The sequence below is a fragment of the Arachis stenosperma genome, chromosome 10 (assembly GCF_014773155.1).
Source record: "Arachis stenosperma cultivar V10309 chromosome 10, arast.V10309.gnm1.PFL2, whole genome shotgun sequence".
NCBI classification, from domain to species: Eukaryota; Viridiplantae; Streptophyta; class Magnoliopsida; order Fabales; family Fabaceae; genus Arachis; species Arachis stenosperma.
Window position 1 is genome coordinate 6,863,335 of NC_080386.1, and position 60,958 is coordinate 6,924,292.

The 60,958-nt window shown below is 39.0% G+C and overlaps 9 protein-coding genes across 12 annotated transcripts in view; 4 read left to right on the forward strand and 5 right to left on the reverse strand.

Moving 5' to 3' along the window:
* The window catches only part of LOC130954078 (increased DNA methylation 3), a 1,925-nt gene extending 1,187 nt beyond the window's left edge, over nucleotides 1–738 (reverse strand). The window contains exons 1-2 of one of the 2 annotated variants that reach the window (XM_057880814.1): nucleotides 675–738; nucleotides 1–482 (exon numbers count right to left, since the gene is read on the reverse strand). The exon at nucleotides 1–482 is cut by the window's left edge and continues 489 nt beyond it. In XM_057880814.1, the coding sequence (XP_057736797.1) occupies nucleotides 1–439 (439 nt within the window). In that variant the 5' untranslated portion in view covers nucleotides 440–482; nucleotides 675–738. The remainder of the gene's footprint in view (nucleotides 483–674) is intronic. The other variant, XM_057880813.1, reaches the window with a different exon arrangement.
* Nucleotides 739–2,265: 1,527 nt separating this feature from the next.
* Nucleotides 2,266–5,159, reverse strand: LOC130958118 (RHOMBOID-like protein 10, chloroplastic). 2 transcript variants are annotated; one of them, XM_057885019.1, is made up of 9 exons: nucleotides 4,924–5,159; nucleotides 4,148–4,404; nucleotides 3,893–3,947; nucleotides 3,735–3,815; nucleotides 3,550–3,646; nucleotides 3,399–3,466; nucleotides 3,163–3,261; nucleotides 2,736–2,777; nucleotides 2,266–2,550 (listed from the first exon to the last, which is right to left on the reverse strand). In XM_057885019.1, exons 1-9 carry the CDS (start codon nucleotides 5,080–5,082, stop codon nucleotides 2,395–2,397), a joined length of 1,014 nt encoding a protein of 337 aa, XP_057741002.1. In that variant the 5' UTR covers nucleotides 5,083–5,159; the 3' UTR covers nucleotides 2,266–2,394. The 2 variants fall into 2 exon arrangements, with proteins under 2 accessions (XP_057741002.1, XP_057741003.1); XM_057885020.1 differs by having other exon boundaries at nucleotides 4,148–4,368; nucleotides 4,924–5,139.
* Nucleotides 5,160–5,448: 289 nt separating this feature from the next.
* On the reverse strand, nucleotides 5,449–7,104 carry LOC130958119 (E3 ubiquitin-protein ligase RING1-like). Its single transcript, XM_057885021.1, has 2 exons — nucleotides 5,875–7,104; nucleotides 5,449–5,780 (listed from the first exon to the last, which is right to left on the reverse strand). Exons 1-2 carry the CDS (start codon nucleotides 6,785–6,787, stop codon nucleotides 5,740–5,742), a joined length of 954 nt encoding a protein of 317 aa, XP_057741004.1. The 5' UTR covers nucleotides 6,788–7,104; the 3' UTR covers nucleotides 5,449–5,739.
* Nucleotides 7,105–7,321: 217 nt separating this feature from the next.
* Nucleotides 7,322–10,896, forward strand: LOC130955667 (protein RETICULATA-RELATED 1, chloroplastic). The gene is made up of 8 exons (XM_057882587.1): nucleotides 7,322–7,822; nucleotides 8,280–8,444; nucleotides 8,563–8,655; nucleotides 8,734–8,849; nucleotides 9,438–9,536; nucleotides 9,630–9,935; nucleotides 10,059–10,223; nucleotides 10,332–10,896. The coding sequence occupies exons 1-8, from the start codon at nucleotides 7,475–7,477 to the stop codon at nucleotides 10,621–10,623; spliced, it is 1,584 nt and encodes a 527-aa protein (XP_057738570.1). The 5' UTR covers nucleotides 7,322–7,474; the 3' UTR covers nucleotides 10,624–10,896.
* A 593-nt stretch (nucleotides 10,897–11,489) lies between these two features.
* Nucleotides 11,490–12,812, forward strand: LOC130955009 (elongation of fatty acids protein 3-like). Its single transcript, XM_057881789.1, has one exon. The coding sequence runs from the start codon at nucleotides 11,567–11,569 to the stop codon at nucleotides 12,389–12,391; it is 825 nt and encodes a 274-aa protein (XP_057737772.1). The 5' UTR covers nucleotides 11,490–11,566; the 3' UTR covers nucleotides 12,392–12,812.
* A 3,211-nt stretch (nucleotides 12,813–16,023) lies between these two features.
* LOC130957891 (uncharacterized) lies at nucleotides 16,024–17,394 on the forward strand. The gene has a single exon (XM_057884733.1). It carries the CDS (start codon nucleotides 16,087–16,089, stop codon nucleotides 16,951–16,953), a length of 867 nt encoding a protein of 288 aa, XP_057740716.1. The 5' UTR covers nucleotides 16,024–16,086; the 3' UTR covers nucleotides 16,954–17,394.
* A 20,758-nt stretch (nucleotides 17,395–38,152) lies between these two features.
* Nucleotides 38,153–39,567, forward strand: LOC130955238 (pathogenesis-related thaumatin-like protein 3.5). Its single transcript, XM_057882054.1, has 3 exons — nucleotides 38,153–38,329; nucleotides 38,589–39,258; nucleotides 39,346–39,567. The coding sequence occupies exons 1-3, from the start codon at nucleotides 38,269–38,271 to the stop codon at nucleotides 39,482–39,484; spliced, it is 870 nt and encodes a 289-aa protein (XP_057738037.1). The 5' UTR covers nucleotides 38,153–38,268; the 3' UTR covers nucleotides 39,485–39,567.
* A 93-nt stretch (nucleotides 39,568–39,660) lies between these two features.
* Nucleotides 39,661–45,016, reverse strand: LOC130955237 (uncharacterized). Of its 2 annotated transcripts, XM_057882052.1 has the most exons (11): nucleotides 44,670–45,016; nucleotides 44,173–44,401; nucleotides 43,630–43,777; nucleotides 43,320–43,418; nucleotides 42,926–43,083; nucleotides 42,231–42,396; nucleotides 41,822–41,958; nucleotides 41,034–41,721; nucleotides 40,758–40,870; nucleotides 40,300–40,555; nucleotides 39,661–40,173 (listed from the first exon to the last, which is right to left on the reverse strand). In XM_057882052.1, the coding sequence occupies exons 1-11, from the start codon at nucleotides 44,851–44,853 to the stop codon at nucleotides 39,874–39,876; spliced, it is 2,478 nt and encodes an 825-aa protein (XP_057738035.1). In that variant the 5' UTR covers nucleotides 44,854–45,016; the 3' UTR covers nucleotides 39,661–39,873. The 2 variants fall into 2 exon arrangements, with proteins under 2 accessions (XP_057738035.1, XP_057738036.1); XM_057882053.1 differs by lacking the exon at nucleotides 44,670–45,016 and having other exon boundaries at nucleotides 43,630–43,784.
* A 3,514-nt stretch (nucleotides 45,017–48,530) lies between these two features.
* LOC130956664 (uncharacterized) lies at nucleotides 48,531–49,754 on the reverse strand. Its single transcript, XM_057883683.1, has 2 exons — nucleotides 49,007–49,754; nucleotides 48,531–48,931 (listed from the first exon to the last, which is right to left on the reverse strand). The coding sequence occupies exons 1-2, from the start codon at nucleotides 49,752–49,754 to the stop codon at nucleotides 48,531–48,533; spliced, it is 1,149 nt and encodes a 382-aa protein (XP_057739666.1).
* Nucleotides 49,755–60,958: the final 11,204 nt, after the last annotated feature.

Below are 60,958 nucleotides of genomic sequence, written 5' to 3' on the forward strand. Positions count from 1 at the left end.
TTAAAACAATGCCTTTAATGATTCTAAAGCTCTCAGGGAACCACCTCTGTTGATGAAGATCCAAAGGGTAAAAACTTGTAAACTGCTTACTATTCTCAGTGAAATCAGAGCTTGGAAAAAGCAATTTTCCCTTTAGATACATATGAAACATATTGATATCAAGAACAAGACCAGGGAGAGCATATCTTAGTAAATAGTAATACAATCTCTCTAAGAGAGAAATGCTAACATAGGAAGGTCCCAAATCAGTGAATCTGTATGGTGGCATTCCTGTAATTAGTCTTTGAGAAACTGAACGTCTTGGAATATCAGACTTAACATCAGGTCCCAAGTAATTATTCATTATGAAGTCAATTAGAAATTTGCAATCACTAATCACTGGATTAGTAGTTTTAGGAACATGCTTTCTCTCATAATAAATAGTTCCTTTCACATCCATGTGGGGGTGTGGATTCAATCACCTGTACAACAATTATTAAAAACTAATAACAATTTAGTAGGGAATCACAATTTAGGAATGCAGCTTATGCATTTATGAATCCCAATTGAGAAATAACATAAACATAATTCGTTAAATCATAAATGAAAACAAGGTTGTGCATGTAACAAGGAAGTGAAATAAAAAAAGATTGCATGAATAAGAACAAGCTAAGGAGAGAGAAAGGAACACTCACAGTGACAATGATGGCCGCAAGTACGATGAAACAAACCAACACTTCACAGAGGAAGCAGTTAAACACTATCACCCTTCACAAATGTGTGTGCGTTTTTATTTTTTACACGTTACTACTCCACTATGTCTTTTTAGTTATTATTATTATTATTATTTATTTATTTATTATTTATTAATCAGAGTTCATATAATTTTTTTTCCCTTTGAACCTTTTTTTTTGGTTTAAAGGGCCTCAACAACATTCCCAACACTTTAGCCTATTCGCAGATTCGTTAACAAGTTAATATATATCAACTAATTGGCTATAATTGACTATACTACAAGTTAATTTCCTAACGGAATCCATATTAATAATATTCACAATCATAAATATTAAATTAAAATATTATTACAATTATTAATTTTTGCACTCAATGTGTATGATGCATCCTATTAATTTATTATCTTTTAATTTTATTTTTCTGTTTAATGACATTGTTTCAGAGTTACTTTCCTGAGTAATCACATTCATGAATATATTTATAAAAAATTGGAGCAGCAAATTCAAGGATAGTTTATTCAACTCAAAATAGTTAAAAAATTACATTTTTAAGGACATCGAGAAACAATATATTCTTTTTACGGTATTTTAGATGTGTGAGTGCTAAATTATTTAAGAAAATAAAACTTATAAGATGCAGTTTTTGCAATAATGTATGCTAATTAGGGGTGGCAAAACGGGTCGAGTCTGTTGGGCCGATCTGCTAAATCCGCTAAAAAAGCGGGTCGGACTAGGATTTGGAGCTCGCCAAATTTAAAAAACTTGCCAAACCTGCACCGTCAAATTGGCGGATTTTGGTGGAGCGGGACGAGCCAGTCCACCGGGGCGAAGATTTTTATTTTTATTTTTTTTATTAAATAAAAGAGTGATTACTATTATAAAATTAATAATTATAAAATTTTTGAACACTTTTTTTATTTTTTGTTTTTATTCTTCTTTTAGTTATTAACTTTATTTATTTTATTTTACAATTTCGTATATATGCTCAAATTATGTGACTTATTTTTTTAAATAATGATGATTTTATTGACAAATATTATTTTGATCAATTTTATTGAAGTTAAAAATTAAAAAAAGTAGTAAAAAAATTATATTATAATTTGACTATTTTTTATTTGTATTTGAATTTTTAATTATTATTTTTTGGTTAATTTTAATGAATTTTATTTTTCAGAAAAAAAAGAGTCAAGCGAGCTAGTCCGCCAACTCACCAATCCGCCATAAAACAAGACGGGCTAGCATTTTAAACCCATTTTAATTGGCGGTGCGGGCCTAGGTGGGGTGGGGCGGGGCGGGTTGGGGCGAGTCGGCTCGCTTTGCCACCCCTAATGCTAATGTCTAAATGTAATTCGAGAAAAAGATTACTTTGCCCTTTCTAGGATCAACATTTCAAAACCACCCAAAAAAAAAACTGAAGTCATCAATTTAATTTATAATTTAATTTTATAGGCAAGTAATAAATTATAAACATGTAAAAAAGTTAAAATGAAGAGCCTACAGAAATGTGATTTTTATTTTGAAAAGCAAAATTAGTATCAATAAAAATAAGATATAAAAGCATGAAAAAAAATAATTTAAAGGAAATATGTAAAATACAATCAATCATTACAAATAACCAGAAATTGACAATTTGTTCTTTTAATTATAGGTTCTCATTCTAAGCACCAACATTGAAATGATCTTATTTCCATTGTTTAGGTACTCTCTTATTCTTGAAGAGTTTATACAATGGAGCACTATCAGTGAAGAGCCTTCTTCCATCCCATGATGTAGATTCATGTTTCCATGCAGGTCCAATAAGCCATGATGCAGCAACTCCACCAATTAACCCTCCTAACTGAAATAGAACATGTCAAAAAGTAGCATTAGCAAGGGTAAAAGAAACTAATTTTTGTATGGCCAACAACTGTGCTACCTAACTAAAGAAACTAAAAATCTGAAGGTACTTGAAAAAGGTTCATTGGTTGATTAACTATAAATTGCGGGATAAAAAAATGAGATATAAATCAGTGCAATACTTACATGTCCCCAATTGTCAATGCCCTTGGATAATATCCCAATGAGCTGCATCAGAAATGTGTGTCACCATTAGAACACAAAAGACCAGAAACATAAGTTACAGGCTTACAACAACCTCCCAATAAATCATAGAGTGATGATAAAAGTCAATAGAAGAATAAGGTTCCCTAAGTCAGTAAAATTGCATGGAAAAAATCTCTCTCCCCAACACAAGCATATAAGTATATTACATATTTAAGCAAGTACATGCACATTCATGCATAAAAATCTGACCAAATATTAATGTCAGAGCAACAATTTAGCAGAATCAGAATTCAGAAGTGATCTGAGCATCTTAGCTCAGAACGAGAAAGCAGATGCTATCTGAAGATGAGTGATAATACAATCGAGAAGGATTAAATGAAAAGACACAGGGAAAGAAGACCCTTACCATATTGAGTGCAATTACATGTGCTATGTGCAGCAAATCTTCTTTACCACCTCCTACGATGTCCTTGTGCCTCAAGACAAACACTGCAACTGACCCAACCTGAATCGTGTAGCTAATTAGGAGATAGGTAAAAATAAAATTATAGCTTCAATTGTGGTTATCTATGTGTACAGCAGTAGAATAACAAGAAGGAAGTAGAGTGAATTTGCGACCAATATAATATTTAAAGAACTTACTAGTCCAAAAATTGCCCCGGATGCACCTACTGCAGGCATTCTGCAGAACCAATAACTCATAGCTGAACCTGATTTTCTAGAAATTGAGGAATCAGAATATTTGGAGGTAAGCAATTTCATCGGCTATTGTAGAGAGAATATAAACCGTTACTTGCAATTGCAGAGGCAAAGTATACTGCAAGAAATCTTTTAGGACCACTGAAGATCTCCACGGTAGGACCAACTGAGTTTAACGAATAACAATTGATCTGAAGAGAGTATGCAGTAAGTTTAATAAATGAACAAATGGGCTGTAACAAAACAAACTTCAAATAATTAAATTATATTTGACCCGACCAGGAGATGTCCAACGTTTGCATGCAGAAAGGAAGATGTGGCGAGTCTCCAAAATTGTCCTTTGTCAATCAGACTGTTTATCTAGTAACATACACACCGGACATGTAATACCTTACACAAAATTTAGGATGTTTTCATATTCTTAATTGCAACCTTACCTTCGCTCCCCATAACAAAAGCTTGCCTTGGGTTGCAAGTTGTACAATATAAAATCTGTGCAAGTAATAATTAAAATAATAAGATATCTACAAAGTATGACGATTTGCAGAAACACCAAGTTAATAACACTGTCTAATAAACTAGCAAACTATGAATTAAAGAACAAAAGAAATAAAATTATGCATTGTTACAACTTACAGCTATATGCACACAACAATGTAAAAGAAAATTCATGGGAATATGGTAATACTCACAAGACATTAGCAGCAAGGAGAATGTTTGTCCATTTCCTTCCATTAAATGGATTGTTTCCAGACATCTTGGAGTTAGACATCCCACCATTTCCAAAGTGTGCTCCATGTCCTCCCCCATTAAAGAAAGAGAAACTAGTTGAACATGTGGAATTCAAATCATTGTTTGAAAGTTGAAGAAAATTTAGTCCTTTGAGTTTAAGGGAACTTTGGCACCATTTATCCTTCAATTTAAACAGTTGATCAAGAGAAGTGAGTTTCTGTTCAAGAAGAAAAACACTAGAGTCATCAGGGTATGCTACCACAACATCAAAAGAAGATTGAGAAGCCACAAGAGGTTGCTCATTTTCATTAAGGCTGCTTTTGGTAGCTTGGATAGGACATTAATACAAAGAAAGAGATGCAAAATATAGCTCAATTCAGTATTTGTGTCTTGTCTCAGTTTCCAAAAGCAGCACTAAGGTACCAAAATAATAGACAAAACCAAACAAGGATCCATTATATTGGTACAATTCAACCACTATAGTAGCCTATGAGTCTATGACCTCTTTATCCTAAACGTATAATCAGCATAAGGAACTAGGACCCCATGATTATTCTAATTTCTAAACGAAATTCACCGAAAAGCAACATTTTTCAAACAGTATGACACTTATGACCTCAATTTCAGCAGGTTCCCATGATAAAAATAAAGTAATTACAAATTCTTCAGAGAAATCGAACAAAAAAGCTGCGCAATTTGTTGCAAAATTAACTAAACGAATAAGTTAAGAAGAGACCTTGAAACAGGAGTGAAGAAGGGCGTCAAGGCGGAGATGGTGGTTGGAGCAGTGGCGGAGAAGGTGGCCAGCGGCGGCGGTGGCGATGAGATCAAGTGGGTAAGGAGCTGCCTTGCAAACTGGCGACAGGAAAAGCTGAGGACCATTCACTCCTACCATTCTCTTTCCCACGCTCGCTTCTTACTTTTCTCTCTCTCTCATTTTCTCTTCTTTTTTATTTTTATTTTTATTTTTCTTTTTCTTTTTCGAAATTCACAGTTGTCTCAAATCTTCTTACGAAGAAAATATAAAAACAAATAACTTTACAAGTACATGCAATAAAATAAAATAAGAGAGAGACACAAAAATAAAACCAACTAAAAGTACTAGTATGAAATTACAACTTTACAATATTAGTAAGTTTTGAAAATAATTGTGCACATGAATTGAATACACAACAATAAGAAAATTAAATACTTTTCTTTTTCCTTCTCAATTATTATTATGATTATTATTTTTATATGGTTAATTCATCATTTATTTAACTCGGAAAAATTAAACAACTTGGATGATGATGATGATGCACTGCTCAAATTATTCAGCAAGGGAATTTTCCTAAACACAGTAAATGACGTTCACATAGCGATTAATATGCACAGAGAAAGTTATAAAATGATATATATAGAGTAAATAATAAAAAAACAAATAATAATAATAATAATAATAATAATAATAATAAACCAGGATGCAGGAGAAGTACTCTCTTTTGAAGTCTTCATCATCGTCATCATCAGAATCTTTCATAATAATCTAATTAAATACTATGCACCTTTGAGGCTATAAGATGAACAATTCTCTCCACCAAGAGCTAATAGTACCTGCATGGAATATACACTCCAAAGAAAAGCTTAATCAGTTAGGTTCATTAACGAGAGTTTGATTATTGTTATGTTAATTAATTAATTAATTTACCTCCATCATCATGAGCAGGAGCATTGTTATCTTGGTGATTAGAGTAATGTCTGTGAGTCCAATAATCCAAGATAGCACGAAGGGGGCTACTGATCGAAGCAATTTGTCTCAAAATCCAGTTGAAGCTAATAAAACTCTGCTGCTCATTATTATTAATATTATGATTATGATTATTATTCTGATTCTCACTCGCCGCAACAGGAGGAAGCTCATAGCGGCAGACAGGGCAGGTATTATGGATGCGCAGCCATGGCAGAATGCAATCGCAATGGTAGAAATGCTTGCACGGCAACTCCCTCACTTCTCCATCTACCTCAAATTCATCTTTGCATATTGCACAGTTCGGATCACTAGCCAATTGTTCTCGCGCCAGCCTCACCACCGGCAACGCTGCGATGGCCGAAGACGAAGCCGGAGGCGGCCCCGGCCGGTTGTTATTATTCTCGACCAAATTTTGAATGAATTCATCAATCGGATCGCTGTTATTGTTGGCTTGCGGTTGCGGCTGCAGCGGTGGAGGCATAAGTCTCTGTGGACCGTTGTTATTTGGCCTCACGAATCTGAGAGTAATCCAAGCTCGTGGATCTTGTTGATTTTCTAGTGTTTGTTCTTCTTCTCCTTCCCATCGGTTATGATTGTGTTGAGGTGGATGGAGAATGAGAGCGAGGCCATTCAATAGCTGAGAAGCTGGTGAAGGTTCCAAATTGTTGTTGTTGGTGAAGAGAAACCTTGTTGGCCTTGTTATGTCAAGCTCGTAACGGAGTCTATTGAAGCAATAAGGGCAGAGAGAACCGTTTGGATAGGTAGCAGGTATTCTCACTGTTCGTTGGCAGTTAAGGCACCAGAAACAGTGGAAACTTCTTGTTCTTCGGACTCCATTCACGATCACTCGAGGACGCCCTGTTAAGGACATGTATGTATGCAAGCAAAATCGAGAATGGAGGAAGAACCAGAATCAATAATAAGGTGGACCTATTTACATGTATATATAGGTGAAGGAAAAGTTAGATTGGTGCCATAAGAAAGGGATTCCTTCGATGATGATAATGGTTTTTGATTTCTTTCATCTATGTCTATGGGTTTTAGTTTTTTGTAGCTGCTGGCTTGCTTTACTTGAGAAGGACACAAACTGTGTGTCCTCTTCACAAGCAAGGCAAATGATTTATTGCTTTGCATGCATGTTTTACATTCCCAAATTATTGGTTCTTCTGATAACAACCTTGAATGGGAAGAAAAGACTCGGCTAATTAAACTACTAATAAGGATTCTTTCATTTTATTTTATTGGCCCAGCCTGATAAAAAACTATATACACAATATTTTTTGGGGAATGAGGCGGCTGAGTCGACCCGGCGAGTGAACTCAGCTGGTTAGAGTAGAATGAATTGACTTGGCCTTTGGGATTGGGTTGTTGGCTTGTTGGGTCTCAAGTGTCCAGAGTGGGCTATCTACACCCTCAGCACCCCATCCCCTCTCTCTCTTCCTCTTTCGCTTTCTCTCTCTACTAACTTTCTAGAGAGAGACGCCCTCTCCTCACTCATGAACATTTTCTAACCAAAATCCAATCACAATTTTCTGTCCATCCAAACGCACCACCAACAATGTCTCACGCGGTGTTTCACACGGCGCAAATCATGCCTATGAACTCACATGTCAACGCCAACACCTTGTCCTCTAAACCCTCCCTCCCGCCTCTCCCCTTTATCCACCACCGCCGTCGCCGCTTCCTGCCGATTAGGGCCTCGGCGTCCCCCGCCGAGGTGGACAACGACTCCGTCTCTATGCTAGAGCGCTGCTTTGCGGCTCCCGCGGCTTCGAATTCTTCGTCTCCTTCTTCCTCGGCTTCGTTGGGTCCGGTTATGAAGGGGCAGTACGGTTCCCTTGGCGCCGTGACGCTTGAGAAATCCAAGCTTGACACGACGCAAAAGCAAACCAAGTCGAGCCCTGAGGTTTGTGCTTTTTCTTTGTTTCTCTTGCAACGGAAAATTAGGGTTGAATTCGAAACACTTCTTGTTCGGTTTTGGATAGTTAAAACGGAAAGTAGAAGGAAATCAATAAAAGAATGCTTAGCTATGCTGTTTCTCTATTTACAGTGCTATTTCAGCTACGTAGTTGTGTCTTCTACGTGCTTATAAGGAAGGAAACTAATATATGTACTTAAGCAGCTTCAGAATTCAACACACTGATGATAGAAGCGTCATTTCTGTGTTTTCTTTCTTCCCTTTTTTCCAGTTAACTATTTTTATTTATAGTGTCTTGTTATTAGCTTTAACGTCTTACTCATGAGTGGTGTCTGATAGTTATGTGGTGGATGTGGGCTGTGGTTTAACGAGTGAGTCTTTGTGCTGTTATTTGCAAGTTAGTATCTGCGAATTCATTTTTTATTTTTTTATTTTCCTTCGGCAGCTAGATGTTGGGGGAGGTAGTGGAGGTATTGGAAAGAAAATCAATCATGGTGGTGGTGACGGAGGCGATGATGATGGTGATGATGATGATTACTTTGATGACTTTGATGATGGTGATGAGGGAGATGAAGGCGGATTGTTTAGGAGACGAATACTTCTTGAAGAGGTTAGAAATCTCATTTGTGCTATCTAAGAGTGTTTTCTGGCAATAACAAATCTTTTTAAGAGTCTGTCCTCATTTTAGAATAGATGCAAAACCTGTAATGTCTTTCTCCTTGTTGCAGCTATTTGATCGTAAATTTGTGGATGCTGTGTTAAATGAATGGCAAAAGACGGTGATGGATTTGCCTGCTGGGTTTCGGCAGGCTTATGAATTGGTATTATGCTTTTCAGGTTATGTTTAGACTATGAAGTATAGGTCTATATGCAGGAACTGACAAAAATTTTAATTTTAGGGATTGGTTAGCTCAGCTCAAATGGTAAAATTCCTTGCAATCAATGCCAGGCCAACCACTAGTAGGTTTATTTCACGAGCACTACCACAAGGAATATCAAGGGCTTTCATTGGCAGGTAATCTCAGCTATGGCCTCTTGGAAAAAACAAAACTCCTCCCCCCCCCCCCCCCCCCCCACCCAACACACACACACACACACACACACACACACACACACACAAAACCCAGAAAAACAAAACTTTTCTGTATATACAATACAATTGTATATGTGCAATTAATTTTCATGCTGCTGGATTGTTAGTTTTACTTCTTTTGGAATTTTCTTTACAATAAGCTAGAAAAGATATGAAAGAAAGTCCTCTGATAAAAACCTTAGTATATTTACAATTTTACATGGGATTTGAAGGTAAGGTTAGGTTTTCGATCAACTAAAAGAAGTACAAACCTTTGTTTTTTCTCCCTCCTGAAAGAACAAGAGGGCTATATTTCTGTGCTAGTGGGGTTAAGTGGTCTGTTAGGTATCTAATTTTCGAATTCAGGTGATGTACATGTGGGAGCATGAAATATATGTCCTCTCATGTCGCTGGTAAAACTCGGAAATCATGTTTATCTTCAATGTGCTGCTAATTTATGAAATGGAAATTAATATGTTGAACTTCCTTTATAAGCTGTATAGCCTGATATATCAATGATGTACTGCACAGGTTGCTTGCAGATCCTGCATTCATGTATAGGTTTCTATTAGAGGAAGCTGCTACAATAGGTTGCTCAGTGTGGTGGGAACTTAAAAATCGGAAGGATAGGTGTGTTTGTTATCTTAAAATGATTTGAAGGTTTATCTGTATTCTCATCAATGAATTGAAGTGATAATGGTTAAATTTAATTTGACTCTCTAGGATAAAGCAGGAGTGGGATCTTGCACTAATCAATGTGCTGACAGTAGCAGCATGCAATGCAGTAGTTGTTTGGTCGCTTGCTCCTTGTCGATCATATGGCAATACATTTAAATTTGATCTACAAAATACATTGCAGAAGCTTCCAAACAACATATTTGAAAAGAGCTATCCACTAAGGGAATTTGACTTGCAAAAGAGAATCCAATGCTTTTTGTTCAAGGCTGCTGAGTTGTGCATGGTTGGTTTAAGCACTGGTGCAGTACAGGGTGCCTTGTCTAACTCTCTGGCCCGGAAAAAGGAGGGAAGGTATGCAGGGTTGAAGCCCACCTTATTTTCATCAGCTTCAGAAATGAGTTTTACTTGTAACTGATAAAATTATGAGTGTTAAATGCTAATTTTATCTTTTGATGTGTTGTGCCTGAATGGCAGGTTATCTGTGACAGTCCCAAGTGTGAGCAGCAATGCACTTGGTTATGGTGCTTTTCTTGGAATCTATGCTAATCTGAGATATCAACTTCTATGTGGATTTGATAGAGCAATGGTTAGCCATTTTGATGTCATTGGAGTCGCACTGTTCTTCAGCACAGCCTTGAGGTGTGCTTTTCCCCCCTTTGAGTTATTCATCTCCCCAATACCAGTTTACCATGTGGTCATTATGTACTTATTCATGAATATGGCCTTTCTCCTCTGAATTTTATGCAGGGTCATGAACGTTCAATTAGGAGAAACTTCCAGGCGAGCCTGGCTTGGAGTGGAGGCAGATCCGCTTGCTCACTCGGATGAACTTTTGAAGAAAGTTTACAGCAGGCCTTCCGAAAATGTAGAAAAACAGTCCTCAAGATGGTTTATATCTAAGAATGCACTTGTTTCAGGCCTTGGACTACTGGGCATCAAACAAGAGAATGCAGGTTCTGTTGGTGATGGACAATCGTCAGCCCCTAAAGCTCGAAGAAAAAGGATTGTACGGAAGAAGGTTGCTGCAGGAACAGCTTAGTTTCTTCAAATGTAAACGTAGGCATTATCCAATTTTGCTGTATGTCATTGTTAGCTACTGCTCGGGTGTCCCTGCGGTTTCAGGCTCTGCATACTCTGGAACCTGGAGGGGTTTGAGTGTGACTAGTGGCCCCAAATTTTTCATCACGCTAAAGCTTGAGGGGGTTTTATTGTTTTCAAATTTTTTCCCGGATTTTTATATCCATATTGTGTTTCCTATCCGAAACTTGTAGTAATATTTTGAATCTCAAATAAAGTAGAGCTAGTTCTTTTCCCCTTTGATCGAAACACTTCCGTTCAATCGTTCAACCATACAACAATTGATATTTCATATTTCAAGAGTAGAGCTCTTATGTTTCAGTAAACAAGTGTCAAGTAATACCAGCTTAGATAAATAAATGCATAGAAATGTCGTGATAAAACATAGCTGAGCATATAAAGTTCCGTCGTTCTTTTTTTATTATGATTTTTTTTTTCCTTTTTATCATCATTCCTAAGTCCAATTTGAATATTAGATGGTGCAGGTAAAGTGTAATGAAAATTGGTAAATTCGAAGTGTAATTACACAAGGGAATGAAAAGCGTGTGCAGCAGTGGCAGGTAGGCGATAATTTATATTTGTATCAATTTTACGTTTATGAGTAAATATATATTTTTTATGATATGAATTTTTTTATTCTTTTTCTACTTTTTATTCATTAATTGTAATATAAAAACAATTATAATGCATAAAATATGTACAAAAGATGAGAAGAATATGTACATAACATTCCTCTGGCTTGAAGTATAGTTGGGGCGGTTTTACAATTAAAAAAAAGATCTATTAAGTAGCAACAGCCAAGTGAATTAATAACGCAATCCATCACATCCTCCAAAACCCCACTTATCCAAAACCACACATTGCGAACCAGTTGAAGGGAAGGTGAGGCATCTCAATCGGTATTCATGGGTATGAATATGACGGCGAACTTCATGATCTCCGGCCTACAATACTGGCTAGTTAACCACCCAACCATCCTCAACTTCCAATGGGACCCACCTCAAACCCCGTTCTCCTCCACCATGTTCCTGTCGGCGGCAGTTCTATCCTACCTATCCCTGATCCTCATCCTCTCCGTCCTCCCTCTTCCGCCACTCTCCCCGAATCTCTTAAAGCCACTCACGGCACTCCACAATCTCAGCCTCCTCATCCTCTCCCTCGCCATGTCCCTTGGCTGCGCCCTCACCACACTCTCCCACACCCCTCACCTCAACTGGGCCATCTGCTTCCCTCCAAACACCAGGCCCAATGGGCCTCTCTTCTTTTGGGCCTACGTCTTCTACCTCTCCAAGATCCTCGAGTTCCTCGACACGCTCTTCATCGTTCTCTCCCGCTCCTTCGCGCGCCTCACGTTCCTCCACGTGTACCACCACGCCACCGTGCTCGTCATGTGCTACCTCTGGCTCCAAACTTCGCAGTCTCTGTTCCCGGTGGCGCTCGTGACCAACGCCTCCGTGCACGTGCTCATGTACGGCTACTACTTCCTCAGCGGGCTAGGGATCCGACCGCGGTGGAAGCGCGCCGTGACGGATTGCCAGATCGTGCAGTTCGTGTTCAGCTTCGCCGTCTCAGGTTTGATGCTGTACCAGCACTTCTACGGGTCCGGTTGCTCCGGGATCTGGGGTTGGTGCTTCAATGCGGTTTTCAATGCTTCTCTTTTAGCCCTGTTCGTTGACTTTCATCTCAAGAGTTATGCTAAGAACAAGAACAAGAAGATTAAACACTCATAATCACTTACCAATTTGAGTTGATTTAGTGATTCGCTAATTAGTTCGATTAAACCGTATCAGAAATTCGAATCGTACTTTATGTATGCATCAAATTCTTGAAGTTTTGATGCGCGAGGCATTAGCCATTCACCAGTTGAGTTGAGGGGAGCACAAAAAAGAACACTCATAATAACTATTTTTTCATTTCCATTTTCATTCTTGAAACAACTTTGTTTATTTTTTGTGGTAATTGTTGATCACAAATTAATCCTATCAATAAGACTAGTCATTAATTAATACATATTTCTAATGCTCAAATTTTGAATTGTTGTACATCCCTTTCATATACAGAATGAAAGCCGCACCTAACTTCTGCATGGCAAGCAAATAAGCATGAAACTAACTTAAATGTAACGTGTGGTTGGCTTATGGGTAAATAACATAACGAGCACCGCTAGGGAGACAATGAGATATGTATACAATGTATACAATGGGCTGTTTATTAGGCCCAATTAATATTAATAGAAAGAATTAATCAATTAATAACCTTAATCCTATTTTAGCTGTTTAGTTTAACATACCACCTAATTTCTTATATTCACAGTTTTTCCCCAAATCAATCAACCCCTTTGTTTTGCCGTTTTCCCTCCTCCCCCACCCAAACCCTTGCTATTTCTGAACATTGCAGTAACGTGACAAAATCCAAACCCTCTCAATCCTTGCTCACACACAATTCCTGTTGCAACCAAGGAAGGTCACCCATCAACCCTCACAATTTGTATCAATAACGGTGCCGTCTAAGTCTTGTTAATCTTTGGATGGTTACTTTAACAGTGTCTTGGATGGTCACTTTAATAGTATTTTGGATGTTCACTTTAAACATCTAACTCTTATATAAATAAGCATCCATGGTGAACAATTCATCGAACCATTCTCACCTTATTAGGCTGCTGACCGTCGGCAACAAAATGTTCGGGAGCTTCTTCCGGTGGTTTCAATGGAACCATTCTCACCTTATGATGCGGTGCCGCTGGAAGGAGCCACACGCTGGGAGAAGGGCGTTCACCAATGAGGACCTCGACGTCTCTGGGAGCGACTTCCGGTGAACACGAGCCAGTGAGAAAAAGAGATAGTAACGTCGGTGAGAGGGGTTGCGTTGTTGGTTGTGTCGGCGGCGCCGTTCATAGAGAATAGGTCATGGTTTGTGTTTTGGTTTCACTGAATCCTAATTTTTTGAACCATTCAAATTAACAAATCTTCATAATTAATGATTATAATTCAGTATTAATTTCAATTAAACACCGGTATCCAAAATCTAATTTTAATTTCAATTAAACCCCATTGTATGCATTGTATAATAAGAGCATTGGTTACTCATACTTTTCCATAACTTAGATATATCTACCCTATACCTGCTTATAAATAATAATAACAATCTCGTTATGTTACTAACAGTATTTTTACCAATTTTTGCCAACTTTTGTTTATGGTTTAATGGAAATGTTTTTGTGAATATGTCTAATAAATTTTTTTTTTTATGACAGTATCTAATAAAAGTTACTTTATATATGTATTTTTTAGATGTATCTCCAAATTTTTATATATGTATTTAAAATATAATAATTAATTATTATTGATTTTATATTTTTTTAATAAAAAATAAACGAGTATGTTGGGCCTATGCCGTACAAATTGCCACTTTGTGAATAGTACAAATATTTATATCAACTTTGTTCATTGGACAAAATTTGTGGACTCCATCATCATCTCTCACTTGACTCATTCACTATTAATATTCAATACACATGCTTCCGGTTCTTTTAGAAAAACATTTAAGTTGATCATTATGCACAACTACTCATCATTTTACTCTTAATAATACATGAACTTTAAACCAGAGCTAGCTATACTCAAATGATGTTTTCAAATGATGAGTCCTTATTGATTAGGTATATGTCCTGCAACATTACTAGTGAAACTTGCTAGGAGAAACCGTAGGGGACTAGGGACCCAAGACTGAAAATCAAGGATCACCCAACCTCATAAACGTTGCATTTTTGGTTATCTAAGATGCTTCGTATACAACCTCTGTCGGTACCTAAGTTTTAAGTACCTCTAACTAATTGCTGATCATGACTAATGTTATTTATATTATAGTCTATAGTATATAGTATATATCCACTTTAATCATTTGTGTATTTTTATGTACAAATTAAAGAGAGATTGTGTGTCCAACTACTATTATACGTACTTATTATTACCTGTGACCTCTGCAGATACAAGAACGCACCCAACCGCAGTTAGTTGGTGTTGATAACTAAATGAAAAGCCATTCAATTCTCTTTCTCTGAACTCTGATAGAGATTATAAATCGACAAATGGACAGGTGTAACTAGATTTTCTCCCATAACTGAATGTATCGCATAACCATTGAACGCTGCACAAGTGTGCAATGTATATCATTAATAATGGTTGGGATAAAAAGAGATACATGCATCCCTGTTAAGTGTTAACCAATCACCACTCTCATTATTTCTATATATACCTTGTTTGTTTTTCTGTTTTCTTTCTTTTTTTAGCATGTTGTGAATATACTCAAAGAGAAAGTTTATAAGCGAACACTTTTATTGAAATCTGGCCAACACTTAACCATCAAAAGTAAATTGAGTAATTCTACACCATTTAGATATCTTCTCATACCATTAAAAATGTTGATGATGGCTAATTAATAGCTATACATCACAAATTCTATAGTCATATATATAGAATGTGTATGTTGACAATTTCTAAAAGGGGAGTTCTATAGTAGTATTAGTTTTGGTAATTAAATGTAACGTAAATTTAATCTACAAGTAAAATATTGACATATAGCAAGAAAATTAAATTTAAGACCAAAATGATTCTCTCACTCTTATAATTTCTTATAATTACTTTTATCAAAATAATTTTTTATAATTATAAAATATAATTTCAAAAAATAATCATAAAAAATTATAAAAGAGAGAAAATTATTTTAGTCTTAAATTTAATTTTTCTTATCATGTATCAATATTTAATTTGTAAGTTAAACTTATGTCATTTTTAATCATCAAAATTAATACCACCACAAAACTTCACTTTTAAAATCTATATGTATAAAGTTTGATGTATCTCATTCTAGTTACATGCATGAAAAGATGTATGTACAAATAAATAAAAAGAGTAAAGTATTATTTTTTTTCTGAGATACGAGATAAGTTTTAAAATTGTTTCTAACAAAAATGATACTTTATTAAAATGAAAACTTAAGAGTTGACGTGGCAATAACAATGACAGGGTGAAATAAAGAGGCGATGAGATTGGCACCTTCATTAGCAGTGGCAGTGGCAGTGACAATGGGAAGTCATGCTCCTATCTATCAAGACTGTTACCATTTATTAAGAGCAAGCAACATTCAATATAGCGAAGTGATCTCTGTTTCGTACAGCTGGCACTTAAATGGGACCTTCTACACCAGTATTTTATTATTTAAACATCTAGTTATATGTATTATCACAACTAATATTACTTATTTATTCTTCTTAATTAATTTTAAATGACTAATAACTAATTTGAGAGCATGTTATATATATGACTCCTTATTCCATATATCATTCTTCTTTCTCACACTATAACTAAGGGTGGTGCTAGCTATATAGTAGCTAGCTTGAGTGTGAAAGAAAAAGAAAAGAAGAAGAATGAGTAACATATTGGCAGCATTAGAGTACTGGTTAGTGAACCACCCTACAATCAAGAACTTCACATGGACGCCAGGGAAAACCATGGCCTCAACTCCACAGTTTCTGTGCTTCACAATCCTCTCCTACCTGTCCTCCATCTTCATCCTCCCTCAGATGAAATCCCTGCCGTCCATCCCCCAATCATTCCTGAGGCCAATCTCAGCCGTCCACAACACATCCCTCCTCCTCCTCTCCTTCGTCATGGCCCTTGGCTGCCTCCTCTCCACCATCTCCCATGCACCTCACGTCCAATGGGTCATCTGCTTCCCACCCCAAACCAAGCCCACTGGGCCCATATTCTTTTGGGCCTACATCTTCTACCTCTCCAAGATCCTTGAGTTCATGGACACACTCCTCATCATCCTCAGCAACTCCATCCAACGGCTCTCGTTTCTCCACGTGTACCACCACTCCAACGTGGTCATCATGTGCTACATATGGTTGCAAACCTCGCAAACACTCTTCCCGGCGGTGCTCTTTACCAACGCCTCCGTGCATGTGCTAATGTACGCTTACTACTTATCGTGCGCGCTAGGAGTGAGACCTAAGTGGAAGAAGCTTGTGACGAATATCCAGATCATGCAGTTCTGCTCCAGCTTCGTTGTTCTGAGTTTGATGCTTTACTACCACTTCACGGGTTCAGGGTGCTCTGGTGCTTGGGGTTGGATCTTCAATGTCGTTTTCTATTCCTCTCTTTTGGTCTTGTTCGTTGACTTTCACAAAAAGAATTATGGTAGTACTGCAAACTCCAAGAAAAAGCTTACTCTCAACAACGTTAAGCATGATTATTCCAAGGACTTGTTTTGTGCTTATCACATCTCATGATGTTAGTATTAGTCTTAATTTAATTGTACCATGCATTGTCATTATTTTATGGGAAAGTATAGACAAATAATAAAAATATTAAACAATGTGAACAATGGATATATTATATGTTCATTTTATTAGGTGTGTAAATTATTATTTTAATATTAAGATTTAGGTAGAAAATTTGGAGGTGTAGTGTGTTTTTATTTAATTGGTAGTTGTTTATATTGTTCAAGAAAATCATTAGTTACCTAGCATAAAAGCATAGGTAACCAATAACATTAGTGAACAATGTGAACAATAGATGTATCGGATGTTCATTTCACTAGGTATGTGGATGATTATTCTAATATTAAGATTTAGGTGGATAATTTGGAGGTGTAGTGTGTTTTTATTTTATTGGTGGTTGTTATGTTGTTCAAAAAAGTCATTAGTTACCTAACATTATCCTTTTATCAATGTTTGGTCTATATAGAATTAGGGTAAAGTACTATTTTTATTCTTAATGTTTGAGTCAAATTTTAATTTAATCATTAACGCTTTAAACGTTATATTTTTATTTTTGTTCCAAAATTTTTTTTAAAAAGTTCATTGTTGAGTGACATGGACATTAATAATATTACTGTTAAGTCATATTCTTTTTTTATATGTTAAAAAATATAATCAAAAGCTTTTTGTAACATTTTTTTAATTTATTTTTTATACTAAACTTCAAATCCTAATTGTTGTCAGATTGATTATTTTATTTACACACTGAAATTAAATGCTATTGATTTTTCAATATGCGAATTGTTTGTGTCAAATTTAATTATAGAACAATATTAAACCTATTTAAAAAAATTTTTGAATTAAAATAAAATGCTTGGATATTTTTAAAATTCAAATATAACGTTTGAAATATTAAAGATCAAATTAAAATTTAACACAAATATTAAAAATTAAAATAATACTTTATCCATAATATTATTATCGGGCCTACTACACATACAAGCCTACAAGCAAACAAGTTGGCCCAGCCCAAACAGAAATCACGCGCATGAAGAGAGATAAGATGGCGCGTCAAAATCACGCGCTCAACATACGAACGGTTACGTATGGCAGACTCTTCCACTTCTTCCACTTCTTCCATTTCTCAAGGCGCTTTCAAAACAACGAAAACCTCTCATTTTCGAGCGAAAATCAAGTTTCAAAATATAGAAATCGTAGTTCGAAAACTGCATCAAAACACCATCAACCTCTCTGTGAAGAATCTGAAGAAAAAACAAACCAAGAATACTCAACGTAAGTCCATTAAAATACTGTATATTTTACTTTTCTTCTACGTCGTTCTTCTAGGGTTTACTATTACTCTTGCTTCTTTGTTACACTGGTCTAAGTTATACGTCGTTCTTCTAAGTTCTACGTCGTTCTATATTGTTATTCTAAGTTCTCCTGCTATTTTTGTTGATTTTTGGGGGTTTATTCCGTAGATTCCGGGGTGTAAACTGCTTAACCTTGTAATGTGGCTTGATATTGAAGCATGGTTGAGTGATATCTGACTGATATCTATATGGATGTATCTGAATAATATCTATTGGTGTATCTCACTGTAATCAATGGGTGTATCTTGTTTGACATCTTTGGGTGTATCTGAATAATATCTATGGGTTTATCTCACTGTTATCAATGGGTGTATCTTGAGAATATCTTTGGGTGTATCTGACTCATATATATGCGTGTATCTTACTGTTATCAATGGATGTGTCTTTTTGTTATCAATGGGTGTATCTGAGTCATATATATATGGGTGTATATTACTGATATCTTTGGGTGTATTTTTAGTTTCAGAGAAAATGGCAGCAAGAAACCAAACTAAAGACCTTAAATGTGCCACACATCTCCTGAATGATAAGTTCAGAAACATGACTGAGGAGAAGAAGGCGATTGTGAGGGATCTTGGATTCGGTGGGTTGATGCACATCCCACCACTGAGGGTGGATCACCAACTCTTAAGGGAGCTGGCAAACAACTTCAAACTTGGGGAGAACAAACTGAAGACAGGATATGGTTCTTTCCAAATAACCCCAAAAAAAATAGGTGATGCGCTTGGCATCAATGCAACAGGTAATTAGCTCAAAATTATAGATGAATATTAAGTTGTTGCTTGGGTGTATATTAACCTGATGCTTGGGTGTATTTGAACCGACTTGGATGCTTTGTTGTCTTCCTTTTTGTAGGAGATCTATTTCCTGAGAAAGTTGGCTATAAGAAACTTTCTGATGATGACAAAATAATTTATAGAAGATTCCAGGGTAAGACCCTCAAAAGTCTTACCGATGAAATGATGGAAATCGGCGTTGGCAACGAAGAGGAACGCCTGATGTTCAAGAGGATATTCATCCTCTACATACAAATAGCGTTCCTTTTGCCAACGACGATAAACAAAATATCGCCCGTGCACCTGGTCCCAATTTTTAAGATGGACGGCATAGAGGAGAGAAACTGGGGGGGGCATGTTTTGACCTTCATGATCAAGGGCATAACAGACAATCAAGAGAAGAAGAAGAAGGCAATCAATGGCTGCCTCTTCGCCCTGATGATAATCTACTTTCATCTTTCAAAAAACAAAGGCAAGAACAGGGTTGAAAGACCACCAAAGCCATGGATTGCCAACTGGACTAAGGAGCAGTTGGTGGAAAGAATGAATGCAGAGAGAGAGGAAATTTTGGTGAGTAATCATAATAAGTTGGTGTATTTTATTTACCCGAATGGTGCTAACTAAAATATCTCATGTTTCAGGGGATTGTGAAGTTGGCAGAGACAAGAGAAAAAATGAGAAAAAAAGAAAAAAAAGAAAAAAAACAAGAAATAAAAAAAAACAAAAAAAGGAAGGCGAGCCCAACATCGTCTTCGGACACAGAAACTACTGATAGTGACACTTCTACCTCTGAATCTGAGGCTCAAGAAGACTCAGAGGATTCGGGAAGAAAACACCCCGGCAAAAAGGGGGAAAAGTAAGTACCATACTTGGGTGTAATTTCTTTTTCGGTTTGGGTGTATTTTGTTTGTCCACGTTGGGTGTATGTAGCTTATTAAGCAGGGTGTGTTTCGTTTGCTGCGTTGGGTGTATATTGTATATTTAGTTGGGTGTATCTCGTGAATTCATTTGGGTGTATTTTTAGTATGTTCTAAATGACAATTGTTTGCCTTTCAGAATGGACTCAAGAAAAAGAAAGCAGAGGCAAGAGGAGTCAGATTCTGACTCAGAATCTGAATCTGAACCAAGTGATGAGTAATGTCCTGAAATTATTACTCCTTTCTTTTGGCTTCTTTATAAAGATTTTGTGTATTAACTGAAGTGTCTTTTATTGACTTATAGGAGCGAAGAATCATCACCTGGGAAGAAGGAGAAGAAAAAGAAAATAACAAAAACAACTCCAAAAAAGTAAGCAATTCTTTGGATAAAATTTTGTGATAAAATTAATTTTTTATTTCTGATTGGTACTATTTTTTTTCCACCCAGAACACCACAAAAAAAGAAAAAAGTTGTTGTGGAGGATTCACCTCCTGAAGAAGATCAATACTTTGACGGGTACAGTACCTCGTAAGCTATACTACGGTCTATCATCGTAATTATTTTTGTTAACGTCTTATTTTATGAATGTAGTGAGAGATATGAAATATCGAGTGACGAACTTGATGAATGGCTAGGGGAAAACGTTCATAAATCTGCTGCAGAGGGGTATGTCTTGCTGGGCTGTGTATTTGAGATTTTGGTGTCTTTTGTTTGCTAATAACTGTATCTTGTTTCGCAGGGACAACCAAGCTGACCTGCGATCGACAGAAGGTCGCTATGTGTCCTCTGAAACGTAAGAAGCTTTATTATTTAATAAAATCTTGTTATCATGATTTGGATGTATTCTGTGATACAATTTGGGTGTATTTTGTGGATCAAGTTGGGTGTATCTTGTTTACTAAGTTGGATGTATATTTCGTTTGAATAACATGAAATCTGTTTAGACTACCGGCTGTGAACTTGGGAAGTGATGATCCTTCCTCTCAAGCACGCACAGAACAGAGTAGTGTAAACCAGCCGTCTCAGAGCATGTAATTTCTCTTTCAAATAACCGTTACTTTTGTTCTTCTAATAACTTCTACTTCTAATTCTGTATATATTTTTTTTAGAAAAAAAAGCCCTTTATTATTTTATTCAAGAAAAAAAAGGCAGCAAAAAAAAGCAAAAACTGCAATTATGTAAGTTCTCAAAAAACAAAGCCCGTCTTCTTTTTGAATTATTCGGGTGTATTTTTTGACCTTCTTTGGGTGTATTTTAGGTTGACTCCGAATGATTCCAATATGATGGTTGTTACGGAACAAACGCCGTCGGAAGCGCTTGCAATGTGAGTTTTCCAAGAATATTTCAATCTTATAACCTTATTATTTTCAAATACGTTGTTAACCTTTCATTTTTATTCTTGTTTAGAGTCCCGATCCAGTTTTTTGTTCCGGCATCCCAGCAAACAACCACTGACGCAGATTCCGAACCAACTCCTATGCTACAGATTGAAGGGGCTAGAGAAACGTAAGAAAATAATATTGGATGTATATTTATTTAGAGTTTGGGTGTATATTTGATAACAGTTTGGGTGTATATTCTTCCTGATTAATTTTGTGTAACTGTGCAGCACTCCTGAAACCCCCAAACAACTTCAAGAAACAACACCCAAACTTCCCCCAGCTCCAACAAAAATGTAAGTTCATTAGACTAGAATCAATCTTTGCTTATCATCCGTATATTCTTATTCTTACTCTTATTCTTATACATAATGATGCAGTCATCCAGACGCAGAGGACGCTGCTGCCCTGTTGATGATGGCACGGACAGCAACCTATGTTCCTAAAACAGATCCGGGGATGCCATCATTCAGCCTCGGATTGACAGATTCAAGCCAGGAGGGGGCGTCGACGCAGGAGACAGAAAGGGAAAAATCTCCAGAAACTGCAACTATGCTAGAACAATTGGACAGTTTGGTCCAAAAGTTAGCAAACAGTGCGTCAAAGGGAAAAGACGAAAGTCCACAAATTCAGAGGGAGACTGGGGGGGAAAGTTTTGCAAAGTTTGAAACTCCTGGGGGAATAAATCAAATTCCGGATGATATGAAACAAAAATGCTACATCTGGGGGACGAGACTGAAGGAAAACGCAGATGGCAATACTAACGAGTATGAGGAGATGTGCACTCTGATTGGCCAAGGAGAATACATTTTGATCAGAATGCACCTTGCATCCCTCCAGGCAAAAAGTGATATAGAATCTCAGGTAATTTTAGACTAACATTAATGTTTTTACACCAAAGTCAACTGCGACGTTTATTAATGTAAAATTGATTTCGGCATATATTTCTAGATTGTATCTGCCATCTGCCTCATCCTAAACCAGAAAAATGAAAAGAGGTTTCAGGAACAAATATACTGTCTCCCCCCTGATATTGTGGTAAGTGTTACTTCTACGAACTTTGGGTGTATTTTATGCTTTGATTTGGGTGTATTTTGTGTATTTTCGGTTTTTCATTTCTTGTATCGCAATTCTTGCAGAGCATGGCACTTTCGGATCACCCAAGGGGGGAATTCATATCCCCGAAAACGAACAAAGAATTCAGGGTGGAAGCCTACCCGAGTTTCTTTGAATTCATAGATAGAAAAAAATTAAGTTCGCATCCATATGTAAGTTTTCGTTTCGTAAATTTGTTAGTACGCTTATTCACTTATATGCCAAATAAAATAACAGACTGTTGAAATGTGGCAATCCTTCAGATTTTTGCTTCTGTTTGCCACTCGGGACATTGGTGGTTATGGCTGATAAATACAACAAAGCGGAAATGTCAAATACTTGACCCGCTACACAAAAAAGCTCCAAGCAATGAGAAAAAGGACATTAATAAATTCACTGTAAGTTGCCTCTGTCTTCTTTACTTTAATAGATAGGTCTATTTTGAAGGTTGAGTTGGGTGTATATTCCATATTCAGTTGGGTGTATCTTGTCCATTCATTCGGGTGTATTACTGATTTGTTTTGGTATTTAAGGGATATGTATTTTCAAGATTGATAACATATGCCGGCGGGAAACCTCTCGAGAAAGGCGAGAAGGAGAAGGAAATTAAAGCCTCATATGTTAAAATTTCAGGCCAAAAAACAAGGTATAAATTTGTGACTCTGAACATTAAACTTTCCTAAATGAGATTTGTAATTTATTTTCTTCGTTTTCAGCTATGACTGCGCTATCTACGTAATGAAGTGGCTTGAGTTAATAGAGCCGGAAAACATTAAAAGGGGAAGTATGAATGGGATAATTGGACACAGGTAACTGTCTTTAGAACTATATAACTCTGTATTACTTTACTGAATTAATATTTCTGTTTAAACATAACATACTTTTTAATTGTAGGAGGAGGTGGACCACTATAGAGTGGAGTATGCTTCCCGGATACTATTCAGTGAGATGAATACACAGAGAGATCGGGCAATTAGAGAGAGTAGTGCTATAAGGCTGTCGAAGCCATCCTCTGTATTATTGAGTCCGTTTTGTCAGATTAATTCTGCTGATATAGAAACTGGGTAGTTTGTAAATTGAACAAATGATGTAAATATTTGCCATTTATCAACAACTTCTATTCCATGTATATTTTTCCCATAGTTAAACTATCTGTGCTGGTAAACTGTCTGTGATGTATTCAAAAACTGTATTACAGGTGGTAAAACATAAAGCAAAAAATCAAGGCATACGCATATTATAAACTGTTACACCCAACGCAAGTCTAATAATACACCCGAGGTTGAATAAAATATACACCCAATTGTCTGTGCTGTATTCAAAATGAATGAATTACATGTACTAAAATATGAAAAAAAACATCAACTGAAATATACGCCCATAACCTGTGAATTTTTACAGCTTTTGTTCTATATGTATCTATATATGTGTCTATATGTAAATTGTCAATTAACAAAAATACACCCAAAAGTAACAGTGATTTTACACACATACTCTTTATAACTATACACCCAAAGAGTTATCCCCTGTTGCTGGTACCCTGAACTGATAATTTATAACTTGTCCCTGATATTGGCTGCAACTTGAATGCGCCACTGATGCAGCATCAAACAGGTTTATCTGAATATAACACTCACGCATTAGCTAAACTATTAACTAGAAAAATAAACTCAATCGCCACAAATTTAAAGAACATTACATTTACCTCGCTTAAAACTTTCGTCTTCTTCTTCTTTGTGGCATTTGCAATCTGTTTCTCCAGCTTTGAACCTAGCCTGTTTTTTGGACGTCCTCTTGTTCGAATCCTTGGCGGGCTTTGAAGCTCGTTAACGGATTCCAAGTTGGCGTCTTCGTGGGATAAAGAAGATGTCCCCTTCCTTTTGCCTTTTAGTGCTTCCATCTCGGCCATGACGTTATCGTACGCACGGTGCAGAATTGCAGTCAGCTCCTCCGATTCGGAGGCAAATTCGCAAATATTTTGCGAACGAAAAACCAATTGGTCGAACCTCTTGCTTCTTGGCTCCATTAGTGGCTCGTCGTGGCTGCTCTTGATGTGTGTGTGTTGCCTCTTTACCTTCTTGCTCCATCGTTCCAATATGTATCTAGGGGACACTTGGCTTACTTGTTTGAAGCTTAACACGCTTAGTGCGTGACGGCACAGTATCCCTCTCGACTCGAATAATAAGCATTGGCATTTTACCTCGGCTGCAACTGAGTCGTAGGTAACCGCGAACTTGTCGAATATTGAGCTGGAAACTTGTTCTGCGACTTCGTATACTGAATAGCCTAGAGCGGAATTCTTTAATCTGGTAATGCAATTCGCCTTTCCTCTGAATTGGGCTTGGACTTCCCTAAACTTTGCGTGAGTGTACGCATCTTGAAACTGAGCTTCGATGGAGGATTTGGTTGCACACGGTATGACCGTATGAAAATCTGCAGCATCTGATTCTCTCTCTGCTTGCTCCCTGCTTCCGAGGCAATTATCGTACTGTTTGACGAACTGAATGAGCGAGCTGTTCCGGATGATGTACTTGTTAAAAAATGAATGCATGCTCTCGCTCCTTTGTGTGCTTCTCATCCCTGCCCAGAAGTGGTGGTCCAGATAGATAGGAACCCATATGTGACGGTCTTCGTACAGATCTGCATAATACACCCAAACACACACAGTAAAATACACCCGAGAGATCGTACAATTTACACCTTTGCTGCAGATTTTAAAAACACATTACCTGAAAGCCACTTGTTGTCCGCAAGACCAAAATTCACCAGAAAATCGTTCCAATTCCTATCGAATGAGTCTTTGCTGTGAGAGTTCCAAACAACATGGCTTATTTGTTGTTCGATATCGGCATGTCCCTTGTACCCGTTTAATTTGCTTGGAATCTTCTTCATGATGTGCCAAATACACCACCGGTGAACTGTTGTTGGCATACAGGCCTCTAGAGCCCTTTTCATTGATGCGCACTGATCGGTGAGAAAACATTTCGGAGCGTTTCCTCCCATGCAACGAAGCCAGCATTGAAATAACCATTTGAATGAATCAATTTCTTCGTTCTTCATCAAAGAGCATCCGAGAAGTGTTGACTGACCGTGGTGATTCACCCCGACAAAAGAACCACAGACCAAATTATACCTGAAACGAATTACCATGGTCCAGAATGCAAAATCATTAGGTACACCCCAACAAATGCTTCGAATACACCCAATGAAACGGCCAATATACACCTCTGCTCGGATTCGTAAAAATAAATTAATTTAGCATCATAAACAGGGACAGTTTGTTACCTGTTTGTATTGTAGGTGGTGTCGAATGAAATGACGTCTCCGAAATACTCAAAGGCGGCTCTGCTTCTTGCGTCGGCCCAAAAAGCCAGCTTAATCGATTGATCCTCCTCGAGTTCGAGCTAAAAAAAGAAATTCGGATTCTTCTCTTTCATTCTTAAGAAATATTTCCCGAATTCCTTTGCATCTTCTTGTTCGGAAACATTCTGCACTTCCCTGGTAATGTAATTCCTCACGTCCTTTTCGATAAAATTTAACTCACGGTGACCCCCGGCAGCCGCAACAAATGATTGGTAGGTTTTGCTTGGTCTGATACCGGCCTCGTCATTATTCTCTATCGTACGACGAATGGACATGCTTAGTTCCCTGTGCTGTTTGAGCATCTCTGCTTTGCTTGGACAGCAGGGGTGTGAATGATCCAGCACAACCTTTGAAATGATCCAAGCACCGACATCCTTCAATGTGTGTATATAAATTCTTGCAGGACAGTTTAAACCGGCTGTCGGATTGGTCTTCTCGGTTGGAGATATTTTAGATTTCCATTTTCCCTCTCTGCTACATGTAATCAGTTGATTCTTAATCTCGTTTCCCTTCCTATTTGTGCACCGAACTCTTGTAGAGAAACCTGCAGCCTTGGCGTAGTTCCTGTAAAATTTTCCGGCATCTTCAAGGGTCGTAAAGGTCATTCTGACCTTCGGAACAAGCTCGTCATCAACAACCGAGAGAGGCTGCACAATACACCGTGTCAGAACTGTGAATACACCCATAGATATGATACAAATACACCCAATCATGTCTAATATGATACACCCGAACCGAAACAACTCAACTACAGAATGACATTTAAAGCCATAAACTGTCAATACACAGGCTGCAGAATACACCTTATCAAAAACTAAAAACACACCCAATCATGTCTGATATAATACACCTGAACAACAACAACTCAATTAAAAATAACAAAAAACCAGTAAAGTGTATATACACCCACACTTATAGCTAAAATACACCCAAAGAAGAATTGATCTACACCTGAGCGTCTGCTATAAATTCCAGGTAATTAAACAATGTTCAGCAATTTTTAAACTACACAATGCTATACAAATTACTGTAAATCAAACCTTAGGAACTTCGTTAGATTCAAATTCATAATCCACATCGCCTGGATTCAGCACAAAATCTGAGCTTGAAGGATCCATTATCTTCAAAACGAGTTCGAACTTTGATTTCAGAAAATAACAAATCAAAAGAGAAAACGAAGCTCGAGTTGCAGAGAGAGAAAAAGATAACGTAAACGAAAAACATACCAGTGAGAAAAGAAGAGGAAAAGATCGATGGAGAAGAATGAGGGAAGACGCGCGAGAAGAAGAACAACCAAATCTCAAAATAACGAAAACGAAGAAGGAAACAAATATTTTAAATTTGGAAGTTAGATATACGCGGCATATTATATAGCGCGTGTAATCAACGTACGTGGAGGAGCGCGTATTTTAAATTTATTGTTTAATAAACTTGTAAAGCATACAAGCCCTAAATGGCTTGTATGCAGAGCTTTTCCGTATTATTATATAGTGTCTAGTCTATCATTATTATAGTTACAAATTTTGCTGTTTTTGTTTCTAATAAGATAGGATTGCATGGAGAAAATTGTTATTGCGCACATTGGTATCAAAGATGGAATTGTATATTTAAATTTAAATCCTATTGCTTATATACTTCTCTTACAAAGCTTGAATGCTGCAAATATAATTTTGTGTTACGACCTGGCCCAAAGCAATATGGGCCAACCCGACTCGGGCGAAAAGCATACGAAGTCCGACCCGAACACGCGTCTAGGGCAGCTCCTCATCACAGCTGTCAAAGGAAACTTCGAGGAAGGTGGACTCTGTCCTTGCGGGGTCCACCCCTGACACGGTATATATGAGGGGGGTCCAGCCCTTTCCCGAGGTACGTCACACATCCGCCTGTCTATTTCTCGCCTGCACACTAACTGACTAGAGCGTCGGAGTGTCTTTGCAGGTGACACCCTCCTCTCCACAACAAGAGCTCGGCAGCCTGGTTGGTCCGATCCGATCATAACAGATCAGAACAAGGCGTCCCCACCATCTCAAACCTCCACCCGAATCGTCCGATAACCAACCAACCGAACATTGGCGCCGTCTGTGGGGACTGCCTAAATGGACGTCGTGCCGGGCACTGGAGACCAAGGCCGAACAGCCGGCGCAAAGGGGGCAGCCTCTGTTGCCTCACCAGGAGGGCGATGATGGTCCCCCCGGCAGCGCAATGAACCGCGCACAAGGACGCGAGAGACACGCCCCCTTCGGAGGAACTGGCGGCGACATCGCCAGGATAATGCAGGAGCTACGCCATAGGGTCCAGAACCTAGAACGAACACTAGCCGATCAGGAGCATAACCGACGAACAACTGACCATAGCTACTCCCCGTCTCCTGAAAGCCGAGAGAGAGATTCCCACCGGAGTTGCTCCCGGCACGCCTCCGCTTCCAGAACGGAAGCGGAAAGCACCTGAGAAGATTCGCCTATCCCGAGAAGACGAAACGACACAATCATCTACTCCCGAGGCAAGGAAACGCGCCTCACGGGACAAGATCATGAGGACGGGAAAGAGAGGCCTGTGAAGGCACGGCGACCCGTGATAATGGGCGCCACCCCATTCCACTGATCCATCCTCGAAGTCCGATTGCCGAAGCACTTCGAGAAACCAACGGACATTAGGTATGATGGAACCCAAGACCCTCTGAAACACCTCACGGCCTTCGAGGCCAAAATGAATCTGGAGGGAGTAGGAGACGAGGTGAGGTGCCGGGCCTTCCCAGTCACCCTGGCAGGGCCTGCGATCCTGTGGTTTAACGGCCTCCCACAGGGATCCATCTACGAGTTTTCGGACATTAGCCATGCCTTCTTAGCCCAATTCACAACACGAATAGCAAAGGCTAAGCACCCGATTAACCTACTTGGGATAATCCAAAGGCTCGGGGAGCCAACCAGAAAATACCTGGACCGGTTCAACGACGAATGCCCAGAAATTGACGGCTTAACCGACTCGGTGGCCAGCCTCTGTCTGACGAACGGCCTCCTCAACGAGGACTTCCGAAAACACCTCACCACGAAACTGGTTTGGACGATGCACGAGATCCAAACTGTAGCTAAGGAATACATAAATGATGAGGAAGTCAGCCAAGTCGTGGCTGCCAATAAACGGCACTCCTCCTACAATCCACCTAGGCAACAAGGTAACGGAGAAAGACAGAAGGAGCAAGCCAGAGATGGAGGGCCGAGCAAGGCACCCAGATCGTTTCCCCGGATCGGAAAATTCACCAACTACACTCCACTCACTCTTCCCATCATGGAAGTTTATAAGCAAATAGCCGAGAAAGGAATCTTGTCGAAGCCCCGACCACTCAAGGATCGTACTGGGGGAAACAAAAACCTCTACTGTGACTACCACAAGGGCTATGGGCACCAAACACAGGACTGCTTTGACCTGAAGGACGCACTAGAACAAGCGATAAGGGACGGTAAACTAACATAATTCTCCCACCTTATAAGGGAGCCAAGGAGACGACATCGCGACCAAGACGAGGAGGACAAGACCCGGTCGGCGAAACGGCGACAAGAGCCAGAAGACAAAGACCACGGCCTCACCGTGATAAACGTAGTAACCGCCAAAAACACCGCGCCAAGGTTGAGATCGGCGCACAAGAAAGACACTAAGGTCCTGGCGGTCTCCTCCCCGCTGGTGCGAAGCTCTAAGAAGCCCCCATCCATCTCTTTCGGTCCGGAAGACCAATGGTTCGACGAGGCCCCTGAAAACCCACCCATGGTCATCACGGCCAGAGTGGGAACCGGCCTCGTCAAACGAATCCTTGTCGACACAGGGGCAGACTCAAACATTATGTTCCGCAACGTGTTCGACGCACTGGGTTAAGGGACGCCGACCTATCGACTCACCAGCACGGGGTCATTGGGTTAGGTGACCACTTCATCAAGCCAGACGGAGTGATATCTCTGCCGATTTTCGTGGGACAGGCCCAAGGCTGAAGATCGGCAATGGCTGAGTTCGTGGTTCTCCGAGACTTCACAGCCTACAACATCATCTTGGGAAGAAAGATGATTAACGATGTTTAGGCGATAATCAACACAAAGCTACTAGTCATGAAGTTTGTTACCGACGACGGATCTATAGGGTCCATAAGGGGAGATCTAAAAACGGCGGTCGCTTGCGACAATGCCAGCCTCTCCCTAAGGAAGAAATCTAAGGAGGCGTCGGGGGTGTTCCTGGCCGACCTGGACGCCAGAGTTGACGACAAGCCCAGACCGGAACCAGAGGGGGACCTGGAGAAATTCAGGGTCGGTGACACGGAGGAAAAGTTCACGTTTGTCAATAGAAACCTTCCACATGAATTGAAAGAGCCTGTGGTAGAAATGATCAGGGCCAATGGGGATTTGTTCGCCTGGACACCGGCCGACATGCCGGGCATAGACCCCAAAGTCATGTCGCACCACCTATCCGTCAAATCGGAAGCCCGCCCGGTAGCCCAAAGGAGGAGAAAGATGTCGCAAGAGAGGGCAGGGGAAGTGGCCAGGCAGACGGCCAGCCTCCTAGAAGCGGGCTTCATACTAGAACTAGACTACTCGACCTGGCTTTCGAATGTAGTTCTAGTAAAAAAGCACAGCGGCAAATGGAGAATGTGCGTAAACTACTCCGACCTCAACAAGGCATGCCCTAAAGATTGTTTCTCCCTCCCCAACATAGATGCACTCGTCGACACGGCGGCGGGTTACCGGTATCTGAGCTTCATGGATGCCTTCTCCGGCTACAATCAGATTCCGATGCACCAACCTGACGAGGACAAGACAACATTTATAACGCCAAGGGGGACCTACTGCTACAGGATGATGCCATTCGGCCTAAAAAACGCAGGGGCAACATACCAAAGGCTGATGAACAAAATATTTGGCGATCTCATAGCAAGACAGTGGAAGTCTATGTAGACGACATCCTCGCAATGACTACGCGACCCGACGACCTCCTGAATGACTTGGGAAATGTATTTGCATCTCTCCGACAACACAGTATGAGGCTCAATCCTCTCAAATGTGCTTTTGCCATGGAAGCTGGAAAGTTCCTAGGATTTATGATAACCCAAAGGGGGGTAGAAGTCAACCCTGAGAAATGCCAAGCGATACTCCAGATGAAGAGTCCGGGCTGTGTCAAGGACGTCCAGAGATTGGCAGGTCGACTCACCTCGTTATCCCGTTTCCTCGGAGCTTCGGCAACAAAAGCCCTACCCTTCTTTAATCTCATGAGGAAAGGGATAGCATTTGAATGGACGCCTGCGTGCAAGGAAGCTTTCAGACACTTCAAGGAAATCCTAGCAACACCCCCTGTACTCGGGAAGCCAAAGGCCGGAGAGCCGTTATACTTATACCTCGCCATAATAACGGGAGAAGCCCTGGCCACGGTTTTGATACGAGAAGAAGGAAGGGTTCAACAACCAGTCTATTTCGTGAGCAGAGCCCTACAAGGGGCGGAACTAAGATACAGCAAACTGGAAAAGCTAGCTCTGGCACTCTTGACCTCTTCTCGGAGGTTAAAACAATACTTTCAAGGTCACCAGATTGTCGTAAGGACGGACCAAGAAATCCGACAAGTACTCCAAAAACCTGATTTGGCAGAAAGGATGATGACTTGGTCCATTGAACTCTCCCAATATGTCATACGATACAAACCCCGGTAAGCAATCAAAGCGCAAGCAATGGCAGACTTCCTGGTAGAAGTGACGGGAGATCCAACCGAGGAGACGGGCACACGGTGGAGGCTCCACGTGGACGGGGCCTCCAATCAGACGTCCGGGGGCACATGGATCATCCTAGAGAGCCCAGCCGGGGTCGTATACGAGCATTCGATCAAGTTCGAGTTCTCCGTCTCGAACAACTAAGCAGAATACGAAGCCCTCATAGGGGGGCTTAGTCCTAGCAAAGGAAGTTGGAGCGACGAGGTTGGAAATATGCAGCGATTCACAAGTTGTCACCTCCCAAGTAAACGGAAGCTACCAAGCCAGAGACTCGCTACTACAAAAGTACTTGGAGAAAGTCAAGGATTTGAGCCAGAAATTTGAGGAGGTTACGATCCACCACGTTCCAAGAGAAAGGAACACACGGGTATATCTCCTATCAAAATTGGCCAGCACAAAACCGGGAGAAGGCAACCGATCTCTCATCCAAGGTATGATGAGGGAGCCGGCAGTCGCTCTGCACCTGTCAAGGCTAAGCCCCTCATGGTTAGATCCCATCACCAACTTCTTAGAAAACGGCAAACTCTCTGACGACGAAAAAGATGCTAAGAAACTGAGAAGGGAAGCAGCCAAGTACGCGATCATCCAGGGACAGTTGTTCAGAAAATGACTCAACCAACCCCTATTGAAATGCCTACACCCCGACCAAACGGACTACGTTCTCAGGGAAGTCCATGAAAGGTGTTGCGGCCATCACATAGGGGGTAAAGCCCTAGCAAGAAAATTAATCCGAGCTGGATACTACTGGCCATCAATGATGGCAGACTCTAAAGAATTCGTTAGAAAGTGCGTCAAGTGTCAAGAGAACGCCAATTTTCACAGAGCACCAGCTTCCGAGCTAAGCTTGTTAACGTCTTCCCGACCATTCTCACAATGGGGAGTCGATCTCTTGGGGCCCTTCCCGGTTGGTACAGGACAAGTCAAGTACCTCATAGTCGCCATTGACTACTACACCAAATGGATAGAGGCCGAGCCGTTGGCCAGCATATCCTCATCCAATTGCAGGAAGTTCATGTGGAGGCAGATGATAACACGGTTCGGTATACCGGAGGTCGTCATCTCAGACAATGGGACACAATTTACCGACAAAAAGTTCACAGAGTTCCTCACCGGCCTGGGCATAAGACAGAAGTTCTCCTCAGTAGAATACCCCCAAACAAACGGACAGGTCGAGTCCGCAAACAAGATCATCCTGTTAGGACTTAAGAAAAAATTGGACAATAAAAAAGGTGCTTGGGCCGACGAGCTCGCCTCGGTCCTCTGGTCCTATCATACAACCGAGCAGTCGTCCACCGGGGAGACCCCTTCCGACTAACATATGGGCTAGATGCGGTCATACCCGTGGAAATCGGGGAACCAAGCCCACGACTACTTTTGAAGGGAGTAGGGGAAGCTGTGGAGAAGGACCTAATAGATGAAGCTAGAGAGATGGCATTCTTGACGAAAACAGCGCTAAAGCAAAAAATGGCCCTGCGCTACAACACCAAAGTACTCAAAAGAGAGTTTGAACCAAACGACCTCGTCCTAAGGCGCAACGATATCGGTCTACCAATCCCGGGAGAGGGAAAACTGGCGGCGAACTGGGAAGGTCCCTACAGAGTCAAAGAGGTGATTGGCAAAGGCGCTTTCAAGTTGGAAAGGCTCGATGGCAAAGAAATCCCAAGAACGTGGAACGCGAGCAACTTGAGAAGGTTTTACTCCTAGCACGCGCGCGGCGATTTAGCGACTAAACGAGCTAAGTAATCAATTCATGAGATTGTACTTTCTAATATGGCTTATAAACCTTTTGTGCAATTACTGACTAAAATATACTTGTCAAAAGTTTTGTTTCTTTTGTTTACTTTTCTTGGACAACCCATTGCGCAAATGAATCCCACGCAACGCGCGCCGAACAACACAATAATACGCGGCCCCGGGACTGATCACCTCAGGAGACCTCCAGCTACCACGATGGCAAAATGGCTACACTAAAAAGCCACGACCTGGCTTAGCCAGAATACCAACAGTACGGTAGAACGAGTGCGAACAACAAACCAATAACGGTGAATATAGCGAGAACACAACCAGACAAACGGGAAAGTATTAACTACAATAAACCGGGCAGACGGCCCAAAAAACCATTGTCCACAAGAGCTAAACAAAACTACTCACAAAGATTTCATGAAATTATACAAGACATAAGAAGTTATTTCCTAGGCATGTCGACAATCTTGCCATCTTTGATCATCTTGAAGACACCAATTGCCGACGTGTCGAAGTCAGGGGCAACGATTTTGACCTGAGCCTTAAGGGCTATTGCACCTTTCCCCTGCTTAACGACTTCCTTGTACTTTGTTTTTCACCCCGCGAGCTCAGTCTCGACAGCCTCCTTCGCCAAAACGGCCTCGTCGCGTTCTTTCTCTAGCGCGGTCACCCGCCCCTGAGCCACGCCGACTTGCCCTCCAAAGTCATTTCCCGCTCGACAAGTCGTGAAACGGTGGCATCAGACTCCTCCAGTTTTTTCTCGGCAGCGGAGGCCTTATTCTCGGCAGCCCGGAGCTTCTCATCAGATTGGTCAAGTTGCTCCCGAAGAGTTTCAACTTCACGTTTAAAAGCATTATTGGCTTTCCCAGCAGATTCCAACCTCTTACAGAGAGGTTTCATCCCGGACAGCTCAAACTCGGCCTTCCGAGCTATCACTGCGCCGTGCAGGAGGGTACGATACATCCACCTCGCTTGCCCGGCCAGAGATGACTCGTGGAAGTGCTCTTCAGTGCCAGGAATCAACTGAGCGTTTATGAAATTCCCAGCGTCAAAATTTTTCTCCATCACGGTGAGGACCTCCTCAGGACTACTGGACGTTTTTCTCCTTTTGAGATTGGGCACCTCTTCCACGTCGTCGTCGGTCACTGGATTAGACCTCGAACCCCCAGTACCGACCACTTCGGGAAAAAGGGGAAACAGCACCTCTTTGTCCCCATGAGCTAAAGCACCCTGAACCGAAGTGTCAACCTCATCAGCCACAACTCCCAGCTCGGAAGAAGCCTTACTCTTATCCTCTGGGGAGGCAGTCGACTTCTCGTTGGCCGCTTCGTCATCACTCGCACATAGAAAGGTCTGGAACAAGTCATGGAGACCCGTCACCTCGGCAGACATCCCCACTGTAACAGGAAAAGAAGATTGTTAGTCGCAATGGAATACTAAAAAAAAAGGGGGCAAGAAACAAAAAGGAAATCTCAAGTTAAAACTGCGCACAAATATAGTTCCGACCGACTTCCCAATCACCCATGAGGAGGTGAGGATTCACATGATTCCTCCCAAAGACTGCCCATAACACGTCGGAAATCTTCTTGTCCACAGCGAACATACCCTTATAGGTTACTTTAATAAAGGCATTAGACCCCGCCCCGAAGCTCCAATACGTCGGGATGAGGCGTTGCCCTTCTAACGACAGCCAAAAAGGATGACGACCTTTGATGGGGCGCACCTTGAAATACTTATCTTTGAACCCGTGGTAGGAGTCCTCAAACAAACCAAAAATCCTCCGACCTTGGGCAAATCGGAAAGACATGAACTCCTTCCTCGCTTTCCCTTCCTTCGAAGGGTTTGTAAGGCTGAAAAAGAAAAAGAAGACATCCACGGACACCGGCAGCTCGAGATATTCACAAACCATCTCGAAACAGCGGATTGAAGCCCAACTGTTCGGATGCAGCTGCGACGGCGCCACAGAAATCTGGCCAAGGAGCGCCATTTGGAAGGCGGAGAAAGGAATACGAACCCCCACTTGCGTAAACATGGATTTATAAAACCAAATCCAGTCGGCAACTCGGGGAGCACTGAAGTTGATCTCGTACAATCGCTCGTGGGGAGCCAGAACGAAGACGTCATAGTTAGACTCCTTGTCGGTTCCGCCACATAAGTGCCCGTTTTGACGGAACTCGGTGAGCTCCTCCTCGCCCATTTGATTGGGGGAGTCCTTCAGATCGGAAACCACCCAGGCGTAGGGGTCGTACGCCGCGGGAGAAGGGAAAGCTCGGGAGGCGATGCGAGCCATACCTACATGGGGGTACCACCCGGTTAGTCTAAGAGGTCGGGTGCTCGGAGTGAACGCAGAAACTAAACTCAACCTATTCTGCAACTAAAACTAAACATGGCTAAAAGGTAAAACCCAAACAAAATCCACCCTAGAATGGCAACCTCCCCCTAATGCACCCACTTAAGGCCAAGGATCAAGCATCATGCAAAATTAAACAAACAGCATGCATGAAAAGGAAGCAACGGCAGAAGCAAAAGAACAACAAAAAGAGGGTAAAAAGGATGCATAATTACCTGTATTGATTGCAAAGATCTGAAAGGAAGACAAGAACAACACCCTGAATTGCTGAGGGAGAAGAAGATGGGGATAGCTAGATTCGAAACGAAAAGATAAACGCCAAATGAACACCAAAGGCATCACAAAACTGTTTTAAAACTACCACCAAAAGGAACGCGAAAGCCTAGGGGTATATTAGTCTTTGCACGAAGGGTTTTAAACTCATTATGAGCATTTAATGCACTGTGCGAGGAACGAGGCGACAGAAGGTCACCTCAGCAACGAACGGACACGCGCGCAAAGACCGCGTCATCTCCATGGATGGCCGATCTGACGACAACACGCCAAAAGGGATAACACGCCAATAACAGACCACACGGCTGTTACTAGCGCGTTGGGGGCACTGTTACGGCCTGGCCCAAAGCAACATAGGCCAACGCGACTATGGGTCCTCCGACCCGGACGGTCGGGCGAAAAGCATACGAAGTCCGACCCGAACACGCGTCTAGGGCAGCTCCTCATCACAGCTGTCTAAGGAAGCTTCGAGGAAGGTGGGCTCTGCCCTTGCGAGGCCCACCCCTGACACGGTATATATGAGGGGGGTCCAGCCCCTCTCCGAGGTACGTCACACATTCCGCCTGTCTATTTCTCGCCTGCACACTAACTGACTAGAGCGTCAGAGTGTCTTTGTAGGTGACACTCCCCTCTCCACAACAAGAGCTCGGCAGCCCGGTTGGCCCGATTCGATCATAACCAATCAGAACAAGGCGTCCCCACCATCTCAAACCTCCACCCGAATCGTCCAGTAACTAACCAACCGAACATTTTGTTTACAAAATTAAAGGCATTCTTTGTTTCAATGCAGCTGTAATTTGTTTAGTACGTATGTAATAGTAAATTTTAAAATGTTTAATTGTTTATTGTCTCTCTCATAACTTACATGTCATGTCTCAAAACCTTCATAATTGGGCAACCCTACGCAGCTAAAAAGAAAAATTAGAAGTTTTGTTAATGAATATATCGATAGTTAGTAGATGAAGTATAGTATGACCATCTATGATTATCTCTATATATTATTTTTCTAAATGATAATCACTCTTAAAAATAAAGGACAGTTTTTATAAAGTTGTTACTCACATACAAAGAGAGTGTAAAATATCATGGTAGGCCTTTTTTTTTCTTTTTCTTTTTTTTTTTCTTTGTTTTCCTTCATTCTGTGTTATATGTAGCTTTTAAATATGTAGGAGAGTGGAAACTTTTTATAATTAACTAATAGTTCCGCCGACAAAATAACTAATATATTCGAAAAAGAGTAAAGAGTTAAATTAGTCTGTGAAAAATCACTCATTCTTTAAATTGATTTTCAAAATTTTTTTTAATTAGATTAGTCATGTTAGTTCTTTCGTCTTTTTATTTGTTGATAATGTCAAAATTTGCTAATATAACACATTAAGTGACACTCTAATGCACACCTAAGAGTTTTAATTGACTATTAACATAATAAATTTATGAAATTAGATCAAATAAAAACATAATCGTAGGAAGAACTTGAGGCATTAGAATCCTTCAATTTAGGGTTAATTTTATTTAATTTCATAAATTATTCATGTTAATAGTCAACTAAGACTTTTAGGTGTGTGTTGGAGTGTCACTTAACGTGTCACATTAGTAAATTTTTACACCATCAACAAACAAAGTAACAGAATGACTAATATGACTAATTTAAAATCTTTAAAGGGACGAATTTGATTAAAAAAATCTTTCAGGGACCAATTTAAAGAACGAGTGATTTTTTAGAGACTAATTTGACCATTTACTCATTCCAAAAATGTCTCTTTCATAGGTTTAAAATTTTGTCATACTAAACACTGCTTTCGCAAAAAAAAAAATAAAATTATGCATAATATTTACTATTAAATGTTAAAATATGTTCTTTTATAAAAATAGTTCTCAGGTAATTTTAATTTTATCATTTAGAATTTAGAGTTTTATTTTAGTAAATCTCATTCAAGCTTAATTAAAAAGAAGTTAAATACATATTTGGCTGAGAGTAAATTAAAGCAGTAATACTGGAATTCTTACAAAGAGTTAAAATATCCTGTTATTTTGGGTGAATATTGTAAAGCACTTCAAAACAAGAGGAGAAGAAGAAAAGTTTGAGAAATAAGTTAAAAGAGGGAAAAAAGTGAAAGAATAAATGAATCTTAGGACATGAGCATGACATTGATGAGCAAGGTATCCTTTGATTTATCTCCTAAGCAAGGAAGCTTTTCTCGGTTGTTAGTGTTCACATTCCTCACGTATTCTTCAACTCCTCTCTTTACAGCATACTCATAAATAACACAACTCTTCATCACTTGATCAAATGTCACATAATTAGAGACACTAATTACTGCTATAAGAGTGTCATTGGATGGCTAATCCTTACACTGCAGTTCTTAAACTCACTTTCATCTTCCTTGTCATTGCATCCGGTAAACTTTTCATACTTGAGCCTTTTTGTTTGTGTCACCAACCTTAGCCATGCAGAGCAAATATAGCATTTAGTGCTACACCTTTTGCTTGATGGCTCTATATATAGGTTCCTACTACAAAATGTTTCTCAATTTTCAATTGAATATATTTCTTGATCTACTTATTTTATGTAAAACTTCAATGCAAATATTTTGTGTACTCATTTCGTCTTATATTGGAAGTTATTTTTGGTCAATAGCTTGTAATTTGATGTTGCAGCACCAGAACTTGGTGGAAGCAGTAAATCAGTGACCATAGTGAATTACTGCAAGGAAACAGTATGGCCAGGGATTACACCAAGTGAGAACTTTAGTGGTGATGGCTTCACACTGAAACCAGGGCAATCAGCAGTGTACACTGCACCGGCCGGATGGAGTGGCAGGATATGGGCAAGAACAGGATGTGATTTCGACAAGAACGGCAATGGTGATTGCCAAACAGGTGGCTGCGGCGGCAATATAAACTGCACCGGCCCAGGAACCCCACCTTCCACCATAGCAGAGTTCACACTCGGTGATGGTAAACCTGATTTCTATGATGTTAGCCTTGTTGACGGCTTCAACTTGCCCATTGCAGTGAAAGCTGTGAATGGCTCTGGGAATTGCAGCACTGCTGGCTGCGACGGCGACTTGAGGAATAACTGTCCTTCGCAGCTGACGGTGAAGAAAAACGACAAAGTCATTGCTTGTAGGAGCGCCTGTGATGTCTTCAACACTGATGAGTATTGCTGCAGAGGCATATATGAGGACCCTGCTATGTGTTCTTCTTCAAACTACTCCAAGATTTTCAAACAAGTGTGCCCTGTAGCTTATAGTTTTGCACGTGATGACCCAACCAGTGTTATGACATGCACTGGAGCAGATTTCATTGTCACATTCTGTGGATCAAGGTATTCTTACTCTTGACACTTACTGTCATCTTACAAGTTACCTTGATCCTATATTCCCATAATTGTAGCTAATATCCTTTGATGCAGGAATCAAACCGTGTGTTCTTATCATGGCAAGCAGCTTTTATGCAATGGCTCAAATTCAAAAGGCTTTAAGACAAAACCAGATTGGTGGTGGGTCTTCTTGCTCCTAGTGGCATATGTGTCCAAGTTATGCTTATCTTAGCGAATGGATAAAAAGGTCATGCAGTAATTTATGTGGCACATATGATTATAACAACAACATAACCTTTTCACCGGTTGGAATTGACTAGAGATTCAACTATCTTTTTTAGTATACCATAACTGTAAATCAATGTTTCTTTGTTTTGTTGTTTCATTCACTTTTGTTGAGAACATCAGTAGAATCCTCAATTGTAATAAACCATATATTATTGATTTCTTCAATCCTATGAGACACAAGTTAAAAAAGAGTACTATCCAACTCAAGCATTTTATGTAGCAAATCCAAAATATAACTAAGCTAGCACACAAACTTTCTATTTTTCTTTACAAAAAAATCAAACAAAATTTACATCTTCACATTTTCCTTAGGCAGCCAGGAAACTAGTGATACTATCTACTGGACTTACCACTGATATTATTTTCTTGTGATTTTGATTGGTCATTGCTCTCTTTTAAGTAAATCTGCGATCTTGATTCTTCATTTTCGTATGGTAAAACCGATACTGGGGCAGCTGGCACTGCATTCCAACGCTCCCTTAAAAACTTCATGAATTTCCTAACCATTTCTCTCCGAAACTCAAGCTCCCGCGTGAACAAGTCAAAGAGAAGAAAGGAAAGGATGTACTTGAATGGCACAACAAGAAGAGCAGTTGCAGAAGCTAACAGGACTAGTGCAACCTCAGTAGTTATCTGAGAAGGAAGCAAATCAAATTAAACATACATTAAAAAGAGGAACAAAGATCAAGGATACTATGAAAATAACCCCGAAATAAAAAAAAAAAATCTGAGATCTACTTTGAAAGCACATAACTATACCTGTGGATGGCCAGAGAGGAAAACAGAACGTATTTTGAGAAGTGCAACATTCACTTGCTGTAAGAAATTCTCAACATCACGCATCGCATCTTTTACAGCAATAATCTTCTGTATTGTATTTGAAGGTGGCTGATCACGTATTGTTACTTTACCGAACGATCGTCCAAGGCGACCTTGCTCCTTAAGGCCCCTAATTGTCAACATTCCAACTGCCAAAATCATCAGCATCATGGGGAACACATATGACAGCAAGTTTCTGCAGAAGACAAAAACACATTAGCTCATCTAAAATAAGGTTTCCACCTTCCAGAAATACGTAAAATATAAGCAACTAAATGTGGCAAACAGAAATCCAAATCTGGAAGCTACCAAATAATTATCAGTTTAGCCCACCAACATGTGATCATAGACAAATGTCCTTTAGAAAGCAACAATCATAAATTGAGGAGTGAATTTACCTAAAGATTATTGTATAGGTAAGAGAGAGAAATGCAACTGTCAATGGTGGCTCCTCCCAGCGCCTGAGCTTTTCAAAGTTTCTGACAGTTAGAGTGAAGGGGAATAATAGCTCCTGCAGATGATCAAGACCAATCTCATGCAGACTTAGTCCAGGCACAATTATTATGCTACTGAAGAATTATGTAATTGCTCAAAAGTCAAAAGTCAAAACTATATCTATAGTGAACTAAAATGCCACTCATAATATGAGAAGTAATTAAGTTCAGCATCCAAACCTTAAAGAGATCAACATTGCTGGGTATTCCTTGTAGAGTTGCAGCATCAATGGTGGCTTGAGTTTTCTCCTCAACCCGGTATTTCTGTTTACTTATTTCTGCTGCTCTTTCTATAAGCGACATATCAGCCACAACAAGATTCTTACTTAATATTAAGCCTTTGGTTGAAGTATTCTTCCAGAAATGAATGGAATTACTAGATGCCCAAGATGGAGATTTCATCCACTTCCGCAAGTAGACACTTCCATCTATGTCAAAAACATGGTTGATGCTATTGCTGCCATCAGACATTTCTTCAGAGGATTGAGTCTCTGGCTGATTGCGGGTATTCACAAATCCTGTAACCAGTGAGCCTCCCCAATAGTTAACAGCTAAAGTCTGAAGGACGAGGTCACTATGTGGAGCATTCCGTAAATATGAAAACTGAACAAGCTTGATGGGATCGTCAAGCAACTTCCTCATATATTGAAGCGCCTGGAGTCTAGCTATACCATTAATGGCACTGGTTGTTGCTCTTTCCTTTCCTTTGTGAGCCCCGTATACATGAAACAATGACTCGTCAGAATCATCAGGTCCATATTCATGTGTGAACTTGTGTAACGCTATAATTTCACTTATCAAAGCATGCCAAACATCTCTCCTCATTTCACCTCCCAAGTCAATGAATTCCAGTATCCAGCTATTTGACCTAAGTATGAAACGAAGTAGAAGTATCAATTATTGTAAGACAATGATATTAAAAATTTAAAATGTAGCATCCAATGCTTGATGGAACAAAGCATACTTACTCTGAGACAGAAGAAATGGAAACAGCAGAGTCAAAAAGTGCAGACCCTAAAGGCCCAACCTTTGCCTTCTCTACCTTCAATCCTTGATGTGTAAGATCCATTCTCATGGCTCTTTTCTCTCCCAGTAAGCCAACTGCCTGAATGTTTATTTTAAGTTATCAATAGAAAAAGATAATGATCCCTTTCTCCTTGCAGAGGATCTATTCTAAACCCCCCCCCCTTTTTTTTTCTCTTGTTATTTATAATCAGCTTACTTTGACCAGAGAGACTTTTCTTTCGGCCAAACAAAACAACATATCAATCAAATTGAAACTAAGCGAGACAAATAAATTAGGCATAGAGGTCATTGTGATTATACTGAAGAAATCAATGGGTCTTGTATGTGGAGAAAGTGGCAAAGACTGTGTACCTCAAAATATATTGCTTTATCAGTAAGAGTAAGTTTGCCTGGCCATGCCATATTACCCTCCCATTTCAGAACAGGCTGCTTACTGTTGGAACCAATGCATAAAATTCTCTCCCCTAAAATTTGAGGGAACTCTGGAATCTGATATGACCTCTTTCCTTCACGCACTCTACAATAATATTAGTACAAGGTCAGCAGAGATGTTCTGTAATATCAGACATTATATAGAAGTTGAGAAGTAAAATAATGAGACTATTATTACACTACAACACAATAGCAGAACTCGCTTATCTTTATCCTATAGAAATGATTGTATACCACATAATGGAGAACTCAGAACTATATTAAAGAAGAGAAACTGGATAAAGGTCCAGGAAACCTAGTTTATTTTTAGTAATAGCTTGCATGAACCTTGAGCACAGCAGATTTGGATAAAGGACACAAAGAAGAGAAGTCTAAAGCAGCACAAATAAGTATGAAAAGATACTTCAATAGAAGTGAACAAAAAAAAAGAGAACAAAGAGCTAATAATTCATCGTACTTTTTTTTATGGGAATTGGATTATTTAGAAGATATTTTCAGTAGAAAACTTTAATTCCCTAATCATGCATCCCAATTATTCTTTCCAAACTTTGCTTGGATGTCTTTCTGTAAGAATGCAACATCATTGAAAAAGGGAGATAAAATGACAAACTTACTTGATAAATTCATTGATGTAAGTCAGCCATGAGCTCAAAGAAATTCCAGATTGATCTTTAGCAAGAGCCTTAAAAAGATTATGCGCTACAGGTCGATCAACCACACCGGAGACTGCAGGAGCAATACGAACAAAAGCTTCTTCAGTGACAAGTTTACTCTGCAAAGCCCACAAAATTATGCATCTAAAATGAGCAGTCTACATCAGAAATATGAAAGAACTAACTGAAAAGATAAAATATGTACTTAGTAGTTTTCTCTCCAATAAGCCACGCACCACTCTTACAAGTTCAACTAGTTTGAAAAGAAAAGCTAAATAGGGGATCCCTAAGAAAAAGATTATCCTCCTTTCATACAATTCAAAGGGACATTTGCATGCAAAGGAAAGAACTGTACCTGTAAGGAAGCCTTCTCTGAGTTGTTGGAAAGGTCATTGGTGTAAGGATTTTCCCAAGCAAGCATGGTTATGAATATCAGCCTTTGGAATGCAGGATCCTATGCAAAAATTTCAACAAGCATCAAGCGTGTTTTTGAGAGAACATAAAAGAATAAATTTGTTCATACAGTACTTGATTTATTAATTCATTTGATTGGAAAAGAAACCTGACGAATTTCTGTCTGCATGTGGGTGCTAAACCCGACATACTGTTAAAAACAGAAACCGAACAAATTTTCAAATACACCTTTCAAAGAACAAGAGACTAACCTTAAGGGAAGGATGAATATCAGCACCATCTCTTGACAAGAATCTAAAGCAGCAGTATTCAACCAAATTACGGGCATCACCACATACAGATTCCGGGACAAGTGCTTCAAAAATTTTCTGCATCTTCTTCCCAGTCAATCCATTCATCCTGCAATCTTATTTCCATCATGTCAAATAATAATTTCTGTATCAGTCTTATAGGTATTAAGTAAGCAAACTAAGAGATATGAAAAGAAAACAAATTCCTCAACTAGGTCATAACTTAAATCATAGCTAGCGCAAGAGGCACTCATATATTTTCAGATTGAAGAAAATATTAAGTAAGTGTCTTCTCCAATGACCTCTTTTTCACTGTAACTTTGGGAGTAAAACATTTTAATGTTTATTGTACATTCCAATGGCATAAGTAAAAAGCATATATGATATAACGCTACTTCTTAGTCTTGACTCATGAATTTCTTAAATATGATCCATTTGATTAATCCAAACCACAATTATAGAAAAGTGTCACCAACATAGATAGAAGGATGCAAATGTATTCACCTGCTGAATTGCTCAATACATATAACAGCAGCTAGAGATAGAACCCCATATCGCGTTTTGCGTTCTATTGTCTCCTCTACCATTAATATGTCTTCCATTACTTGAAACCCGAGTTCATTTTCATGAGAAGGCTTCCTATTTTGACCAGGCTTTGCAAGGGGAGAAGCCACTTCATTTAAGAAATTCTGGGTCCTTGATAACAATGCATTCAACCTCTCTTGTATAGAATCTATGAAAAAGAAATGGAAATTTAAAAGTTCAAAGGCAAAGCCACAATGAGGAGACCAAAAAACTAAAAGATAAATAACTACAACACACACCAACACTTCTTCAAGACTTCAACATATGAGGGAAATCGAATTCCTTAGCATCAATATCAGCAATTTTCAAATTTACACAGAAATTAACAACATATCTTAATGAAACAAAAGGCCAACGTATAATAGAAACTGATACAAAGAAGTAAATTGAGAAAAAGAGTTTGAAAGAGAACATACTGGGAGTTATGTCACTGAGCTTGAGTTTATCCCCCAACGACTGGGGCGTGAACTTGAAGGGAAATTTCTGCTCTGAAAATATTCTTGGGGAATACTTATGGTATCCATGGAAATCTTTGCGGGATGAAAAAACAAGATACGTGGGTGTTATTCTGAAGTGGGTCAATGGAAGCTTTGGCCCCATTCTTCATGAGTGAAGTGTGTTTGAAGTTCAAGTTTCAAACTTGGAGCTGATAATTCATAGCTGAAGCATGGATCAAAAGAGGAAAGGGAAAGGGAAATGATTAGTATATAAAATGGAAGAAATCAAGAAAGAGAGAGAAACGTATGCAAATAGCATTCCTGCGCTTGCGTTGAGAATGAGAGCCACCGGCCACCCCTCAATGTAGTGCCCTTGCACGTGCTAAATGTTTATGAAAAATTCATCACCTTTTTACAAGAAACTAAAAACAATTCAATGTTTTTAGAATTTAATTTTGAGACACTCATGCTTGTAAATAGTTGTATTTGTGTATCTAATTATATAATATTATATCAATAAAAATGTTTTATATATATATTTTGGTGATTAAATATCTAAAAATATATATATAATTATAAAATGATGTAAAATATTTTACATTAATAATATATTAAAATTAAATTTATAATTTTATAGTCAAATTTAATTTATTGTAACTTTATGACTCGTTTTAAAAGTTTTGTTTTGGTATTTGAGTTTTGACTTATAAAAAATTACGCTATTAGTGTTTGGTATAATCTTTTAGGTATATTTTTAACTTTTTAAAAAGTTATTTAAGAGTTTTTGAAAAGGTTAAAAAATTTAATTTTTCTCCTTTTCAATTTTATCACTCTTATTTAATGCACAACTTTAAAACAAATATTTTTATAATAACTTTTCAAACACAAAATAACTTATTTGTAAACTGTTATTAATAAAAATCTTTATATTTTAAATTCCTTTTTCAAAAGAACTAGAATGAGACCGCAAGATGCGCGCGCGGGCAGTAAATTAATGATAGTATATAATAAATATTAAAAATGGCTATGTTTTATAGAATTAAATTAAATATGTGTAAACTAAAGTTAAATTTAAAAGGTATTTTGTTCAAAATAATTTGTAGTGCAAAAAATTTAATTTGGATGTTAGAGTTGTACAAAGTGACATTTTTATTTGGTGGTTTGAATTTTACATTTATTTTGGTTGATGAACTTAGTCTTCTTATGTGGCGTTGGTCCTACCTTTTCTTTATTGGTTATTATTAGAGTTGTTACTTTCTTCTTTCTGTTGTAGATTCTTATGAATGCATGTTCTTTATAAATTGTTGAGTTGTATGCACTTTCTATTGTGTTGTTTGTTCCATCTTTGCATGTATGTTTTTCTTCCAAAGATGTGTCTTTAATTTGTATGGTTTTCATTCTCCTTAATCTCTTGATGTGCATACAATTTTCCAATGACATCTACAGTAAAAAGAACAAAAATGTATAGAATTTTTTTTATTAAATAAGTTATTTTTAATAAGAATAATTGAAATAATATAAAGTGAAATTACCTATTAATATTTTTCTTTGACCCACTCTGTTAGATAATGTCTCAAGTATTGCGAATTCAAAATAATATTCGAAAATGTTCAATTTAAAAATATAATAAATATGTTTGTTTTGTACCTTTTCATTTAATATAATTATTTCTAAGTAAAGAAACTCTTCTTTATTTGTGGGTGTTAATGTTTTTCATAGACAAACCATGTGAACTTTGATAAACTAATTGTCTGTTTGTTTGGTGATATTGTCCAAAGAATGATGCTCCATTGAGTAAATTTGAGATGTTGTGTAGTACGAAAATAAATTTCTTGTGCTAAATTTGATGTTATATAGTGATAAGAGACTTGTATAAGTAGTTTATGGTATGAAATTTAGATATTTGTAAGGTAAAATTTATTATAATTAATAGATTATTATGATATTTATAATATGGATATTTATTACATTTAATGAGTTATTTATAAAAATTAATAAACTAATTATTAGGATTGTAAATTAATTGTATTGTGTATAATAATGCGGATAAACTTATTCATCTACTTTTATATATTAAGAAAATATTTAAAAAAATTACCCAAACTGACCTTAAGTATCCTTTAAATTGTTTTTTTAGTCAATTTTTTATTCTATTAATTTAAAAAAAAATAAAACACACCTAGATTTAGTGTTTTTTTATTTAAAATAGAAATTTAAAAAAAATAATTTAAATTAAATTAAAATCAAAAAATTCCATTTTAAATATCCAAATCTGTTCTAAACTCTTATATACTAACACATTCAAAAAAATCTCTAAAATCTCAAAACACTCATCAATCCTAAAATCCCAATGTGACTCTCATTCTCGTGCTCCTCATTATCGCTGCACTCTTCTTGCGCACCGCGCTCATCCTCCTCTTCCACAATTGGTCATATACAAATTTTTTTCTTTTTTCTTAGAAAGGATATAATTTTACTATTTCTGTTCTTAATTACTTATATGGCTTTTTTACCTATATGCGCATGTAAAATACATTTATTCCTAAAATGCGCACGGTTTGAAACTTCTCCTCAAATACGCACTGCCAACTTGCAAGGGACAAACACGAAATGGAAATAGGAGGCATATCAGGGATGGTGGCCGCGAAATGGCTCCTGGCTTCTGACACAAACCATTCCAATTGCGTCAGCCATGAAATGGAGCACCTCAACTATAGCACACACGAAATGACCCACTTCTTGTATGAGGAGCACGAATTGGCCAAGTCAATGGAGGCACACACAAAATGGCTCTCCTCACGTGTGGCAGACACAAAATGGCTCCGCGGTCAGTGAAGGCAACAACTCCCAGTAGTTACGGTTTCCGTATGAGCATGCAGTGGGTAGATTGGGAGGCAATATATTGAACTCTTGTGGGTGAAGCAATATAAAAGGGGGTGAAGGGAAGGGGACCAATTCGAAGGGTAGAAAACAGGAGAGAAGTAGTGGGTTTTAGTGTGTTGTTGTGTTTTTTTTGGTAGGGTAAAAAAAATTTTGTGGTGGAGGAATATTTTTTTTAATTCATAAAAATGAGTGGTTGTGGAATTAATGTGGAAGAAAACCTTAATAGGTTGGATGAATTTTACATTTCTGCTCATTTACATGTGAAGGTGAGTTTTTTAATAAATAAATAAAATTTTTTGTTAATGATAAAAAAATTTGTTGTAAATTGAATAATTGTGTTTTGTTGTTTTTCAATTTCAGCAAGCACGTGTGTTGACTCTGCATGGCACACTAGTCGGTGTTTTCTCTTCAGACGAAGCAGATCCAAGTATAGAGATTAGAAGGCAGATGCTTGAACCGTATCTAAGAAGAGCCGGATTCTATTATGCGTCTTTGATAAAGCGTTTTGAATACGACAACCCGTTGATTAGTGCTCTTGTGGAAAGATGACGTCATGAGACCTACACATTCCACCTCCCATGGAGTGAGTGTACTGTTACTCTGAAAGATGTTGCCATGCAGTTGGGGTTACCAATCGACGGTGAGCCGGTGAGCGACACTCTAAGGTCATGGAGTAAGTTCCACCAAAGGGATATTTGGCAATGGTGTGAGGAACTCCTCGGTGAAGTTCCTGAAGGACATGTTGGGACCACGAAGTATAACATAAAATTGAAGTGGTTCAAGAGTAGACTACAACAGATGCCTCTTGACTCTCCTGAAGATGTAGCGGGGATCCTCGATGCTGATTAACTCAAGGTAGTATTGTGCCTGCTCTTGCGTCTTCGAGTATGCCGCGTTAACAAGGTGCCTTTTAGCTTTTTTACTCTTGAAGTTTGTTGCAAAGTTGGACGCAATGTGTCAGACATAGTAAACATTGTGTTCACATCCACAACCATTTCGCTCGAGCGCAGACTTTATAGATGCATGCCTGTCAGAGATCAGTAGAACTCCCGGTTGAGTAGCCACATGTCTCCTTAAGTTAGTCAGAAAGAAGTACCACGCATCTGTGTTCTCCCTTTCCAAAAGCGCGAAAGCTATCGGAAGTATGTTGTTGTTTTCGTCCTGTGCTATTCCCATCAACAAGGTTTCCGTGTACTTACCATACAGGTGTGTTCCGTCAACCGAGACCAGGGGCTTGCAGTGCTTGAATGCCTCGACACACAATGGGGATGACCAGAATACTAGATGAAACATGACACTGTCGCAGTCGAGCGTGTTGCCGACGTAGTATGGTCGAGTTTGAAGGTCGACAATTGTACCTATGACGAAAGTGCAAATTCATAAGTACAGAATAACGAACACAAAACAAGTATGCAATCCGAAAAAAGGCTTACCTGGAATGAAAGTTTGTAACGCGTTGAAATATCTCTGTAGCTGGTTATATGAATCATCCCAGTCTCCATAGATTATGGCTATTGCCTTTTGCTTCGCTAGCCAAACCTTCTTGTAAGACACCTTGTATCCGTACGCCGACTCCACAGATCCCTGCAACACCTTTATGCAAATGGTCGCGTCTGCCTGAACCATGGGGAATATATGCTGACATATGACATTTGAATCAAGTTGAGCATGATCTTGCAACGTCGTAGACGCCAAACAGTTGTGAGGCCCCTGGTATTTTCGAACTTCCCAAAATCTGGACGCCCTCGTCTTCGCAACCCTGACCATCCAACAACATTGGTCACCAAAAAGTTTACATCGACATATGTACCGAGTATGATTTGACTCCACTACTTTGAATTCTACACTTCGATAGATGTTGTAGTTCTTAATAGCAAGCATTGCTGCTTCTTTATTCAGGAATTTCAAGCCAAGCTCTAGCTTCATTTCACCGGTCAAACCATAGTTACTTGGTATGTCCTCCGCAGTTGTCGAGTTCATTGGACCAAGACTCAGGTGCAGGTAGTGGTCGGGGGTGCTGCTGGAAAGACCTCCAACCCTTGCCACATTTATCGGTTCGACACGAGTTAGGATAACCCTATCGCCCTCAAGCGGTTGGATTTTTGGAACAACTTCTGCTTCCTCTCCGCTATCATCCTCAATCTCGTCTTCCTCAGAGAAGTAAGTCAACTCATCGGCCATTCTTTCCAGATATGCAATATGGACAGCGGGGGAGGAACGTCAGTGAGGAATTTCTGCATTCTGGGCGGGGCCCACGAAGGCGTTAAAGGATGGACTGCGAGCCCTACCAATCTCCGAAAATAGAATGCCTTCACCAGCACCGGAATTTCATATTTCCTCCACGTTATTCGAACTAGACGAGCTGCCTGACAAACGGATTTTTTGACGGTTTAGAATTTCACAAATGAATTCTCGTTGCAAGTATAGTCTCTAAACCAACAATAATCCTTTCATACAAAAGATTGTTTGTCACAAGTAACAAACCCCTAAAATTAATAACCGATGTATTCAAACCTCGGGTCGTTCTCCCTAGAAATTACAATAAAGTGTCTTGTTATTGGTTTGAGTTGTTTTGGGGTTTTGATAAGAGGCATGAAATTAAATGGCAATGAAAATAAACTAACAACTATAAAAGGCTCTTGGCAAGGTATGAAAATTAGAAGTTTTATCCTAGTTATCCTCCTCAATTGTGATGAGAATTGTTCATTGCTACCACTTAGTTAACCCTTACTAAAGAAAGGAAAGTCAAGTGGATGAATTGACTTGAGCCACAAGTCCTAGCCAACTCCCAAGGAAAGACTAGCTTTAGTACATTCCAAACCAATTAGCAATCTCTCCAATTGTCAATCAACAAAGGAATTAGATAACTCAAGTGTCACTAATTACTCTACCTAGGCCAAGAGGAACAAAATCTACACTAAAACTAAAAGAGACATTTTAACAAACACATAAAGTGCAATAAAAGTAAACAACATAAATTGCAAGAATTAAAGAGAGATCTAACTACAAAGGCAAGAGATTAACAATGGAAAAGCAAAGAAGAACAATTATTATGAATTACCTCTTATTGAATTGAAAGAATGTAGAGGGAACAATACTAGATCTACAACAAAATGTAAGAACAACATAAAGGAAATTACAACAAAAGAGTAGAAGAAGATGAATCTAACAACAAAGAATGGAAAGGTAGAAGTAGAAGAAAGCAAAGATTAAAACCTAGATCTAAGAACTAATCCTAATCCTAATCCTAATTCTAGAGAGAAGTGAGAGCTTCTCTCTCTAGAAACTAACTTCTAGAACTAAACTAAAACTAATGTGTGTGTAATGAATGGAATCCCCTTTTCTCTTCAATCCTTGGCTTTAAATAGCATCTTTGGCGCCAAAGTTGGTTGGGATTGGGCCCCACAACCCTTCAGAATTCGTTGGCCACGTTTTCATTAAAAAATCATAAACCAACACCGACGCGTACGCACACAGCACGCGTACGCGTCCATGGAGTGATTCGCAGGTGCGCGCAAGCGCCAGGTGCGCGCGCGCGTCCATGGGCGAGTTCAACTTCTTTGACTTTTCATGATTTCTCCACTTTGCATGCTTTCCCTCTTCACTCATTTGATCCATTCCTAGCCTTTTCAATCTAAAATCACTAACAAACATATCAAGGCATCTAGTGGAATCAAAGGGAGATTAAAACCATCAAATTAAGGGTTGAAAAGCATGTTTTCACATCTAAGCACAAATAAGGAGACAATCACAAAACCATGCTATTTCAATGGATAAATGAGGGTAAAAGGTTATAAAATCCCCTAAAATCAATACAAGATAAACCGTCAAATCGGGGTTTGTCAACCTTCCCACACTTAAGCCTTAGCATGTCCTCATGCTAAAATAAGAATGAAGTAAGGGTATGGCATTTATTCAATGGAACTAACTAAATGCAATCTACTTATATGCAACTATCTAAATGAATGCAATTGCTTGGTCAAAATAAATCAATTCTCAAGAAGCATATATGCACAAGGGCTAAGGACTAGCAAGTCTAATCCACAATTGAATTGAGTTATTAAATATTTTTACAAACTTGCATGAAAAGAGATTATCATAGGTGGAAACATGTAATTGAGCATCAAACCCTCACCGGATGTGTTTGCACTCTATTCGCTCAAGTGTTTAGGGTCGATTCTCTCAATTCTCCCCTAATCATGCTTTCCAAGATTTGTTTTTCTTCTAACAATCAACAAATATTTCATGCATGCATACATATATCATGAGGTCTTTTCATAGGTTGTAATGGGGTTAGGGTCAAGGTAGGATGCATATTTGGTCATGTGAGCTTGAAATTTGAATCTTTGATAAGCTTAAACTTCCCACCTAACCTATGACATCCTATACAATTAAGTTCTAATATAACTACCCATTCCTCACTTTTTCACATACTCATGTATTCCTTTTTATTTCACAACACTTATGCATTGACCCTTATTGGGCTTGCTTTGGGGCATTTTGTCCCCTTTTTATTTCTTTCTTTTTCTTCTTTTTCTTTCTTTTTCTATATTTCGTTTTTTTTTCTTTTCTTTTTCTTTTGTTTTTTTCTCATTTTTTTTATATACAAGAATCTCAATGCATAAGGTTTTACGTTTGATCAATACATGAGTATGTACCAAATTCTCAATATTTTCAATAACAATACAAAATTACCCTTTTATTCACCCAATGTCCCAAGGTTCCCATACTTGAATGATACTCACACACTCTAGCCTAAGCTAATCAAAGATCCAAATAAGGACATTCATTGTTTTCCGCTTTAAGGCTTGTAATGTGCTAAAATAAGAATAAGTGGGTTAAGCGTAGGCTCAAAGTTGGCTAACAAAGGCAGATAAAAGGTAAGGCCATTTGGGTAAGTGAGCTAATGAAATGATGGCCTCAATCATATAAATGTATGAATACAAGGAATAATGGGACATATAGATTCAAACAAATCAAAGATTACAATCATAGAAAGAGAATAATGCACACAAGAAGGAAAAATAAGTGGTTATAAGATGTAACCATACAATTAGGCTCAAATCTCACAAGCTTGTGCTCTTAGCTCTAAACATGATCCACAATACATATATATTTCAAGCAAGTTCTATGAAAAGTTTTCACTCAAATCAATTAAGGTGCCCTATAGATAGAAATCTTGAAAATTTTCATTATTTTGACTAAGCTTATTGTGTATACATATGCAAAAATTAGAAAATGCAAGTAAAAACCATAGAATCCTAGAATGAAATGCAAAAGTGTTGGGATTGGAAACTTGTCACCCAAAATCGTCGAACGGTCGGACGACCTCCCCACACTTAAAAGTTTGCACCGTCCTCGGTGCACTCAAAGGTGAGCAAGGGGGGCGGGTTGCTACAATTGATGAGCTCCTTCAAAAGGTTGTGCGGATGACTTGTTTGTTGCCCCATTTAAAGGTATTCATTTCTCCCTTCTTGGTGGCCAACCTAAAAGGGGAGGAAAGAAGAACGACAATTAGGCCTACAACAAAGATATCAAAACAAGTAGAACGTAGGCCGGGGCTAATACCAAATAAGAGTAGGGTTCTCACTACATGTTAGCTATGCATGTAAGTGAGAAAACAATATAAGCTAATGGCATATTAACTAATACTTGATGCAAGAGCAAAATCGAAGCATGAAGAGCATATGGCACATCAAGTTCACATAAGAAGAAGTGGGTCATGAAAGACAATATGAGGTCATATCAATGCTCGAAGACATAAGAGTCATACAAGATGAAGCATTGATTTAAAAGTTTCATCACCCAACAATATCAAACAAGTCAAGAAGCACCAAAATAATGCAAGAATTTTTCAACAATTGAGTGTAAGAATCCAACACCATTATTGAAATGACACTTAGAAAAAAATTGAAAACATGCTATAAAAACAAAATGAAAATGGAAAGAGTAGAAGTATGCGAATGCAGTGAACAAAAGAAAATGGAAGATGAGAAAAAAAAACCTTTTTTTTTTTACCGACGCGTGCGCGTCATGCACGTTTATGCGTCGATGGGTATATTGGTCGAAGGACGCGTACGCGCCAGGTGCGCGCACGCGTGCGTCGAGTTAGGCCGGAGGCATAGTGTCGGCCCAAGTTTGGCACAACTCTTGGGTAAAAGTACCGGGGGTGCAGATTGTGCAATCGACGCGCGCGCGCACCGTGTGCGTGCGCGCGCATTGCGAATTTAAGATTATGTGCGCGTACGCGCCAAGTGCGCGCACGCGTGCATAGACTTGTGCCTTAGGCCCAATGTTTGCACAGCGCAGGCCTAACTCTCGGGTTTTTGGCTGGGGTCGGAATTTTTTGCATCCACGCGTACGCGTACAGTGCGCGTCCGCGTGGGTGGTCGAAAAATGCTCAGGTGCGCGTACGCGTCATATGCGCGAACGCGTGGATGGTGTTCTGTTTTTCAAAAAACATTTTCCTAAGTTCTTACACCAATCCAAGCCTTTCAATCCTCCAAACAGCTACCAAAACGCCCTAGAACCTTATTCAACATACTATACTACTAACTAAACTTGATAAAACAATAAAAACAAGAAATTAAACTAATTCTACCAATATTTACAAAAGATAAAAATGAAAATGAGAATCTACCTATAATGGCAACTCAATTCACTTATTAACAAACTAAAAGAGTATGGAAAGAGTTTACCATGGTGGGGTGTCTCCCACCAAGCACTTTTATTTATTGTCCTTAAGTTGGACTTATGGGGAGCTTCTTATCAAGGTGGCTTGTGCTTGTATTCATCTTGGAACTCCCACCAATGCTTGGTTCTCCATTGTGCCCCATGATTTCTTATGGATTGAGCCAAGTGTTGATGGAGTTCTTCACAAGCTTGGGGCTCCCAAAGTTGGTCCTCTTTTTGTAATCCGGGATCCCACACTTTGTTTTCACACCCGTCTTAAGGTTGATCATCATTATTAGTCCAACCGGGTGGTGAGTAGGGTGAATTCTCTATATAGTGGCCAACAATCCTCCTAGACCCATCTATTTGAGCACTACTCCAACCTTTATATCTCATGTTTGATGCATCAATGGTGCACGAAATTACAATAACACTTTTGCAATCCCGCACAACTAACCAGCAAGTGCACTGGGTCGTCCAAGTAATACCTTGCGTGAGCAAGGGTCGATCCCACGGAGATTGTCGGCTTGAATCAAGCTATGGTTATCTTGTAAATCTTAGTCAGGATATCAGAAATTATCAGGATTGATTGTGAAAAGCAAAAGAACATGAAATGGTTACTTGTTTTGCAGTAATGGAGAATAGGTTGAGGTTTGGAGATGCTCCATCTTCTGAATCTCTGCTTTCCTACTATCGTCTTCATCAAACACGCAAGTCTCCTTCCATGGCAAGCTGTGTGTAGGGTTTCACCGTTGTCAGTGGCTACCTCCCATCCTCTCATTGGAACGATTCCTAATGCCCTGTCACGGCACGGCATTCCATATGTCGGTTCTCAATCAGACCGGAGTAGAATCCAGTGATTCTTTTGGCGTCTGTCACTAACGCCCCGCCTTCAGGAGATTGAAGCACGTCACAGTCATTCAGTCATTGAATCCTACTCAGAATACCACAGACAAGGTTTAGACCTTCCGGATTCTCTTGAATGCCGCCATCAGTCTAGCTTATACCACGAAGATTCCGATAAAAGAATCCAAGAGATAACTACTTAATCTAAGGTAGAACAGAGGTGGTTGTCAGGCACATGTTCATAGTTGAGAATGATGATGATTGTCACGGATCATCACATTCATCCGGATTAAGAACAAGTATTATCTTAGAATGGAAGCAAGCATGATTGAATGAGAAACAGCAGTAATTGCATTAATCCATCAAGACACAGCAGAGCTCCTCACCCCCAACCATGGGGTTTAGAGACTCATGCTGTGGAAGAAAACGTGTAAAATGTCATAAGGTTGCATCAGATACTGATTACAAAGTCAAAAGGTCCTATAAGTAGTAAACTAGTATCCTAAGGTTTACAGAAATGAGTAAATGACAGAAAAATCCACTTCCGGGCCCACTTGGTGTGTGCTTGGGCTGAGCATTGAAGCTTTTATGTGTAGAGACGTTTTCTGGAGTTAAACGCCAGTTCTCATGCCAGTTTGGGCGTTTAACTCCAAGTTTTATGCCAGTTCCGGCGTTTAACGCTGGAATTTCTGAGGCCGGTTTGCTACGCAGGTTTGGGCCATCAAATCTTGGGCAAAGTATGGACTATTATATATTGCTGGAAAGCCCTGGATGTCTACTTTCCAACGCCGTTGAGAGCGCGCCAATTGGGCTTCTGTAGCTCCAGAAAATCCGCTTCGAGTGCAGGGAGGTCAGAATCCAACAGCATCTGCAGTCCTTTTCAGTCTCTGGATCAGATTTTTGCTCAGAACCTTCAATTTCAGTCAGAAAATACCTGAAATCACAGAAAAACACACAAACTCATAGTAAAGTCCAGAAAAGTGAATTTTAATTAAAAACTAATAAAAATATACTAAAAACTAACTAAAAGATACTAAAAACATACTAAAAACAATGCCAAAAAGTGTACAAATTATCCGCTCATCACAACACCAAACTTAAATTGTTGCTTGTCCCCAAGCAACTGAAAATCAAAATAGGATAAAAAGAAGAGAATATACTATAGATTCCAAAATATCAAAGAAACATAGTTCCAATTAGATGAGCGGGACTAGTAGCTTTTTGCCTCCGAACAGTTTTGGCATCTCACTCTATCCTTTGAAGTTCAGAATGATTGGCATCTATGAGAACTCAGAACTCAGATAATGTTATTGATTCTCCTAGTTAAGTATAATGATTCTTGAACATAGCTAATATATGAGTCTTGGCTGTGGCCCAAAGCACTCTGTCTTCCAGTATTACCACCGGATACACACATGCCACAGACACATAATTGGGTGAACCTTTTCAGATTGTGACTCAGCTTTGCTAAAGTCCCCAATTAGAGGTGTCCAGGGTTCTTAAGCACACTCTTGTTGCCTTGGATCACAACTCTATTTCTTTTCTTTTTCTTTTTCTTTTCTCTTTTTTTTTCGATTTTTTTTTTTTTTTGCTTTTTCTTGCTTCAAGAATCAATTTGATGATTTTTCAGATCCTCAATAACAGTTCTCTTTTCTCCTCATTCTTTCAAGAGCCAACAATTTTAACATTCTTAAAAACAACAAATTCAAGAGACATATGCACTATTCAAGCATTCATTCAGAAAACAAAAAGTATTGTCACCACATCAAACTAATTCAACTAGTTTCAGAGATAAATTTTGAAACCCTGTACTTCTTGTTCTTTTGTGATTAAAGCATTTTTCTTTTAAGAGAGGTGATGGATTCATAGGACATTCATAACTTTAAGGCATAACTTTAATTTTATTAATTATGAATTAAAAACAAGACTCAAAAATAAAAACAAAATAAAGGAAAATAATAAAAAAAAAACGAAAAACAGAGGCTCCTAATGATAGAGGTTTTCACAGAGTTAGGACTCAACAACCTTGATTTTGAGAAGTGGATGCTCCCTCAGCTTGAGAGGAGAGCTTTTGGCGTTTCAACTCTTGGAGTTCACGCCCCTGCTTCTCTTGTTCCTTCAGCAATTTGCAGAGCATGCAGTTCTGATTCTGCTGTTCTTCCTTCAGTTGCTCCATAGTCTCTTGCAGCTTGTTAATAGATGCTTCTAGGTTGGCCCAGTAGCCAATTTCAGGGAGTTCAGGGAGGAACTCATGCGCCCTCCTTTTGATGGAATTGTCTTGCACTTGTCCTTCCATTGACTTCTTGGTGATTGGGTGTTCAATGGGTATGAACTCATCTACTCCCATCTTCACCCCAGCCTCTTTACAGAGCAAGGAAATCAAGCTTGGATAAGCCAATTTGGCTTCAGTGGAATTCTTATTTGCAATTGTGTAAATCTCACAAGCAATCACATGATGAACCTCCACTTCATTTCCAAGCATAATGCAGTGAATCATCACTGCTCTCTTGATGGTGACCTCAGAACGGTTGCTAGTGGGCAATATGGAACGCCCAATAAAGTCTAGCCAACCTCTTGCAATTGGCTTGAGGTCTCCCCTCTTGAGTTGGTTTGGGACACCCTTTGAATTGGTTATCCACTTAGTCCCAGGGAGGCAGATGTCCTCTAGAACTTGATCCAACCCTTTATCTACTCTCACCATCCTCCTATTGAAGGAATCAGGATCATCTTGTAGTTGAGGTAGTTTGAAGATTTCTCTTATTTTGTCCAGATGGAAGTACATAACTTTTCCTCTGACCATGGTTCTGTGGGTATGGTAAGCGGTTCCAGTCATTCTTTGCTTATCTGTTAGCCACAGATTTGAGTAGAATTCCTGAACCATGTTCCTTCCAACCTTTGTCTCAGGATTGGTCAGAACTTCCCAACCTCTGTTTCGAATTTGCTCTTGGATCTCCGGATATTCATCTTCTTTCAGATCAAATTTAACTTCCGGGATCACTGACCTCAGACCCATTATTTTGTGATAATGGTCTTCATGTTCTTTGGTTAAGAACTTCTCTTCATTCCAAAGATTCTTTGGATTAGTCTCTTTCTTTCCTCTTGAGTTGGTTTGTTTTCCCTTGGGAGCCATGATCTTGATAGATCTTAGCTTAGTGATCACGGAAAAGCACACCAAACTTAGAGGTTTTGCTTGTCCTCAAGCAAAAAGAAAAGAAGAGAAGAGAGAGAGAGAGAGAGAGGAAATTCGAATGGTGTGAGGAAGGAGGGGTGAGGAACGTTCATTTATAGAGTGGGGGGAGGAGAATTTCGAAAACAAAAGAGAGATTTGAAAGGAAATTTGAAAAGATTTTGAGAAAATTTGAGAAAAGGGTGAGTTTTTGAAGAAGATTTGAGATTATTTTGAAATGGATTTGAAGAATGGTTTTGATTTGTGAAGATTTGAAAGTGAATGATGAAAGGTTGAAGTGCATTTATGTAGAAGATTATGGGTAAAAAGAGGAAAGTTTGAAAAAATTTGAGTTGAAAACAAAAATGTGGTCCCCCCACCTTTCTGGCGTTAAACGCCCAGAATGGCACCCATTCTGGCGTTTAACGCCCACTTGGCACCCTTTTTGGGCGTTAAACGCCCAGAATGGCGCCATTTTGACGAACGGATTTTTTGACGGTTTAGAATTTCACAAATGAATTCTCGTTGCAAGTATAGTCTCTAAACCAACAATAATCCTTTCATACAAAAGATTGTTTGTCACAAGTAACAAACCCCTAAAATTAATAACCGAAGTATTCAAACCTCGGGTTGTTCTCCCTAGGAATTACAATAAAGTGTCTTGTTATTGGTTTGAGTTGTTTTGGGGTTTTGATAAGAGGCATGAAAGTAAATGGCAATGAAAATAAACTAACAACTATAAAAGGCTCTTGGCAAGGTATGAAAATTAGAAGTTCTATCCTAGTTATCCTCCTCAATTGTGATGAGAATTGTTCATTGCTACCACTTAGTTAACCCTTACTAAAGAAAGGAAAGTCAAGTGGATGAATTGACTTGAGCCACAAGTCCTAGCCAACTCTCAAGGAAAGACTAGCTTTAGTGCATTCCAAACCAATTAGCAATCTCTCCAATTGTCAATCAACAAAGGAATTAGATAACTCAAGTGTCACTAATTACTCTACCTAGGCCAAGAGGAACAAAATCTACACTAAAACTAAAAGAGACATTTTAACAAACACATAAAGTGCAATAAAAGTAAACAACATAAATTGCAAGAATTAAAGAGAGATCTAACTACAAAGGCAAGAGATTAACAATGGAAAAGCAAAGAAGAACAATTATTATGAATTACCTCTTATTGAATTGAAAGAATGTAGAGGGAACAATACTAGATCTACAACAAAATGTAAGAACAACATAAAGGAAATTACAACAAAAGAGTAGAAGAAGATGAATCTAACAACAAAGAATGGAAATGTAGAAGTAGAAGAAAGCAAAGATTAAAACCTAGATCTAAGAACTAATCCTAATCATAATCCTAATTCTAGAGAGAAGTGAGAGCTTCTCTCTCTAGAAACTAACTTCTAGAACTAAACTAAAACTAATGTGTGTGTAATGAATGGAATCCCCTTTTCTCTTCAATCCTTGGCTTTAAATAGCATCTTTGGCACCAAAGTTGGTTGGGATTGGGCCCCACAACCCTTCAGAATTCGTTGGCCACGTTTTCATTAAAAAATCATAAACCAACACCGACGCGTACGCGTCCATGGAGTGATTCGCAGGTGCGCGCAAGCGCCAGGTGCGCGCGCGCGTCCATGGGCGAGTTCAACTTCTTTGACTTTTCATGATTTCTCCACTTTGCATGCTTTCCCTCTTCACTCCTTTGATCCATTCCTAGCCTTTTCAATCTAAAATCACTAACAAACATATCAGGGCATCTAGTGGAATCAAATGGAGATTCAAACCATCAAATTAAGGGTTGAAAAGCATGTTTTCACATCTAAGCACAAATAAGGAGACAATCACAAAACCATGCTATTTCAATGGATAAATGAGGGTAAAAGGTTATAAAATCCCCTAAAATCAATACAAGATAAACCGTCAAATCGGGGTTTGTCACTGCCCCCCACATCTTGGAGCTTCACACAAAGTTCCATCGAATAGATGCTTCGAATGCTACGATGATACGAAAACATCATCGACACGTGCTGGTCAGATTTAATATGCATTTTCTGATATGCAAACGAACTTGCTACCGTAACTGGCATCCTGTAAATTAGCGTACTAATCTCCTTTTTCCCAACTAACCCAGTGTTCATCAGAATCAGATTTTTTAGTTGTTGCAGAAATGATTGTGGGGGAATCATTATCCAAAGTGGGTCATCACACATAAAGGTCACTCCTTTAGTTATTTGCAAAATTTCTCCGTTGGGATATATGACCACATAAATGTGTTCAGATGTCATTACCACACCAAAAATTAGTGAAAGCAACTTCTATGAAAATGGAATTTTCGGAGAGGAAGGGAGGATAGAAGAAGTGAGAATGGGAAATGTGGCTTTAGTTCTGCAGGAGAAGAGTTTTTATAGCCTAGCTGTTGTTCCAATTCGTGTGTGGTACACACCGAATTGTCAAATTTTGTATGCGGTACAATAGACATGGAGTGCTCAACTCACCTCTGTCGTGTTCCCATTTCGTGCCTGGCATCCCTGACTTGTTCGTTTCATTTCGCTGCTGCCACGAAGGAAATGGGCTATCCATTTTCGTGCTTGCTGAACCTGATATGGTTCGCCCATTTCGTGGGCACATTGGTTGAAATGATGTTGAAATTCATTTTGTGGTCGCCGTGCAGGAAATGGAAGTGCGCATTTTCAGAATAGTT

What these genes read in the sequence shown, in the direction of transcription:
- LOC130958118 (XM_057885019.1), bottom strand. Translation starts at nt 5,082, where the DNA reads ATGGTAGGAGTGAATGGTCCTCAGCTTTTCCTGTCGCCAGTTTGCAAG. An exon ending in CTCCTTGCTGCTAATGTCTT is followed by an intron (nt 3,948 to 4,147) that starts GTGAGTATTACC and finishes TTACTTGCACAG; the next exon opens with ATTTTATATTGTACAACTTG. An exon ending in GCATTGACAATTGGGGACAT is followed by an intron (nt 2,551 to 2,735) that starts GTAAGTATTGCA and finishes GTTCTATTTCAG; the next exon opens with TTAGGAGGGTTAATTGGTGG.
- LOC130958119 (XM_057885021.1), bottom strand. Translation starts at nt 6,787, where the DNA reads ATGTCCTTAACAGGGCGTCCTCGAGTGATCGTGAATGGAGTCCGAAGA. An exon ending in TCCTGCTCATGATGATGGAG is followed by an intron (nt 5,781 to 5,874) that starts GTAAATTAATTA and finishes TATTCCATGCAG; the next exon opens with GTACTATTAGCTCTTGGTGG.
- LOC130955667 (XM_057882587.1), top strand. Translation starts at nt 7,475, where the DNA reads ATGTCTCACGCGGTGTTTCACACGGCGCAAATCATGCCTATGAACTCA. An exon ending in GACGAATACTTCTTGAAGAG is followed by an intron (nt 8,445 to 8,562) that starts GTTAGAAATCTC and finishes TCCTTGTTGCAG; the next exon opens with CTATTTGATCGTAAATTTGT. An exon ending in CTTAAAAATCGGAAGGATAG is followed by an intron (nt 9,537 to 9,629) that starts GTGTGTTTGTTA and finishes TTGACTCTCTAG; the next exon opens with GATAAAGCAGGAGTGGGATC.
- LOC130955009 (XM_057881789.1), top strand. Translation starts at nt 11,567, where the DNA reads ATGGGTATGAATATGACGGCGAACTTCATGATCTCCGGCCTACAATAC.
- LOC130957891 (XM_057884733.1), top strand. Translation starts at nt 16,087, where the DNA reads ATGAGTAACATATTGGCAGCATTAGAGTACTGGTTAGTGAACCACCCT.
- LOC130955238 (XM_057882054.1), top strand. Translation starts at nt 38,269, where the DNA reads ATGGCTAATCCTTACACTGCAGTTCTTAAACTCACTTTCATCTTCCTT. An exon ending in CTTCCTTGTCATTGCATCCG is followed by an intron (nt 38,330 to 38,588) that starts GTAAACTTTTCA and finishes TTGATGTTGCAG; the next exon opens with CACCAGAACTTGGTGGAAGC. An exon ending in GTCACATTCTGTGGATCAAG is followed by an intron (nt 39,259 to 39,345) that starts GTATTCTTACTC and finishes CCTTTGATGCAG; the next exon opens with GAATCAAACCGTGTGTTCTT.
- LOC130955237 (XM_057882052.1), bottom strand. Translation starts at nt 44,853, where the DNA reads ATGGGGCCAAAGCTTCCATTGACCCACTTCAGAATAACACCCACGTAT. An exon ending in GCTCAGTGACATAACTCCCA is followed by an intron (nt 44,402 to 44,669) that starts GTATGTTCTCTT and finishes TCTTTTTCATAG; the next exon opens with ATTCTATACAAGAGAGGTTG. An exon ending in GCAATGTTGATCTCTTTAAG is followed by an intron (nt 40,871 to 41,033) that starts GTTTGGATGCTG and finishes GATCATCTGCAG; the next exon opens with GAGCTATTATTCCCCTTCAC.
- LOC130956664 (XM_057883683.1), bottom strand. Translation starts at nt 49,754, where the DNA reads ATGGCCGATGAGTTGACTTACTTCTCTGAGGAAGACGAGATTGAGGAT. An exon ending in GTTACAAACTTTCATTCCAG is followed by an intron (nt 48,932 to 49,006) that starts GTAAGCCTTTTT and finishes CTTTCGTCATAG; the next exon opens with GTACAATTGTCGACCTTCAA.